General features: G+C 33.7%; 3 protein-coding genes and 1 long non-coding RNA gene across 6 annotated transcripts; 2 read left to right on the forward strand and 2 right to left on the reverse strand.

Moving 5' to 3' along the window:
* Positions 1 to 1959: 1959 nt before the first annotated feature.
* On the reverse strand, positions 1960 to 7754 carry LOC144544568 (putative disease resistance protein RGA3). Of its 2 annotated transcripts, none has more exons than XM_078293098.1 (4): positions 6570 to 7754; positions 3462 to 5610; positions 2802 to 2899; positions 1960 to 2652 (listed from the first exon to the last, which is right to left on the reverse strand). In XM_078293098.1, exons 1-2 carry the CDS (start codon positions 7620 to 7622, stop codon positions 3490 to 3492), a joined length of 3174 nt encoding a protein of 1057 aa, XP_078149224.1. In that variant the 5' UTR covers positions 7623 to 7754; the 3' UTR covers positions 1960 to 2652; positions 2802 to 2899; positions 3462 to 3489. The 2 variants fall into 2 exon arrangements, with proteins under 2 accessions (XP_078149224.1, XP_078149223.1); XM_078293097.1 differs by having other exon boundaries at positions 6549 to 7754.
* On the forward strand, positions 7233 to 23403 carry LOC144544570 (uncharacterized). The gene is made up of 2 exons (XR_013508261.1): positions 7233 to 7358; positions 22631 to 23403. It is a non-coding gene; the product is annotated as an uncharacterized LOC144544570 (long non-coding RNA).
* Positions 15975 to 23277, forward strand: LOC144544569 (uncharacterized). 2 transcript variants are annotated; one of them, XM_078293099.1, is made up of 4 exons: positions 15983 to 16072; positions 18544 to 18623; positions 20067 to 20162; positions 21383 to 23277. In XM_078293099.1, the coding sequence occupies exon 4, from the start codon at positions 21401 to 21403 to the stop codon at positions 22460 to 22462; it is 1062 nt and encodes a 353-aa protein (XP_078149225.1). In that variant the 5' UTR covers positions 15983 to 16072; positions 18544 to 18623; positions 20067 to 20162; positions 21383 to 21400; the 3' UTR covers positions 22463 to 23277. The 2 variants fall into 2 exon arrangements, with proteins under 2 accessions (XP_078149227.1, XP_078149225.1); XM_078293101.1 differs by lacking the exon at positions 20067 to 20162 and having other exon boundaries at positions 15975 to 16072.
* A 4409-nt stretch (positions 23404 to 27812) lies between the features above and the next one.
* Positions 27813 to 30879, reverse strand: MORF3 (plastid developmental protein DAG). The gene is made up of 4 exons (XM_078292625.1): positions 30472 to 30879; positions 29098 to 29195; positions 28935 to 29000; positions 27813 to 28415 (listed from the first exon to the last, which is right to left on the reverse strand). The coding sequence occupies exons 1-4, from the start codon at positions 30816 to 30818 to the stop codon at positions 28231 to 28233; spliced, it is 696 nt and encodes a 231-aa protein (XP_078148751.1). The 5' UTR covers positions 30819 to 30879; the 3' UTR covers positions 27813 to 28230.
* Between the last annotated feature and the right edge of the window lie 41210 nt (positions 30880 to 72089).

Raw genomic sequence — 72089 nt, forward strand, 5'->3', positions numbered from 1 at the left:
GTTTTTGATCTGAAAATATATTTAAAGAATAAATTAAAAAAAATTTGAACTTTTTTACTATTTTCTTTAGATAGGTAAAATAAATTAACTTGATCTAAAGATTATGAAACATTCAAAAGTAATAAACTATTTTACTTATCTAAAATAATAATAAAATTCTAAAAATAATAATTAAAATATAGTCTTCAAGTAAATTTTTTAACATGTTTAACAATTCATATTAAATATTTGAATTTAAAATAAAATATATATCAGTTCATAATACGGACCAATCTGATCAATATATATAGCACCACAGTCTCACTCGGAGTCCATATCGTATGAGGTAACAAAATATATCTATCATAATACAGATAATTAATCTGACCATAATTAAAATACAAAAACTCCTTTAATAAATAATTTGTCCATATCTAAAAAAATATATTATGTTATGTTAACATAGATGATACGAATTTGCCTCAGCCTAGGGCTTCTCATAAAAAAGAATTAAAAAAAAATAAAAATAATTGCCTCACTCACTCGTCGTCGAAAATTTAAAAGAGTCAAAGTCAAAGCTGGCGCATCAGACTTGATGCTTCATTGCCATTGGTCTACAAAGCCAATTTTTTTATTAGTCGAAAATAAAATACAAAAATATTGTTAATGGATATCGTTTCATTGAAAAGTTGAAATATAGAAAAAATGAGATTGATTATTCCATTCACCGACGGTACAAAATTTTCCGTCATTATTAATGGTTCGCTAATTCAAATTCTAAACCCTGCTAAGCGGAACAAAAATTCCTGGACAGGATATATATTCTATTTTTTTTTATTTTTATAGAGGGATAATCCAATTTCCTAACACTGTAACAATATATTTTTTGTTTTTTTAGAGGGTTTGTTTCTATATAAGAGAATGAAAAAAAAAATTACGACAGTGATGGCGGGACAGTATATCATGTTCAGTTTTAATTTTCTTTTTAAAGTTAGATAGCAAATTAGGATAAGATTAACGGGACGGAATAATTTATTCTGTTCTACTACAGTATCGGATGGGATAAATCATCCCACTTTTCATACATTTCAATTTCTCGGCGAAACAATTTTCTTGATATTTTTTTATTTTATTTTCAATTAATAAAAAAATCGGTCTACAAAGTGCCCACTTTTCATATATTTCAATTTCTCGGCAAAACGATTTCCTAGATTTTTTTTTATTTTCCTTTCAATTAATAAAAAATTCGGTCTACAAAGTGCAACACTCTGTGCTCTTCCTTCCTTTTCCAACAATGACAACTTTCTCTCTTTCCTAGAAAATATCTAAAGATAAACGGAAAGCAATGCCAGGTCTACTCCCTCTCCCTTTCACTATCCCTCTTCCTTCAATCCGAATTTCAGAAATGATCTACGTCTACTTGATCAGAGGTTGGGCTGCATCGCAATTCGTGATGCCGGTGTATTGTGTGGACCAGCGCTTGTTCTATACCACGCATTATTTCGGATTCACAAAAACTGGAGGTATCCTGTATTTACGGCTTATGGATTTAATTATGATAATTTAGTTGCTTTTAGTTGCTATAATATGAGGTCAAGGTAATGCTCATATTTGGGTAAAGATTTTAACAGACCAATTTTGGCTTCATGCAGCGTACACATTATAGAATCAAAACAGAGGTGCATATGGTTTGTGCGCTGCAGGAAGCAAAAAACTACTTTGTTAAAATAATTCAATTATGATAATGTAATTGAATTATTGAATACATTTTATGACATAAATATATACAATTAATTATGTTTCTATAATTTCTTTTATTATGAACGAGAAGAACTTGAGTATTTTCTTGTTTAATTATGTGTAAGTTTATAATAGAATAGTGTATGAAATTTACAATGTAGGCCCCACACAGTAGACACCTAATGAAAATTTTGCCGAAATTTTTATTCATACCACAGAAAAAAAAAATTGAAACCCGTCTTAAATTAATTTGCTCCAATTGCAAGAGATTGTAAAATTAGAAATATTGCAAGCATATAATAATCACACAGCACCTGTCAAGCAATTTTTCTCCATGAACTCTCCTCTAGCCTTAGTTTTTCCATTATTATCTGTGACCACATCAACATTATACAATATGACCATCATGCAAACATAGCACAAGAATACCAAAACGGGACCCACAATCTAGAACAAAAGAGGCATGGCAACAAAAAACAGTCTATTTCCTATAGTATTCAGCCCAAAAACTTTTCCCAAATGCCCACAAACATACTCGATCAACTGTCATGAGGTTATTATTGTCATTTCCTCGAGGAACATTGACGAGGAAACCAAACTGTCCAAAGAACCTTATGGAGAGTGAATAGCACAAGAAAGAAAAGAGAAAGATGGTGAGAATTGACGCGTATTTTATGGCCATCATGCTCGTCATGTGTTCTGTAAATTGTGGTGTTAAGAGCCTTCTTTATAGTGTATGTGCTACTGAGCAATGCGGATTTGGATTTGGCGAGCGAGTTTCTCTCTGTCGTATCACTGTGAGGATTGCCGACTCGCCGTTGAGTTCTCAGGTGAGAGTTGATACTGGAGGGAAAGACGAAGAGGAAAAAGTCCGATCTGAATTTTTTGGCGCAGAGACCATGATACCCTTTTCCACTAACATTAGTGCAGCATCTGTGAAACAGAGTGAAACGAAGAGTTAAATTAACTATTTAATCTATACAGTTCGAAAGATAAAATGAACGATTACGATTTAATTTAATTTTTCTGTACTATAGCAAAAATCAGTTTGTTGTACTATAGAGAGTCCCAAAAAATATTACCCTTCTATCGAATTTGCTTAATTTATGCTTCATGGTACCGCCACCACTTTTCTTGTGCAGTTCTCAAGCTTATGACTTCTTTCGGTAGGTTGCAAAATCTACAAAACACAAACAGAAGATTGTTCAGCATTTCAGTTCAGGAACTTTATATTTACACTACCTAGCTTTAGATAACCCAATTTCTCTCTTATAGCTTAAATTTATATGTTCAGCATCCAGTATCTGGCATGAATATACATCTACCAATCAAAGTCTAAATTGACTTGTTAGGGGTTTTGAAATTAGAAACTACTATCAATGGGGTTGACGTGTTATAGTAGGAAACATGTATATGTCACCTGAAATCTGTAAATTTGAGTTGTATATCTATGTAATAGAATTTGTGGTAATTGCTTTGTAATAATGGTACATACTAAGTAACAGACCAGACTAATTCAAATTGTTGAAACTATACTGTATTCATGGGGTCTCAAAAGATCTGTTTGGAATTACAAACCAATAAAGCACAAAATAAAAACAACAAAAGTAGTTCATATATGTGGCTGCTCATATACCATATAAGTAACATGAATGTTTAAGAATATGACAAATGAATCAGAAATCTCAATAGAATGCCTGATATGATTAAAGCTAGTTAGACCAAGCAGAGGAATAGCATACCTGAACGAAAAAAATAACTACACCAAGATCAAGCTTCTTCTAAACTTTGCATGACGTTTGTAGTGAAACTGAATGGTGTCTTCTGGTAGGTAGCATAGAGCGATTCATCCTCTGTGCCAATCTTCACCTGGGAAATGTGCTTGAATTTGTTCCATTCTGAACTACTTTCTACTTGGCTTACAATCTTCACCAGCAACTCCTCATGACACCAGATTATTAGTGTCTGTGGCATTGTGCTCATCAAGTAATCTGGTAGAAATGGTGTATTATAATCAACTAACACCATCCTCTGTAAAGCTTTAAGGTTCATTACAGCTTTTAGATTTGGGCAGTTGTCGATTACAATAAGCGAGATGCTAGGAAAATTTGAAATCCTCGTCAAGTTCGGATTGTTAGCAACCTGAATAGATTTGATTGATGGGATATTCTCTATGGTAATCAGCTTATCAGCACCTACAATTTCCAGGAACTCCAAAGAATTAGCATAGAGCAAAAGACCCTCGGGAATAGATCTCAACTGGGGACACGCTCTAATAAATAATTTATTCAACTTGGGCATGGCTGGCTGGCCCTTATTCCACTGCCACTCTTTCCAATTGGGCATCTCTTGAAAGGTTAGCCAATTCAGTTTGGGAAATGTCGGTCTACCAGAACCACTTATTGTATGAACTATTGGATCTCTGCTTTCGGTATCTCCCTGCATGAACTCTTCCCCCACCGTCTCGACTGAATATGCACCTTCTATTTGAAGTCGGTGCAAATTCGGGAGTTGGCCTAACATGGGAAGCACCTCAAAGCAAGCACAATCACAAATTAAAACATCTCGCAAGTTAGGAAGGGATGCTCCCAAATTCAACCAATCAGGAAGCAATCTACCAAAATAACCCTTAATTACAACTCTTTGTACACAAAGTGGAGGACAAAGCGCATTTAAAACATCCTCTGTTGATATCTTCTTCTCGTAAGTTTGGGAAAGTTGTTCTTCCGAGCTCAATGAGGTGTACCCAAACTCTAATCCTTTCAAGTGTTGCTTGCTCCTAAGGTTAGCTCTTTCTGCTATGTTCCTATCAGTTACTCTCTCCACGCTATTTAACATAAGACAAATGAGTTGTGGTAAAGATTCTAACTCATCTATGCTACTGAATTCTTTCAAACTATTATTAGTTGGTACGAAGCCCAATAGATGGCAAAGCTCATCTAGATTATGTAATGCCACTGGGATTGCCCCCACCTTTGTATGTCGAAAATCAAGAAACCTCAGTTTCCGTAGATTACCAACACTTGGGGGGAGATGTGACAACTCTTTGCAGTATGAACAACAAAAAAAAACTAAATTTCTTAAATTTCCTATGGAATTTGGAATATGTGCTAACTTTGAATTAGAGACATCTAGGTATCTCAGATGCACGAGGTCACACAAGGAATCAGGTAGGCTTGACAAATTGGATTTGGACCGACTGAGATTTATGGTGCGGAGGTTTGTAAAGGCTTTACACATATCATCGAGGGCAATTTCGGGTTCAAAATAAATCAATGTTCTCAGTCCTTTTTCCTTTTTGATTACGTCAATGTCTACATCATTTCCTTCTATTGATAGCCTTCGCACTTTCATTGAACCGTCAGACCTAAAGGCTTGTCCCCCCCGTAATCGATAGTTCCCGTCTTTTCCTAATTGATAGGCGAAAGACCACAAAAGGTTATTCATTTTGCATTGACCTCGATTATAGTATGCATTGGTATCTTGCAAAAGATTGCGCATCAATAATTCCTTATAGTACAAATCTCCTAGGTCCCAAAAATCTCCTCGGTCATGCAAAAATCCTTCTGTTAGCCAACCATAGATTAATTCATATTTTTCAAGCTGAAAATCTTTAGGATAGAGGGAGCAAAAGATGAAGCACTGCTTCAAAGGTGATGGAAGGTCCTCGTAGCTCAAATAGATTGCACGATGGATATCTCCTGATGGCTCGTCCATAGACCACGCGATTCTTCTAAGAATTGCTTGCCTATTTTCTCTCGAGTTACCCTTTGTGCTAAGTACACCGCCTATGCTTTTGATGGCGAAGGGCATACCATCACATTTTTCAACAATTTGCATCCCGATTTCCTTGAGATCTTGAATCTCACTCTCAATCCCATTTGGAAGGACCTATCATATAATTATATGAAGATGAAGTTAGTAACTTTGAATGTTTCTAAAACTGAAGTCCATGTGTATTAAAAATTTATAGCTATAAAGGTTAAAGAATTAAGTTCAAAATTAGGCCACTAGTAGTTGTGATACATTTGTAATGTAAAACAGCTCTAGTTTGAACCACACATAAAAACAATGGTTCCGAAAATAGGAACCGGAATCGATTAGTCGGCTGTATTACCCCTCATATCGTTGTCATATAATATAATTCGTTAATCAAATTGTGTTATGATTTTAGTTAAATATATTTCTTCAAAATAAATTGCATTAAATTGACCAAAATTATTATATTGATTATAAAAAAGTTTATTTTCGGTGAAGTACCGCCAACAAATATATTGATTAAAAAAAAAGTTTATTTACAACTTACAAGGTCCTAGATTACTAACTCAAAGAAAGAAACATACAAAACTTTAAATTGAAAATAATGCCACTATAAGAGCATTGAATCCCACATTACAGAAAGTTTATAGAATAAATGTAGTACTTACCCCCACGTTGCTTCTTCCTTCCCCAAATATTCAATTTAAAAATAGTTTAATTGCAATGATCGAATGTGTGTATTGGAAAATTTTAAAGAAAATTATATTTTACTCCATTTATTTTTCATTAAGTATATGCAAAACTATACTTTAAATAAGCTAGACGTGCATGGCTGCAGCTTCAAATTAATACCAACAAATCAACAAAAAAATATGAGCAAGTTGACACATCTAATATTAATTCAAATTAAGGAGATCTTATGCTACTATGTACTAATAAATATCTTTGAATTCGACAACAAAAAATAGAGAAAATCTTAGCTAAGTTAGCTCATCTAATATCTTTTTTTGATAAAAGTGGATAAAAGCCCATCTAATATCAATTTAAATTAGGAGAAAATTATAAAGTACCATCTTAGTTTTCAGAAATACCCTAATCAACAAGGACCAGCTATCTTTGTCAGATAACTTGTCCACTTTATGTAATTTTGTTGCCCGCATGGCATTTGCAACTCCTTCATCTCGAGTTGTAACAAGTAATCTACTCCCATGAGCTCCGCTACTCATGGGAGCGTGCAACAGGTCGTCCCAAACTGCTTGGCTCTCTACCCAAACATCATCAAGAATAAGAAAGAACTTTTTCCCCTTGACGAGTGTCTCAAATAAAGGCACCAGGACCGATCTTTCCTGGGAGGCACCGCATGCACCTCCTGCCTGCTGGATCACATATTTCAACAGTTCTACTCCTCGTACCTCCTTTGAGATGCATACCCAAATTTTTAACTGAAATTCATCCCCAATTCTCGGATCATTGAAAATCATTTTCGCTAGAGTGGTCTTCCCAATTCCTCCCATCCCTACAATAGCAACAACACCAACATTTTCTCTAACCCCCTTCTCTTCTTTGGTCAGCCACTTCACTAACATTTCAGTATCTTCTTCAATCTTTTCTCCAACAATATCAGCTAGCACAATCGAGGGATCAGTCTTGAGGTTGATGATTGAGTCCACTTGGCTAACTTGATCAGAAGGCATAGGAAAGATTTGTGATCCGGTCAATCCCAAATCAGCTCTTCTGTTGGCAATCTCCTCCAACCTCAAATTGATATCCTTGATTTTGGATCCAATCTCATCAGCAACTATCGGGTTGCGGAAGCAAGACAGCAAAGCCCAGACACAACAAGCATTTGAAGTGGAATACGAACTGGAGCCGGCAAGGGTGTCCTTTGCCTTGATCTGATAGAGGTCAATTACGTCATCGGCATCATACATGACATCCTTGAGCTGCATGAGCCAGCTCTCAATGGCACTGTCCGTGCTCTGCATCCTCTCTGCATCGGCAAGGACGCATTGAATGACACGAACGGTCTCTTCGAGCTTCTCAATCTGGCCAGGGATGCCCAGCAGCATGCCCACCTCTTCCATCACCATTTGCACGAGAAGCTCGCTAAACTTTGATAGGAAAGCATCGAGTATCATCACCATGTTTGTTGGAGTGGTTAGAGAATGGGAGATTGGAATTAATGGCGATAGTTGGAGAATGGGGTTTTGAAACTAAAGACTTGGTGGTGGAGATGAGCTGAGCAAGGAATATTAAAATTATTAATTGTACCATCCTTTGGCACATGTGAATTGGTCCTTTTTAAAGTGGGGCTTTGTTGTTCTGTGTACCACATGCGCGCGTCCATACATTGTACATACTTTTTATAAGGTTAATAATTCAATATGCTTTTATTTTTTATATTTCCATCGTGTTCACTATTTTCAAAATGTTAATAACTCATCACAAAGGTTAAAATAAAATTATTAAATGTAATCTATATTATTTTTTCTATGTGATTATAAAAAATTATCACATTCCAATTTTTTTATGTAAAACAACAAGTTTTAAAATTAACATATAGAAATTATCTACATTAATATATTTTTATAAGGGTTGATAACAACCAAACAAAGTTGAATATCATAAATTTTTATATGTGCATAGATAAAATGATATAGATTATATTTTATTTTTATTTTGACATTTAAGTTTTAAATATTGAGTTATTAAATTTTTTAAAAATAGAGGCATAATGGAGCTAGAAAAACTGAAGGCATTTAAATTCTTCTCATGTATAAATTAATGTAATTCTTTTCAGAGAGACGAAAAATAAAAGTAAAAAACCTAGTTCAATATTATTTGTTAATAAATAGCACAAACAGTATCAATAGTTGTGAATTTCATTTACTTTATTTTATTACTTTCAAATTGAAACAAAATGTAATTTTGGACATCAGTGGTTTGCGATTAATGGAACTAGAATTCTATTTTTTCTCTCAAAATAAATAAAAAGAAACAACAGCTTCCCATGGAAGATAAGCATGTCCTCTTTTTCAAAAAAAGTAAAAGGAGAATTTGCCTTTTTAAAGTTGGCTTTGTTCTTTCTCTGTTTAGATATGGAGTAGACACTAAAGTATTAAATGGCACATGGATCGACAATAATGAATGATTTTTATATTAACTCCATGACTGCTATTTTTGGATGTAAATGGAGCAGATTCTGAGCTCATAATGCCGATATCAAAACTATATTTATTTTTTAATGAATGAATACGAATACAGATACAAATAGTAAACAAATATTAAAATTTAAATCAAATTCATCTTAAATAGATACGGATAAAGAGCGAATAATCTATAAATACGGATTTAAATACAGATACGAAATAAATAATTGTCGGATAATTGAGTCATACGAATTTTAAGATAAAAATACCAGTTGTTAGATATGAGATGTGTAATTTGAAAGTAAAAATATCGGATATGTAATTTGATAGTTATATGAATTGAATCATATGAACTTTTTTAATTCTATATTATTTTGAATAAAATATAGACTGTGTAATTGGAAAAAAAAAAATTATGGGTATTTATAAAAGTTTCCTCTCTACTAGTACTGGTGCACGTGCAGGAATATTTTTTTTAGATAAAGTCCTTGAGCGACGTGCAGGAATAATTAAAGATGGATGGTGGGATTAGTCCCACAATACATGTTCGACAGTCTTTTTCAAAGCTCCTTTGCTCTTTAGTCTCTTTTAATTCTCCGAACAAACTTTTTTTAGTGAGATTAATTGATATCCTTAATTAAAGACTTCTTAGCAGCTTTAAGAAAAAGGAGGGTCATGCTAAACATGCCCACAAGTAACTCCTCAATCCGCTCTGTTCAGGTAATAATTTGGAAAATTTGGAATTGTTGTCCAATAGTTGCAAGCATTCGTACAATTAAATGGAATTGTCGAAAAGCAACAACAAAAAAGTAAAATTCAAATGAAAATGCAATAAAATGCGGCATTTTGCCAATTTTTTTATTAATATCGAACATTAAATAGAAAATTACACAAATGTCCAAACTGTTGAGAATTCTGATAGTCTGGGGAAATTTACATGATATTCTTATTTTATAAACCTTCAAATGGAACAAGTAATTCTGAGTGATGTAGGTAGTTGGAACTAGGGGTGAGTAATGAGCGAGCATGAGCGAGTTAGGGTATGCTCGTGCTCGCTCATTTAATAAATGAGCGAGTTGTTAAATGAGCGAGTTCAAGCGAGCGAATAAATGAGCGAGTTTTAAATGAGCGAGTTATGAGCGGCTCACGAGTTATGAGTACTAAAATTTAATAAATTGTCATAATTCAATTAAATAGAATAATAACAAAAAAATCAACGATATTACAAAAATAGAATAATAACAACATAAACTAACAATAGCATCAACAAACAACAATCAACAAAAACTAAAGCAGCACTAATAAAAATCCAACATAAATCCAAAAACATAAACTAACAACAGCACACTGTTTTGAGGCGTCTGTTTAAAAATAAAAATAAATGTATAAACTATGAATATTTGGGATTGAATGTGGCGGCGGGATTAGATGTGGCAAATTTTAAATGAGCGAGTTATGAGCGAGTTGGGGCATGCTCATGCTCGCTCATTTAATAAATGAGCGAGTTTAAGTGAGCGGTTAAATGAGCGAGTTCAAGTGAGCATTTAGTGAGCGAGTTATGAGCGGCTCACGAGTTATGAGCAATTTACTCACCCCTAGTTGGAACCTTTGCCTCATAAGAAGAGGTCCCTAGTTTGATCCCGGGTATAGGCAATCTTTTTTTTTTTTTTTTGGTTTTCAAATAAGTCTCTAATACAAATGTCCATAATTAATTATTTCTAAAAGTGTGACACGAATCCGGAAACTATGATTCTCAGCTTTACCAACTACCACTGCATTAGCTATCATTTTGCGTTAGAATATAAAACTATTTGTATAATACAAGTGTTGAATTAGATAAACTAAAATAACAACAACACGGTGATTACTCGAATTTTCAATCTTATGATTTGTTTCTAGTTAGATTAAAATTATTTACGTTATTAGTTTATTAACAACACGGAGATTTTGTATGAAACTTCATAGTCTTGTTCTATGAAGTCAAGAATGAATGTCAATAAATTTTCATGATTTTTGAAAGTGTTTTGATATGTTAACCAGAAGTACAAAGTTGGACTTAAAAAAAAAAAATTCGGACCGTAAATATTCTATACGGTCCGAAATTTTAAATAAAAAAAAAATTCGGGCCATAAATATTCTATAGGGTCCGGAATTTTAAATCCAGACCGTAAATATTCTGTACGGTTTGGGCATTTTTTAAAATTTGGCTAAACCGTGGTTATTTATAATAAAATATTTTTTTTTGGGTAAAAATAAAAATCTCGGAGAAAGATAATTTGATACTTCTTTCTAAATAGACATAGTGTATTGGTCCATTACGTATAAAAATAAAAATAATTATTGATTCACAGAGAACCAAAAACATCTAGAAATTATTTGAGCCTCAACATTTAATTTCAGAGTTTCAAACCATTGTACCTTGCTATTTGACGATTTTAACATACAGTGAATCCATTTATTTTTAAATTATCACAAAAATTATCTTAATCACAAACTATAGTAAAAAAAATAATTTTTAACTTGATTTTTTTTATCAAATTGTCTAGGAAAGAAATTCATTTTAAAGAAAGGATGCATTGACAATTTTAATTTTTTATTAAAAGAATAAACATAATAAGTATTTTTTAATAATTTATTTTTTGTCTACCCCTGGTAAAAATCATGGTTATCCATTGCTAACACTATACCAAGTTCCTCAAAAGAAAAGATACGCACTACCACTATCTAGAGGTTTGTTATCGGGTAGGGGCCGAGCGGGCCGGGCATATCCGGGCACGGGTAGGGATCGGGCAGGGATATCACGGGTAGACGGGTACCACGGGCCGGGCATCACGGGTTTTTTTTTCAAAAATCCGGCCCTGCCCGTCTTATACCCGTGCCCGTTGTACCCTTGAGGGGCAGGGCGGTCCGGGTAGGGGGGCCGGGTGATTCGGCCTGGTTTTTTTTTCTGTTTTTTTTTCTTACGGTGTTGTACGAATATTATTACGTGTTTATAATTCGACTTTTTAAATCTGAATAGTTCAATATCAATTAGTGTATATAAATAAATAAAAATTGTAACTTATATATAAAAATTATTCGTGCGAAAAATTTGTATATTTATTCGGCTAAGTACAAATCTATTTATTTATTTCTTTACACGTGTTTATAATTTATTTATATCTCGAAATTTTTAGGATAACATTTCTAACATACTCAAATAGTATTATTTTTAGAGAAATTTAGATATATGCCCATCAAAACTTCTTTAATTAGATATTTCCCCATCCAAACTTAAAAATTAGTTATTTACCCATCTAAACTCATTGATTTTATTAATATGCCCATTTCTGATTATTTTCTACTAAAAATTACATATCAATAATAATGAAAAGTTAAATGACTATTTTACCCCTTCTAAAATTTTATATTTGCCCTCTTCTCTCCGTTTCTCTTCGAGCGTGATGTCATCAGGTCTGCAATCTTTGACTGGGCCCGTCAGTGGGAGGATCAAAACAACAAACACCATCAATTATTGGCGTTTCTTTTTATTTCAAAGGGTATGCATTGCCAAAACGAACAAATTCCTCAAGAATTTGAATCTGTTACAATGCTCCTCATTTACTGGGAAGATCAACAAAGCTCATCAGCTAGAGATAAAGCACCATTTCACATTGTGCATAAAATGTTTTCATTAAAGCCTCGCAACAGTCTTCAGAAAAATTACATTTAACAAAAAAATTGAGATCCCAAGTATTTTTTTTTGTTCAGAAAACCTTACTGGTACTCCAATTCTCTGTGTTTTTGTTTGGCCGTTACACTACTGTTATAGTGCTGGTATCAGAACTGAGTAACTGACGGTTACAGAATTACAGTTATTTAAGAATTATTCTGGGGTTATTTTTTTTCTTGCAAGATACAAATAATTTTCAATGTATATATTTTTTGTACTTTTTTTAGGAGATGAATATTTTCCGGCCTCCCTGGCTCCAGTCATGAATATGTTCTGGCCTCATTGAGCCAATTAACAAAAGATAACAAAAAAATAACCCATCCTAAAAAGGTTGAAAATAAAGCAAATAATAATCACCAAATTAAGAAGACATTCATTCAACATACATATGAAGGATAATCAAGAAAATATCCAACACTCAATAATGACTAAACATACTTTGATTTACCAGAAAATGAAACATCCATATGAGAATGCACACAAAGCACTGGTACTAATCGGTACCAGTGGCTAGAAAAATTTGTTACTCAATTCCAATCTCTTAGCAAAACTCAATCCCTTGTCAGTGATTATTGACAAACCCTCAATCCAGAACACATTCAATCCAAACTCGAGCTATTATCAATTCTCTTACAAAAATCGTCATACTGAATATATTTCTATGGCAAATTTTTTATTTGCAGCTAAAAGGTCTTGGTCCATTAATTTTGGACAGAGAAGTTCAGATTACTATCATTTAGTTATGTTTGTGCAAAAGCCAAATCTTTAGAGGCAACACAGCCAATTATTGCCGAACCAAGGAAGCGTCTATTGCTATTTTTTCATCATTGAAACCAAAAAATGAAGAAAGACAATATAAAAATTGACCAATACAAGCATCTATTGCATTGGTCAGGAAACATTTGTCACTCCCATGTTTTTGAAGAAGATAACAAGATGGACTTGGATAACCCGATTAAGGATTTCTCTTCTATACTAAATGCTATAAAGAATATTCAGCAAGGCAAGGTTTGTTGCTTGCTTGTCATTAATTAGGAGAGGAGAGGAGAGGAGAGAAGAGAAACAGAGACGAGAGGACTTTTTTTTTAAGGGCAGGCGGAGGACTTGACAATACAAAATTTTAAAAGGGTAAAATCGTCAGTTTAACTTTTAATTATTATTAATCTGTAATTTAAGTACAAAAATTCAGAAATGGGCATACTAATAAATTCAATGGGTTTAGATGGGGAAATAACTAATTTTCAAGTTTAGATGGGGAAATATCTAATTTAAGAAGTTATGATGGTATATATCTAAATTTATCTTATTTTTATATGCAGCAAAAAGATTTACAGCATTATCCAAATATACGTATACGTATATGTATATATAATATAGAGGTTGGCTACTCTATTTACATAAGCATATGAGAGTATGTGGCTATATGCTTATAAGTCGATCTGAACCGTTAGATGTGATCTCTATATTGAAATGTGCTTGGAGACCAAATTTTATATTTTTCTGATTTTTTTTACTATTTATTAAGCCACTTTGAAAATATCGATCATTGTACGCCTACCGTCGTACGAAAACTTAAATTGCATTTTTTAGGCGCTAAACGATGTTTTTTTGAAATTTTGATGTTTCTGATGCGACGATGCTCGGTGTACCACCCGGGCAAAATCGGATCCATCTTGTTCTCCCCTTTCCGAAAATTCGAAGAACGCGCGAATCCGACACTCGTAGCCAAAGTTATGGATGTTTGAAGTTTTTTCTTACGGTAGAACTTTGAAAATTCATAACTAATTGTAGAAAAATCCAAATAAATTAAAATTTGTGTCAATTCTGTGTATTTTTTAATGTTATAATAAAAAGTGTTATGCAATCCTAGTGTATCACAATTGTGTCAATTAGTGATATTTGACAAATTATTGAGTTTTACTAAAACTAATATTTGAGTTTATTTTTGTTATCTTTTTTCTTCTACTCTTAAACTCAACATTTTCATTACTTAATTTGAAAATTGTCAAATATCACTTAATATTTAATCAAATAAATTTAAAACAAAATATAAGCAAAATAATTAATTTTCATCATTGAAGAGATCAAAGACAGAGATTCAGGCATAAAAGTGACTTTTTCATTTGAGAATTAGAATATTAAACTATTTTCAGATTAGGACAATTGATTTTGTCTAAAAGAACTATTTTATAGATCAAAAGTTGATCAATTTCTAATTTATTTTTTAATTTTAGGATATTTTTTTAGTTATTGATTTGAACTCATAAAAATAATTTTTTAAATCGAAACTTGATCCATTTATATATTTTTTATTTTTGGTTTAAAGATACTTTTTAGTTCTCATGTTATTGACACAATTTAAAATTTAAAGATACTTTTTATTGACATAATGAAAAGTTTACTTTTACGCCCGAGTCCCTCTCGTTGCTCTCTCTTATGATGAAATTGTTTTGCTTCTTGTTTGTTTTGAATTTATTCTATTGATAATTAAATGATATTTGACAAGTTTTGATATTAAAGAATTCAAAATGTTGAGCATAAAAGTAGAAGAAAAAATTGTAATGGAAAAAATAAAGTTTAATCAATATATTCTAAATATATTTTACATATTATGTTTATGTGTATAGTTCGGCTGTGGGTGAAATCAGGGAGGGGGAAAAAATTTGAAAATTTTGAAATTTAAGAAAAAAACGGGTACGGGTACGAGTACACGGGTATAGGGTACACGGGTATACGGGTGCGGGCACGGGCACAGGTACGGGCACGGGCACACGGGTTCACGGGCACGGGCACGGGGGTATACGGGTACGGGTAAACTGGTTCGGGTATGGTCGGGTTTTTTCCTGAAAAGCTGTGCCCTGCCCGTTTAATACCCGTACCCGCCATACCCATTTACCCGTCTATACCCGGGCACGGGATGGGTACCCCGGGCAGCGTGCACGGGCGGCCCGGGTCGGGTTTTAGCAAAACACTACCACTATCAAGTTTCTAAAATAAAAAAAGGAGAAAAGATGCAGACTGCCACTACTCAATTTCAAAAAAGAAAAATTAAAAAAAAGAAGAAGATACGAACTGCTAATGTCAAGTTTCTCAAATAAAAAAGAGAGATGCGGACTACCACTACAAAGTTCCTAAAAAAAGAAGATGCACCCAGTCTGCCACTACTAAGTTCCTCAAAAGAAAAAAAAAAAATACAGACTGCCACTATACCAAGTTGCTCTTAAAAACCAAAAAGAAAAGATACGACCACTGTTAAGTTCCTCCAAAAAGAAAGAAAAGATACAGACTACCAATGTTAAGTTTCTCCAAAAAAAAAAGGATGAAAGAGTAAGGAAAGGTTATATTCAAGCCAGCCTTTGCCTCTTGGTCCCTCTCTCTGGTCTCCAGTCTACCTGGCTTCATTGGATTTGCTTTTTTTTTTTTTTTTTTCTCTCTTTTTCAAACTTTGGCAGAGGCTGATTGCTTCTTCGTCGTTGTTGCTTTCCTCTCTTGAGTCTTGATCAAGGTCTCTCTCTGTCTCATTTTTTTCTTTTATTTTCTTTGAATTGGAGCAAGATCGATCACTTTCTCTCTCCCTCTTCTCACTCTCATTTCTTTTATTTTCCTTTTAATTTTTACCCTAATGAATTTCAGGATTACAGAATCAGAAAAACGAGAAGAATATTAAGAAATGCTTGAGGAGCAACTTGGAGATTCTTGAATATAAGAGGCGAACTGGCTAATCTTATGCAAGGTAAAGTTTTTTTTTTTTTTTCTAATCTTGAATATGTTTCATTGTAACATTCTCTATTCTGAATCGTATCATTGTATGATTACTTTGAGTACTGTTACAATAATTACTATCAATTTATAATTTTTCTTATACTAGTTAAATCAGTTTAATATTCAGGACAAATTTAGTGGTAATTTTATAGTTGGAGAGAGATGTACTTGGAAAATCGGCCGAGTCGGACCAATATCAGTTAGGTCTGAGCCAATATTTATCCGAATTTCCTGTCCAAGCATTTTTTTCCATCGAAAATCAGTTGAACCGGGCTGTCTCGGCTGGGTTAACTGATTTTTGGTTCGAGTTAGTCCGATTCGTAAGTTCTGACTTCTGAGCCGATTACTTCCGAGTTTTGGCCGATTTCGATTTTGGGTATTTTGCTTTTTTTCTAGATCTGCAACGATTCTATTTCCTAAATAGAACGAAGGAGAGGAGAAAAAAATGTCTAAAGATGGGACTGGTCATGACAATTCGAAAGAAATGAGCTGAACTTGTTTTGGGAATTTTCTTATTCAATACTTAATCTTGGTTACATATCTGTCTAATAGCTCTGACTTCAATTAAGAACTGTTCCACTCGGTGCTGTGACCAATATATTTTTAATTAGCTCAGAAAAAATATTTCAATGCTGTTTAGCTGTGGGTGAATGAAGTGGAAAATATTTCTATATAAGCTGTATTTTTCTTTCAAAAATAGACTAGTCTAGAACTGACAAAAATAATCAAAGCAAGTCATCTGTCATCCGCTACAATCAACTCGGACAGTAAGACCAATTAAACTGCAAGTTGAATAAGCTATGACCCTCTTGAGATTGTTATGTAAGATTCCAGTGGTGGGCTTATTCTTCAAAAAATTTCAATCGGTACATATTTATTTGGTTTGGTCCTCCATAAAAAGAAATGGATATTAAAAGACGAACGAGTTGCTTGCCTCGAGTCGGGGTGTGATAGCCCTGTTCATTTGTTCCCGACAGTTCGATCCTTAATTGGCACTAGGCCTCACTCCTTTCATAGAGAGGAGAGGGGTTCAGTTCGCTCAATCAGCGCACAAGAAGTCCCGCGATAACATTTATCAAGAGGGGGATTGTGCTGGTATTTTGAAACAAGTTCATAGGGTTCTATTTCTAGAAAGTTGGTTATATTTGTTTTCCTTTTAATTTTACCTCGGGTTGAAATGGTTTAATTGGTTTTGAGTCTTGGTCTGGCTTTTGCTTCGTAATTAGCAGGTTCAATAATTAAAACAAGTGCTGATAAACATAGAGTCAATAGAGAGAACCAGTCTTTGGTCTAGTGGCAAAGGCAATGCTGTCCGTGTGAGAGGTTGGAGGTTGGAAACCCGAAAGGGACAATCCTTTATATATATTAAATAGTTGGATGACTTGACTTTCAACCTTTACTTAAAAAAAAAAAACATAGACTCAATAGACACAGCTTTTATATCAAATGCAATGTATATATGCCCTTTGGTTTTTAAAAGAACCAGCATAGAACACCTCAGGAGAATGTTTAACGTACCTGGCCATCAGTGAGCCGGTGCACATCTTCGAATTCCACATTCATATTTTTTTTTTACAGATAAATGTTGCAAGATTTATTTATTTAAGAAGGTACTTGATACATAATAACCTTATGTTTTTGTAACATGAGTCCATGTACAGTTTAATTAAGCTTGTGCATTGTATAAAAACTAGGTTTTTTTTGGCTGGCTTTAGCCTTCTAATATTATGTGGAATTAGCTTTTATGGTAATTCTGTATGCAATTAAAGCTAATTTTGTTGGGTTGAAGCTTTGTACAACATTTGACTGTTAATTGAGAGCATTCACAACATGGTTTTCTTTGAAATCCTTTTGCTTTTTGCGACATTTGCATATATGCCCTTTGCTTTCTCAATTTCAAACTTATTTCTTCACCGACTTTAGTCAATAAAGTGATGTGTAGCCAAATTTCACACATTTCACAAATCAATACAGTTCTATCACCAGACCCTTGCAATTGCTTACTCAATTTCAACTTTCTTCCACAATCAAGTGCTATAGGTTGTGATATTAGCTTCACGCCTTTTACAAATCCAATTTCACATAGAATATACAATGTCTACTCACTTTCACCATGCTTCAATGTCCAAGATATAAGAAGTGCTAATAATTTTGATTGCACAGTTCTTTCACCAAACCCTTGCAATTGCTTTTTCAATTATAGATGAGCTAAGTTTATTACAATTCAGGGCTGTCGTAAAATACACCAAGTTTTCAGTTTTCTTTTCTTCTTTGATAATTGAAGACCAAAAAGCTTTAATTGATAAATAGCTGGAGTTACTACATTTTACCAAAGAATGTACAATTTCAACATAATTTTGTTTTATACTATTGTTGTGATTGTGAAATCTGGCTTTTGATTTCCTTATTTATTTGTTTTCATTTTCTTTTTCTAATTTGCAGCTGTAGTTGCTACACTGGATTTAGCTGTTTCTTTTTTGAATTACTCGTGCTATCCCTAGTTCATCTGAACACTATTTCAGGTTTGTGTGTTACACTTTTTTGTATACTTTACCTTACCAAGACTATTACTCAACAATAAGAAATGCTATGGATTAGAACATCAGTTTTAAGTTTTTAACAACCCATCAATAAGAAATGCCATTGATTAGAACATCGATGCATTTTATAGATTAGAACATCAATTTTGCGTCTTAGGATGACACCTTTTAGAAAGCATGTCAACAAGAAAATCCATCGAGTTCACAATATCACAATACTTGCACATAACATCTATAACAATGATGTAGGTCTTCACATTAGAGATGTTTTGATAATTTCATACTATTAGAGTCATTTTAAAGGCAAGAAACACATGCAATTGATTTTAATATAGAACTCCGCAGAAATATTACAATAAAATTGAAATATAAAATTTTAATTTTGTATATTAACTATAGACAAATGGTAAAAATGGGAAATTGGGAAGCAAATATACCTTCTTATTTGCACAATCAAGTTCTCCCTTCATTTCCCATGTAAGGCTGACAAGAGCCATCAACATGGTTCAGTAGTGATGATATATCCACCTAACAAAAATACAAGTGTATCTTTTTGTATACTCAAAACGCTAACTTTTTTTTTTTTTTTGAGAAAGATACTCAAAACACAACTTAATATTACAATTAGAAGATCAAGGCCAAACTGCCCATACCAGGGACGAATTTCACTTCCATTAGTTCTCAAAATGTTCCCTTACAATGCTAAGTTTGTATGAACTTGAAAGTTCTCAAAATGTTCTCTTACAATAGTAAATAACCATTTATTGTGAATATAAGAACTGGAAAGATATGCTGCTAGAATTTGCTTTATTGTACTTTTACTTGGTACAATTGAACTGGTAAAGCCTGGAAGCATCCATTCCAGATCTAAGACCTCTAAACAAGCTAAGTCGATGGGAAGAGAAGAAACGAGAAAGCAGTTCTATCCTGCACAGAGAGATGATTACTTCGTAAAATTACAAAAAAAATCAGAAAAGAAAAAGGGCACAAATGATGATGAAATAAAAACAATCTGTTATATTTATATGAATATGAGATAGCGTGGCACCCTGTATCTGTAGTATTCTTCTTTAATTTTAAGCCTCTCCTCTTTTCCTTGCGACATGTACATCTACTGCTGGTCCAGTAAACATCTTTAGAAACCGACATAATAATTAAAACAAGTTTCACATAATTATTTCGATAATCATTTAATCAACAACAAGAAGCTCTTTTCCCTTCAAACCCCCCATGTGTTCTCTCTGATTGAGCTCTATCTCACAGCTAGCAATTGAAATGCATGAGGTGCGTATGAGCGTACCTTCTACAATCTCACAGCTTAATTCTGAACAATATCCATACCACTTTTTATATTTATTTTACTTTATTACTATTTTGTTTTAATTCACTATCTAATCCACTTCTAAAACTAAACTGCTCTTGCAGTTCTGAATCACAGCCGAAACTTTCAGCGTCTTATGAGACAAAAGACGCAAGGAGATAGCTATTTGTAGAACAACCATAAAAAAAGTCACAAACAAAGTAATAAAAGTAATAAAGGAGACGCTTTGCATGGGTTTTTATGATGACTGCTTTACATGGGTTTTAAGATTCTGTTTAAGAACCCAACAAAACTGTTTAAGAGTTTTTACAAAAGTCATTTTAACAACCATTTACAATCATATCATGTACAAAACCCAACAACTCCTCAATTTCATCTTTCTTACACAGCTCACTAATTTCCAACACCTCCACCTCCACCTCATATTAATTGTTGTTCTATGCTCACCAAGAGGTCTTAGTGAGCATAACTTCAAAATATATCTGATTGGCTTCAAATGATGAATACAAACAGTTGAATCTGATGTACTTCATGAGTGTTGTTTGTAAATGCAAAATTTTCAAATTTTTGAATTCATTTAGTACAAAGTCAGGCGGTCAAAAAATGATGAAAAATGAATGTATTAAAATAACTCGTAAACCTTCATTGTTTTACCGCTTGACTTTGTACTAAATGAATTTCAAAATTTTGCATGTGCACACATCATTTGTGAAGTAGATCGGTTTTAACGGTTCAGATTCGTCGTTTGAAACCAATCCTGATAGTTTTCTAGCTTTACTCGTAAATCCTCCCTACGAATATATAACTGAAACAAAAAGGGTCATAAAGTCAATGGGAATCGTGTCTTATACACAAAATTAATTAATTTCCTACAGGAAGTTACAAATTGATAGTTAAAATTCCAGATTTTCATATGAAATTATTTTAAATCGAATGATCCAAATCAATTGTAAGTTCCCATTCAAGGAATTTTGTCAGACGATCTGAATATCAGAATCTCTTAATAGAAATACAGTCACCCAACTTATCAAACTAATTAGATATCAAAGCAGATTGATTTTATTTAGAAATTATGCATCACATTTTCTACTAATTTGAGATTCAAAATTCACGATACTTTAATTCTTAAAGTGTATTGTTTTATAAATAAATAAATAATTATCATTTTAATATTAAACAAAAAAAAATTAGCCAAATTGAGAAAAATGTTATTGACAGATGTTACATTAATTTATCTAAATTAATCCCATTATGTATACTATCTAAAATGTCATTCTTTAAAAGCATTACAACACAAATACTGACATATATACAAGTATAGATTTTGACAAAACATATTGATTTCAACAACTTGTTTATATGTATGTTATAATTTGTTCATCCTCTTTAACTCAATAGACATAATTGTTGCTTTTGGTAGGTCTGAAAAACAATTGCAATGAGCAACGATCAAAAGGAAGCCAAGTTAAAGGCCAGTGCCAAGTTAAAGGCCAGTACTACAGATTTTGTCGGGCCACTATTGAAACGCCTTGAACTAGCCAAGGAGCAAGTTCCTAATAACTCGGAGACAGAGAAAGTCATCAACCAAATTACCACAGCTATTGTAAATACAAAAGATATTATTGATGGTAGAGGAAAGTGGGACACAGAGCTAATTGGTTACTTTGGAGAGATAGAAAGACAAATTGATTACTGGGTTGATCATAATAAAATGACTGAATGGGATGAAACTGTAAGGGCCAATCTAATAAATATTCATGATCGGCTATCACGGAATATAATAGTGAATCCTCCGAAGGTTGGCACCAAACCTTGTGACAAGGCATCTGATTTGCCTCAGCAAGCCACAATAGCTGAAGTCGGGGAATTGTCAAATATAAGTTATGCAGAGCTTGAATTCTCCATGGATCAAAAATTCCCCATGACCACCAACGTGAGGAGTTTATTGGAAAGCCTTGTCATTTTTCCAGAAAACAGAAAGCTGAAGAAGAGATTCCTGATTTACTGGTGGACTGGTCTGAGGCTTTTACCTCCTGGTCAATATAAGGGGTATACAAGTATAGAACAGTATTGTGAAAATGTCTTTTCTGAGCTGGTGCATGAGGGCTTTCTCATACCAGAACATATCAGAGAGCATAATCAAGTAGTCGACTGCTACACCATCAAACCTGCAATTCATAAGCTGTTGATCTCTGACTGTGAGATGGATTGCAAGCTTCTCTCTCAAAAAAGGGAAGAAGGCACTTGGCACTTGTATGGAAGTCAACAGTTGAAAAGTGGACTACTAAATCTAGACCAAAGGTATCTCAATTCCAAGGACATAATGGATATTAGCAGCAAGAATCGCTTGTCGGTGGTTCAACTTGGTAGTTGGTGTTACACAAAAACAGATGTTCACAATGGGGTCATGGAAGAGCACATTGAGGTCGACGAAACGGATTTCTTAAAGAAGTTGGGAGAAACGGTGAACTGGATCGGAAGGCCCAGAAGAGATTGGTGATTCGATCAAACCCAAATCAGTCTTTCTCTTGGCAATCCCTTCTAGCCTCGAATTGATGTCCTTGATTTTGGAACCAATCTTATGGGCAAATATCGGGTTGCGGAAGCAAGAGAGCAAAGGGCAGCCACAACGAGCATTTGACGAGGAATGGGAACTGGAGCCAGCAAGGCACTCCTTTGCCTTGATCTGACAGAGATCGATGACGTCATCAGCCTCATACATGACATCCTTGAGCTGCATGAGCCACCGCTCGATGGCACTGCTCTTGCTTTGCTTCGTCTCAGCATCGGCAAGGACACATTGAATGTCACGTACGGTGTCGTCAAGCTTCTCGATCTGGCCAGGGATACCCAGCAGCTTGCCCACCTCATCCTGCACCATTTGCACAAGAAGTTCGCTGAACTTTGACAGGAAGGCATCGAGTATCATCACCATCTTTGTTTTGAATGAGAGCTGCAACACAATATGACAGGTAGTGCTCAGGAGGAAGAGAAATTGGAATGGGGGTAGTTGGAGAATGTTGTTCTAGAACACACAATTTATTTTCCTTATATTTTGCTAGGATCGAAGATTACTCATTATTCCATTCTTTCTGTTGTACCTTCTTTTTTATTTCCTTTTCTCTTTTGTAAATTTGAAGCTTGCTTAATTGGTCGTAACTGGTTGTGAGAAGTGGAGCATATTGGCAAGGCAAGGCTTGGGAGAAGTGCAGCATAATTGCATGCAATGCTTTTGCATTGTGCAATGTGGACACCCACATGTTTCATTCTTTATTTCCTTTTGGATGATATGAAAATTCATTGCTTGAGCGACTAGCCATTTGTCTACAAACATAGTTTTTTTGGCTAGGTTTTTTAATACAGTAATGTTGTGATAATATTTGATCATTAATTCCGTAAGATTCCCAGAGCCATTATTTTTATTATTATGAAATTATATATTAAAGTAGCTCAGGTTGATTTAATTTATACCAATAATTTATGTTTGTTAGTTTAAAGAGTATATTTTGCTAGGATCAAAGAGTAATTATTCCTTTCTTTCAGTTGTGCATAGGGATGGCAATGGGCCGAGCCCACAGGTATTTTACCAATCCCATACCCGGCCTGCCTGATAAAAATCTATACCTGACCTGCCTGGCCCATTATAATGGGCCTAGAAATTAATACCCAACCTGCCTGTGGGCATTTTCTTCAAACCTGCACCTGCCTGTGCCTGCCTGCCACAGCCCATGGGCTGCCTTACCCGGCCTGGCCCGACTATGCCTGGTCTCTGCCACAGCCCATGGGCTGCCTTACCCGACCATGCCTGGTCTCATTTAATATCCCCAAATATCCCCAACAATAATTTAACATTGAAATATTCACAACAGCAATTTAACAATCGATTATAACAGCCAATTCAGCAAATATATAGCAAATATAACACCCAATTCAACAAATATATAGCAAATATAACACCCAATTCAGCAAATATAACAAATATAGCAAATATAACAGCCAATAACAGCCAATTCAGCAAATATAACATTCAAATTACAAAATATAGCAAATATAACAAATATAGCAGCCAATATCACAGCCAATTCAGCAACTAATTCAGCAGCAAAAACAAATACCTTCACTTCGAGCTGATAGCCTCTAACTGCAATTGATCAATTGATCAATGGAGTATCCAAACCCTACATTATGAGATGCAAAAATTAACATAACTACTTTAATTAACGAGCAGGATCTAACAGTACATTAGTTACTTAGCATACAAGTAAGGTAAAATTCAGATCAGATCCTAAAATAAACTTATTGGAAATTGCTTCAGCTAAGCTGTTCATCCTTCAGTTTATCCACCTAACAAAAAGGAACCGAACCTAAAAACTTACAGGATCGAATCTGGTTGTCGGGTTGACAGTGAGGAGCGAGATCTCGTCGACCTTGGGGCGGAACACGGCGAGCTGAGCGGCTGAGTTGGATCCGAGCGGAAGGCAGCGATCGCACGGTGACAGCTGGGTTTTGTCAGAGTAGGAGTCGTGGCTGGAGAAGGCGAGGCCTAGGAGGAAGTCGTGGCTGGAGAGTGGAGAAGGCGACAGCCGTCACAGTTTGTGACTTGTGAGAGGAGCTCCTAAACCTAGGAAATGGTTTGCCCTTTCGGAAGTCACAGAAAGAAAGGAGATCAAATTAGGGGCCGGGGCTTGGATTAAAATTTTTTTCGGAACAGATGGCTTTGGGGCCGGGCTTGATAAAATTTTCGGAATGCACATCTTTAGGCCCGTCAGGTAACCTTTGGGCTTTAATAAAATCCTGTACCTGGCCTGGCCTGTTTCTAAGCCTGGCCTTACCTGGCCCATTACAGTACCGGGCCGATCAGGTAATGGGCAGGCCAGGCGGGTATGACCGGGCCGCCGGGCCGAACAGGCTTTTTTGCCATCCCTAGTTGTGCACTGCTTTGCTTTGTTCTATGTGGACACTCATACGTTTCATCTTTATTCGATCCACTGCATGCTTTTGCTTTTATGATACATGAAAATCCATTGCTTGAGCGATCAGCAATTTGTTACTTGTTAGTTGTTACAAAGATTTTTTGGCCGGGTCTTTTTGTACAACACCGTTATGGTATATTTTATCATTAATTCCCTCATATTTCGATATATATATTAATTTTATTATTATGAAATTATATATTATATGAGCTCAGGTAGATATAATTTAATAAATAATGTTCGTTAGTTCAAAGAGTATATTTTGCTAGGAAGAGAGTAATTATTCCTTTCGTTAATTATGTTATGCACATTTTATTTTTTATTTGCTCTCTTTTGTAAATTTGAAGGTTAATAATTCAAAAAGAGATGGGGATTGTATAACAATATGTGGTTTCTGAATTATCGAGATTTTAGTAGGTTTTACTGTAATAATCTAAGGTCATGTTTGATTTTGGAGTAAAGTTAATGAAAATTAAATTGCTTACTCCATCGTACTCTTCATATTTTATATCTCGTTTGATAGTTTATGTCACACCTGAAACCGAAAATACCGTATAATTAGGGCGTGATCGATCCGTGCCTCGTGTTAATTAACTCAATAACACACAAGGCTAATAAAATAAAATTAATAAACAAATGCAGAAGCATGAAATATCATAACAGAAGCACAAGTCATAATATTAGTAAATAAACATACACACATAATGTCCATACAACCCACATCATAATAAAGTAAAACATAATCTATGAAATGGGATACATGATCTAACGAGTCTGATATATATTTGCACATTTTTCTCAATCCAATTATACCGAACAAGTGCTTCTTAATTCCAATTAAATTTTAATCACTCATGTGATGCCGAACAATAGAACGGACACCACATCACGGTTAAATATACACAGAATAACATAAATTAATACGCTTGCCATGGAAGATAAATCTTAGTCACATAAACCATCTACAATTAAGGTAAATCTATGAATAAAAAAAAATGCGACCTGAGATGAACTTATATTTGTATTCACATTCATGTATCCATAAAGAGAAGAATACGGGCATCGGATGTTTCCGAATAATCTCAAGTTCTTTTTTTTTCTTTTTCTTTTTTTTTTTTTTTTCTTTTTTTTTTTTTTTTTTGGGGGGGGGGGGGGGGGGGGGGAATACTATCGTATTTTATTTACCTTATATTTTTAATAAATATCAAATATAAGCAAGTTTGTTACCAATAATGTTATCAACGCATAATTGAAATACTTATATTTTCTATTCAAAACAATTATACTATAATTTTGTTTATCTCCATCTTATTTTCATTTTAAAATAGTAATAATTATTATTATAAAAATGTGTGAAAATAAAAACATTGGATATGATCTATATTATTTCAATAAATTCACATAAAAAAAATATCACTTTTCATATTTTTTTTTTAAATGAATCAATTAGTGGAACAATCGACGTCAAAAATTATCAACTTCAGTGCATTTTTTTTTAATTTTGAAACCAATCAAAATAAAGTCAAAATATCGTACTATTTTACAAGTGTATGGAGAAAATGATATATATTATATCTAACTATTTTATTTTGACATTTTAATTTTAAATATTAAGTTATTAAATTTTATAAATGAAAGCATAATAAAAACATCCAAAATGAAAGCATTTGAACCGTCTTACTTACTATTTCATACTTGCATATTTATAGTATCTATCAATTATCTGTGTTGAATTTGGATGTGTATACAACAATTAGCATATCCGTATAAATTAGGTGCAATTTGATTTCTAAATTTTCACATCAATCTAATGCACATGTGTATTTATATTCACTGGGAAAATGTAGAATACTAATATTATTTTAGGAATGTCTGTTTCTGAATTTAATTTGTTCTGTTTACATCCATAATCAGAAGGTACATATTATAAGTTTACTATTTCAATTTTGTATATTTTAGAAGTCCTAATCTATATAAAGCATTTTTCTTTCTGAATTTAATTTGTTCTGTTTACATCCATAATCAGAAGGTACATATTATAAGTTTACTATTTCAATTTTGTATATTTTAGAAGTCCTAATCTATATAAAGCATTTTTCTTTCTGAATTTTAACTTCCTAAGCACAGTTTATAACATTTGATTATGATCGGACTTTGGTCAATTTGAAATGAAACAGATATGGGGCGAATTTGCAGTTATATTTAATATTATATGTAATCTCCAATTTTTATACTCCAAAACAACTCATTATTGTTTTTTTTTATCAATTATTTTAAAAATCTAAATAAGTGGGCATTGACGTAATAACCACGTGTGCATTGCTATGATACTCAATGTACATTTTAAAAGGTTAGGAGATCAAGTTTGAAAGCTCAAAACAACGGTTGATAATTCTCAAAATGCATTTTGACTTGATCAAAACTTTATGTGATACTGTAAACAATTATTTCTTAACTAAAATAACAAATGTACATCGACATTATAGGTCACTATGCATCCACACAATAAGTAGATATGCATGACACAATAGAATGGTGTACATTCTAAAGTACGTAAAAAAAAAATCATAAAAGATGCTTAAATGAATCCATAAAGAGGGGGTTACTAATCCTGTTCGCCTTGTGGTTCTAATTTTTTTTTTCTAGCAATTTGAGTGCATTATAATATCCTTTTTCATAAATCAACCACCCTATAAATTAATAGGCCTGTCATACTGAAATCTAGGCAGGTAGATGCAGGTAAATACAGTGCCGCTGTCATTATTGAGCATGTTCAGGAAATTTAAGGGATTATTAGCAAAAGATTTGATATCTAGCCCTAGAATCAGGCACTGATCCATATAGGAAAGAAACAAGTCACTTGACATGAGACAAATAGAGAGTGAAAACAATACCCAACCGCCTTCACGGCCTTCGGTAAGATGCGTATTAAGGCAACCACATTGCCTCAAAGAAATCATTAATCTCATGATCAGTCAAGATTATAAGACTTCTTATGTTAATTTCCATCTCAACATAAGCCGCACTTCTGGCAGAAACCTAAAGCTTGTTTAATCGTACATTAATTCCCTATTAATCTGAAAAACATAAAAAAATAAAAATAAACATATACCTATCATATAAATGCCGAAACTTCCCTGCTTCCTCGTGCATTTTTTGAGAGAAACCAAAACCTGACTGTTTTTTTGGGCATTATATATTCCAAGCAAAAGATTTGTAAACTCTGGTGATTTTTCTCTTGATCTAATAAAGACGGGCAGTTTGGTCAATTCATCCGATGCTGAAACCATATATATCATTGATTGTTGTTTTTTGGTGTAGCATTTTTGTTTTCTTGGTGCATTTGTTGAAGTGGCCTCCTATCAACCATGGTCTCATGCCGGGCATTGGGCCGAGGCCTCGATCTGGTTCTTGTTTGTTGCCTCTCAGTGAACCGAAATTGGGGCCTAGGAATCACCTTCCCATCAATGTACAAATCCCCTGTTTGTGGTAAAAAAAAAAGAACAAATTAAGACATGGGTTTCTAATTTATGCCATCTAGGAGTTCTACATTTGTAGCTAGACCTGAAACAACTTTGAGACTTAATAACTGGCAAATAAATCTGCTACGATCCTAAGGGATTGTAGGGTCCCTACAATTCCAAATCCAATCTTTCATTTGTTTTGAGCTTCGTGCATAAAAAACAACTTCTATAGAAATTTGTACAACTCAAAAAATGAAAGGTTGGATTTGGAATTGCAGGGACCCTACAATCCCTTAGGATCGTAGCAGATTTATTTCCTAATAACTGTCATCTAAAGCTTTCTATTTTTAAGTATGCCACATTAGTGTTTGATTTAATCCAGGAAAAATCAATCTCAGACCTTATACTATACCAGTGACTTGTTGTATCAGTATTTATTGCCACACTAGACAGACAGTTCTGATACCTATCAAACTTTTCTGTTGACATTTCAGTTTTCATGACAAAAATCAATACAGTCATTGAGTGCACATACCTCCATAGTCCTGATTTGGTACATCCAAGTAAGAATCAGGCAAAACCCAAAGAACGCCCGGCAAATCTGAGAATACAAGTTTATATCAATACATGTATTATTTTTCTCATTGAAAAAAGTTTAAAGAAGGCCAGGCAGACCAATGATGAAGAAAACTATCAACCTTTGACTTTGTATGAGAGCTCCTCTGAAATTAGGGCACCAAATCCAGTGTATGTTGTAGTGGAAACAGAGTATATTTTCTTTCTTGCCTCCTCTTCACTGTCATGTAAAACCAAAGGTAAATTAAATGTGTTTAGTCATATCAACTTTCTTCAAAATATTGAACTTTCATGTTTTATTCATCCCTCTTTCCTTTGGCATTCATTGTTTTAACATGAAATGTCAGGTTGATGAGGTCTAACTGTCAGAACACACATGGAGCAAACATTGCAAATATGCGAGCCTCGAAATAAAAGGCATGCCAATTAATTTACATGATGTCATAGGTGGCATCACAGGAGGAACAAGCAACATTTCCTGACAGTGGGACCTTGATTTCACTATAGAGTTAGACAAGGTAAACTGATGGCATTCCTTGGATGAGAGACACAATGTATGCGAATTCATAGGTGGTTTTCTAACAAACTGCCCGATTAGAAACCCAATGATAGGTGGTCAACTGTAAAGTTGATTACCCATCCTTAGTGGCAAGTAAATAGTGTTTAGAAGATATTGCTGTCAATAGTTTTTCCTGTGCAGCTTTGACAAGATAGTTATTGATTCAAGCCCAGAACTTTATTTTCCCTCAAGAAAATAATAATAAAAATCTGATTGTCATCTACAAATAAGAAACAGGTCATTTGGCTTAAGTTCTGTAATTTTCTATATTCGTAAAGTGCTGACAAAGCTTCTTGGTAATTCAAAGCAAATAATAATTGTTTCAAAACTAAAAACTACAATAATGATAGAAACTGTTTGAATCTACAACTTACCATACACTCCCCATAAAAAAAAAATTCAATTGAGATTTAGGATTTTTTGTGCCCAAAGACTAATTTCACAAAAAAAATCGGTTCTCAAAGTCTCCTCCACAAGTCCACATCATAGTCACAAGATTCACGAATTATTCGCAAATTAAACCCGAATAATTCATAGTTTTGGTGATGCCGAACCGAACGCCAAGTTTTTGACCGAATTAAACCCGAATAATTCGCGAATTTTACGAATTTTTCCCGAATTATACAAATTATTCACGAATTTTTCCCGATTTTTTTCCAGAAACTTTTTTTGGCTCTTTTGTAGGACTGAGATCTCTGTCCGGATAATTCCGAATCATTCCCGAATTATTTCCGAATCACAAATTTTTGACCTCACCGAACCAAACCCGAAGAATTCATTTGTCACTATGGTCCACATTCTACAAAAGACAAACATAAAACAATACATTCGCACCAATCATTTCCCCCTTCTACAATTTTGTTGTGGTATGGTTTTACAGGGAAAGGTCAGTCAGCTCACTTCACGAAAGAGGAAATCCCCTAATTGAATTTATTACCTTCCAACAACAGAAGCTAGGGTTTTGACGTAGGTGTTAATCATCTCCTCCTCAGAAGGCGCACGATCAGTGGGGAACTCCATGACAATAAGCCAATGCGCATAGTCGCAGCCGTCAAGTAAGAGTGTCTCCTTCGGCGCTCTGTTGCTCCTGTTCGGCGACGGGTTGTTCAAGGGAGAGTAATCCGATCCCGGCAAACTGGAAGTGGTCTTGGCACGCGACAAAATGGAGAACGGAAGGAGGTGGGTTAGAAGGCGTGGTGACAGAGGCGAGCGAGACGTCGAGAGCGCTAGAGAACAGGAGCGGGAGAGAAGGGTGGAGAGGCTCCTTCGAAGTGGCGCCGCCATAGAGGGGAGAGAGAGATCAGAGGCGTATGTCTCAGTGTGAGCGAATCCGCATCCCTGAGATGAGCTGATACGTGTAGAAGTCTGAACAGTTCAATACGAATCTTGAAGCAATCTATTTTGTATTGGTAGGCAGTGGGCTGCTAAGAATTCACATCCTCTCCAATACCTGATAAGGGAATCTTTTACAGTTACTAAATCTGGACCGTTCTTTTTAACTTGGGACAAATCTCAAAGCCCAATACTGCCCCTATGCTAGTCTGAATCTCAAATCTCAAACCAGTTGAGATTTAATCTCAAACCGTAAAGTGAGGATAATCCTCTGCAATACTTGAGATGATACGAATCTTGGCTGCTAATGAGTTGAGTCTAGGGGGTGCAAACGGATCAGATATTATCCGACAGTATCTGAATTCGTATTCGAAAATTTGATACGGATATCTGATATCTGAATATCCGTGCAGATACAGATACAGATATAGTTTTAAATTTCAATTATCCGTATCCGAATAGTAGATATATCCTATATAGTTTAATATATATTATGAAAAAAATTATGTTATTTACGATTATAAAATGCAGATATCCGTATCCGTATCCGGTTAATATCCGATCCATATCTGTATCCGTCTAATATCCGATTCGTATCCGTATCCGAAAAATAAAAACAGATACAAATATGGTTTTACCACTATTCGATCCGTTTGCATCTCTAGTTGAGTCTGAGTTGGAGGCAACCCGGATTCTAACTTATGAGTCAACTGAGTCGAGTTGACTCGAGTTGCTCATTGAGGACCGAGTTGAAAATCTAACTCGAAATCAACGAGTTACGACTCGTGACTCCTGAACCAATTCCCTTATTTGATAGTTCTATATATGAGTTACGTACTATTGAATTTTAGTTGCTTTATCTACTTTAATCTATCTAAACTATTCAATTTTATATATTTTTTTAACTTATTATTTTAACAGTCAGATTCAGTATCAATTAAATTGTGGTAGCTACTTTTTATTAAGTAGAGTTAGAGAAGTAGCGAAGGGAAGAGAATGGATAAAATGAAATTGTGCGGAAATTAAGTAAGATATTAGAGTCTAATCTGAAATAGTCAAGTGAGAATTAAGAAATTTAAAATTAGAGTCCGATCCGAGTTATGAGTTGAATTCGAATTTAGATCCAAACCGTCTGATCAGAAGAATCTGGATTATGAATTTTTATATTCATACATTTTTATATTCTAAGTACTAAATACTCATACCTTCAATTTTTAAATTATCAATTTCCTTTAAATCGAATTAAAGTTTTAGTATTTTTGTAAAATTCAAAGGAACATAACTTTAAATGTCAAATTTAAAACTCGAACAACTACAAGTATTTAGAATTTTGAGAAAGTTCAAATTTAAAGTTGTGTGCTTGATGCTTTTGAAGTCTCATCCATTTGGCATTTCAGTTTTTTTAATTATAATACTTTACTAGAAATATTCCAAAATATGAAGTTAAATTTTATAATTTATGTAGTGTTGAAGATTATGAATTTATTATAAATATTAAATTTGCACACAATATTAAATTTACACATCTCAAAATTCTAAATATTTGCTCGTCAAGATATGAATACTTATAAGTTAGCATATTAGTTATGTTTGAATTTTTCTTTATGCTCAAATAGATCTAAGGCCCAACTCCTTCCTTGCACCGCCTGTATATCTCTTGTGACCTAGGTTGATTAGTTTAGCGGTGACTGCTCCTTGTGCAGGACAAAGTGAGAAAGAGAGAACGAGAGAGAAAGTAATTGTTTGTGCTAAGAGCATTTTCAATTCAGCAATTAAAATTAATTGCTAAATAACAGTTAATTATAAAAATTTTAGAAATTAAACAATCTATCCCTACAATGGTACAATCAACCAAATACTTGAGAATTAAACTCTTGACCAATAAGAATTAAACATTTGGCCAAATTTCTTATTAAGCAATTCTTTCCAACAATTGCTAAATAAGTAATAGCCATACAACCTAGCAATTACAAAAACAATTGACATATCAGAATAAACAATTCAAAAACAATCCCCGTTGGAGATGCTCTAACAATTGTAACACACTTATATTCCTTGTAACATCTTGTTTAATAGTGAAGTTTGTTGGTCATGTGCTTTTCGGTAGAGTAGGCTTGATCGAACCATCTTATCTCTGTATTTACTTTCTCTTGTGTATTTGTTGAACTCGATCTATCCCACGATAACATTTTTCCTCTATTGTTGGTTATTTTGGTTGTATGCAAAGTTGTATTTGTCTCTAATTTCTCGGATATCCTTGATATATAGTTTATTGGGTCTATTGCGTGATTTTTGTAGTTGATACTAGTGTACTGGTATTCTGCATTTCTAGATATTACCAACAAGTTATTCATATAACAACTTATTATTTAACTAGCAACACAAATAAGTACAATTGAACATTTGATATTTTATTTCTTTTTTCTTGCACGTGTGCAAACCCACGGTGTTAGAATTAGCATAACTCTTGTATTATTGATACATTTTGAAAGGAAAATATTTCAGAAAATATCTCCAATAAAAATTATGTTAACGTGTTTAATATAGGATGTTAAGAACTTTGTTCCAAATAAGAAATTTGTTCCTAATTAATATGTATATAAAAGCTAAAATTGTATGTTAAGAACTACGCATATAGGATGCTTATTTCTTCAAGCGATCACCTAATCCTCATGACTACATACATTTTAGTTATTTAATGACCAAAATGAATGATTCGGAATGATCATTGCATGAGTGTGGCATTGGATGTAATTGAAAAAGAGTGTGATTCATTTATATACTATATATTGATTTGAAAACATTTTTTCTCAAAGTTAATTATGAACATATGTATCAAATTTACAAATTATGTGAGATATCGGAATTAACTAAACATCTCATTTCTAATAGGCCGCTGAAGAAAAAATTATACTAGTTGTACGTTACAAAGAAAATATTGTATATATGGTTAATATTTTTTGCCGGAATGCTTGAGGTTTTGAAAATCCATCTGAAATAAAAACATTCAAATCTTTTTTAGTTGATCAAAATATTGACAATAAAATTATATAAGAAAGAGAATATCAAATTGTTTTAAGAAAAGGAAACACTGAACCATCATATCAAAACGTAGCGCAATATCTACCGTGTTTACAGGTATGAAGCAACACCGATGGATCACGGTGGTTGACATCTTCACTAACCAGAGAGTCAATGAGGACCAAAACAGTGAAGCCGTCCTCAGAACCAAAGAAGAAAAAATGGTTGCCTGTAAAAGCACGTTTTGATAATAAAGTTTGCAAGGTTAACGCATTGAAGAAATGTTTGACTCATTGTTGGACTAAGATGTTATTGTGAAGGAGTCGCATCGTTTGCATAATTAATTCAAAAGAGCACCTTTTGAGTTAATAGATAAGAACCGTCCGATTGTAAGCGGAGTTCATCCGGGCCTCGACTAAAACATAGAGGTTCTTCAATATTAATGCGGATTTAATTTACACGAATTTTAAAGCTAATCGGACGGTCCATATATATTAACTCAAAAGATTCTTTTTTGAGTTAATGCAGAGGATACAAATTCATTGTGAAGACTATCTAGTTGATTGCGGTTTTTGTTTGTTTGTTTGTTAAATATTAAAGTTTGAAGATGCTTAATTCGCTGGATGTCTCAACTAGTATTTTGAAATGTTTGTGTTGAGTTTGAAAATATAACAAATCACCAACATGTTTTTATTATTATTTATTTTGTCCTTTTTTCGGTTCATATGAAACAATATCTGAGTCATTGTAAATAGTGGAAAAAATTCAGAAATAAAGAAGTACCACGTGGAACTGACAGATACAAGACTGGCGTGGCTTCTGAGATAGAATTTTGGATATGAACCTTTAATTATCTTATAAGAGTTATGCTTCATACTCTTTGGTTTGTATCTCTATGAATACTTTATATTGTTTCAATTTTCAATTTCTTTGTTTAATTTGTATATAACTTTTTTCTTAATAAATAAAAATGTCAGTTTCCACTGACTTTCAAAAAAAAAAAAAATCTTTGTTTGATTAATTGGAATGCCAATGAAACGAGTTATTCGTTTTTTTAATTTTTTTTCTTTATCTTTCATATTAGTATATTACAAAAAATGGGTTTTCTTGGACTTTCGTTTATAAGTAACTACATGCATGTACCTTTTTTTTTTCAAAACTTTTAATTTTAAAATTAATAAGGGATCAACTAACTATCCTCCACTTCATTTCCTCTATTTATCCTCCCGTCAATAACTGTCTTTGTTGACCACTAATTAAAAGGGGGACCACAACTTCCAACACTAAAATACAAAATAAAATACGTCATTATCGATTATTAAGTTGAGGGGTCACTTATTTACTGGGTGGACCACTAACTACTTCAGAGACCGCTTAATATTTGATAGATTTTACAACTGGCGTGCACAAATATGGATACATATGCACGCAAGTGTTAATATATAATAAATTAAGTATTCATACCTAAGATATCAAGTATTTAAAAAAAATAGACACATCACACCCATCTTTTACACGTTTTTAGAGGTGGATTTTTTTTCCTCGTTTTATCTCGTCAATATTTTTGATGATTTGTGAGGAAATTTGTAAATCTAATATCACGAACATCTTTTATGTAATTGTCTCTTTCAAATAAGATCCATGATCGATGACATACTTTCGAGTTGTCCGTCACGTAAGTATTCATATCTCGTCATGTAGTTTCATATCTCGTCGGGCAAGTATTCTACCACGTCGAGCAAGTATTCATACATCATTGTGCAAGTATTGATACTTTGTCGAGCAAGTATTTATACCTCGTCATGCAAGTATTCATAACTCATTGGGAAAATATTCATAAATCACCTGTGACAACGGGTATCACGAGTAGAGATCGGACACGGGTATCACGGGTAGATGGGTACCTCGGGCCGGGCATCACGAATTTTTTTTTTCAAAAACCGTGCCTTGCTCGTCCTATACCCGTGCCCGTTGTACCCTTGAGGGGCAGGGCGGTCCGGGTAGGGGGGCGGTCATGTCCGGTTTTTTTTTCTGTTTTTTTTTTCTATTTTTTTAAACAGTGTCGTATAAATATTATTACGTGTTTATAATTCGACTTTTAAAATCCGAATAGTTCAATATCAAATAATGTATATATATATACAAAAAATTATCAAGTCACATCTTTATAATTCCTAAATAAATAAAATTTGTAACTTATATATAAAAATTATTCTTGCGAAAATTTGTATGTTTATTTGGCTAAGTACAAATGTATTTATTTATTTCTTTACACGAGTCATTTTATTTTATTTTCAAATTCTCATTCTAATTATATAGTTTCATAATTTATTTATATCTCGAAATTTTTAGTTTACATTTTAAATTGATAATATATTATCTAAACGTTCATTTTAAATTGATAATATATTTTGTAAACATTCATTTATTTTCAATAAGTTAAATAAAATATAAATAAAAAATATCTTAAATCAATTACTTTAAAACAATAAAATATAAATAAAAAATATCTTAAATCAATTACTTTAAAACAATAAAATATAAATAAAAAATTTCTTAAATCAATTACTTTAAAAAACAGAATTTAAAAAACAGAAATAAAAATAGAATTAAAAAAACAGAAATTAAAAAACAGAAATTAAAAAACAGAATTTAAAGAACATAAATTAAAAAACAGAAATTAAAAAACAGAAATTAAAAAACATAATTTATAAGACATAATTTAAAAAACAGAAATTTAAAAAAAGAATTTAAAAAACAGAAATTAAATCTAATTTATTCAAAAATAAATCTAACATTTTCAAAGATAAATCTAACATATTTAAAAATAAATTTAACATTTACAAAAATAAATCTAACCTATTTAAAAATAAATCTAACATTTACAAAAATAAATCTAATTCGGTCGGTCCGGCCGGTCGGGTTCGATTTGACCGGTCTGGATGTGACTTGAACCGGGAGGGAAATTTGAAAAATTTTGAAATTCAAATTTTAAACGGGTATACAGGTAGGGTACACGGGTATACGGGCACAGGCATGAAGGGCACGGGTATGGTCAGGTACGGGTACAATTTGGTCCGGATATGGTCGGATTTTTGCCACAAAAATTGTGACCGGCCTGTTTTTTGTCCTTACCCGTGTACCCGTTTACCCAACTTATACCTGAGCTTCGACACGGATACCCCAGACATAGGACATGGGCGGATCGGGCACGGGCTGCCCTAGCCGGATTTTGTCAATACACTACCTGAGGTGATACAGATTCCTTTCCCCTTTCCTCGCATATGAATATATTGAATTGTGAAATCAACATTTTTTTTTTTACTAAAAATGAAAAACTGGAAATTATTATTTTCATAATTCGGCTAATATGTAATATTTAGAAAATGTATAGTTCTTAATATTCGTACATTTTAAATTTCTGATTTCTAAATATTCATACTCTAAAGTTCTTAATTATCAATTTCCATAAAGTTGAATTGAAACTTTAATAGTTTTGTAAAATTGGAAGAAACATAATTTCAAATCTCAAATTAAAAACTCGAAGGATTTACCAAATATTATGAATTTTGAGACGTTCAAATTTAATGTTGGGTGTTTAAAAGTGTAATCCATTTGACATTATTGTATTTTATTTAAATATAATACTTTGTACATAACATTCTAAAAGTGTAATCCATTCATCGGTGGGCTAGATTCTGAATTGAGGAAAGTATTTTTTTACCTATAAAATTGGGGGAAGAAAAGATTAGACATTGGGCCCAGATTTGGGCCATCAATGGGCTCGCTCTAGAAAGTAGAAAGTATTGGGAAATAAAAGAAGATCCATTTTGTATTTACCGGGAATCACAAGGGAGAGAAGATCCATAACCGCCTTGGGTCCCAGCAGCAGCGAAAATAGAGCTAGCCTAACTGCAGGTCGGACTGGAGAGGGGTTCTCTATACTACCATCTTTTATCTGTTGGTACTACTAAAAAAAAGTCAATCATATACGGCACATTGTATACGGATCTGAATCTTTTCTATAAAATTCGTATGTAAAGTACAAAAACACGGATTGAAAACAATTATATACGGTTGGAAACAATTATACACGGTTGTGGTTAACAGTATATATATGTTGTACACATTATTACATGGTTAATTTACTTTCTACCAGCGATGCACGAATGTTTCGTAGAATTTTGTAGATTCAAAGGTGTTGAAGTTACAAGCTAATACGTACAACAAAGTTCACATCCAATCCAGAAGAAAATGAAGAAAGGAATCAACATATATTCTTGGTGTATTCGGCTAGATTAGAATCTGATATGTTTCCTTTATTTGTCAAAATTGATTTGTGTGTAATTTACTTCCAAATTTATATTAAATGAAGATTTATTTCTAAGATAGTAGAGGTGAGCTGTGAGCTCTAGGATAGATATAAAATCCTCTCTATACATAAGAAAAAGTATGTAAGAAAAAGATAATTTTGAGTGAAATAAAATATGGGAGGGAAGGGAGCTTCTTGGGAATGCTGTGTTCATATTTTCTAATAATTTGACATGGTATCAAAGCAGTGATCGATCCGAAAACCTCAACATTCCAAAACCTCACCAATAATCTCTCCCTTTTTATCATGAGTGAACCTGAACCTAGTTCTTACTCCTCACGAGATGAGAACACAGCAGCATTGTTGAAAAAATTAACCCAACTTGTTGCACTACAACAAACCCAAATTATGGTCATTCAACTCGCTGGTGTGAATTCGGCTCAACCAGAAACGGGTTTTCAGCAAGGGATTCATGGTGCAGTTCAGGCCAAAACTAGCTATGGGTCTGGATCTATTGCCCTTCGTGCTGCAGGTAGTTCCAGCAACTCGGGTAACAAAGAATGGGTCATTGACTCAGGAGCTTCCGACCACATGACATATTCTGAAAAATATTTTATGGTGAGAAAGAAAACCAAAAAGGATGGTATTTTTAATGCGAATGGAATCGCATATCCGGTAAACGGGGCAGGAGATGTACAGATTTCTAAAACTCTTACTCTTAAAAACACCTTGCTAGTGCCATCTTTATCTACAAAATTGATTTCTATTGGACAGTTAACAGAAGAACAAAATTGTGTAGCTCTCATGTTTCCCAATCATTGTATTTTTCAGGATATCCTCACCAAGGAGATCATTGGCCGTGGTACTAAGCGAGATGGATTGTATTACTTGGAGGAGATGAAGACTGGAAACTCATTTATGTCAAAAACCGATTCAAAACAACTGAGAGAGCAAGTTTTGTTATGGCATAGGAGATTAGGGCATCCCTCGTTTGGGTACATGAGAAAACTCTCACCTCATTTATTTTCTGGTTTAAATGAACAATTGGTTTGTGAAACGTGTATTAAGGCTAAAAGTCATCGTACAACTTATCTTGATAGTTATCATAAAAACCTTCTTCCTTTTGATTTAGTTCATACTGATGTTTGGGGACCATCCCCGGTTGTCTCAAAGTCTGGTTGTCGATGGTTTATTTTTTTTACCGATGACTGTACACGGATGACATGGCTTTATTTACTCAAAACTAAGGATGAAGTAATGAAAGTATTTCAAGATTTTTTTAACATGTTAAAAACTCAGTTTGAAAAAGAGATAAAAGTTGTCAGAAGTGATAATGGGACATAATATGTAAATAAAAATTTGGATAATTTCTTTAAAGATAAAGGGATTATACATGAGACCTCGTGTGTGGAAACCCCTCAACAAAATGGAATAGCAGAGAGGAAAAATAGGCATATTCTTGAAACCGCTCGGTCAATATTGTTTGAGAGTAATATGCCCCCGAATTTTTGGGATAATGCTGCGTCTTTTGCAATTTACGTAATTAATCGTAGACCAACCCGAGTACATGATTACAAAACTCCTCTTCAAATGTTATCCTCTCATATCAGAATTCCGTATGTTTTAAATTTACCTCCTAAAATTTTCGGATGCATTGCATATGTGCATGTTCAAAAGAATTTTCGGTCCAAATTAGAACCTTGTGCACAAAAATGTATTTTTTTGGGATTCGGTACACATCAAAAAGGATATAAATGTTATAATCCAAACACGAGAAAATTATTTACAACTATGGATGTCACATTTTTAGAAGGTGAATATTTTTTTAAACAAACCGAAAGTCCAATTCAGGAGGAGAATCAGGTAGAATTGGATTTCTCTGATTTACATTTCTTAAGCTCTCATGCTGAAACCGAAAATTCAAATTCACCTACTGCCGAGAATCAACCCACAAAAAAAAATCCACCTATTGCCGAAAATTCACCTGTTGCCGAAAATCAATACCTTGCCAAAATCAATAGCTTGCCTAATACACAAATTGCCAAAAATCCTCATGTTGCCGAAAATAGAAATCAAGAAGGTGCCGAATTTGAAAATATTGTTTACCAATCAAATAATGCCGAAACCTTGCTTAATTCACAAATTGCCAAAAATCCACATGTTGCCAAAAATAAAAATCAAGCAACAGGTGCCGAATTTGGAAATATTGGAAACCAATCAAATAATACCGAAACCAGTCAAATATTTCGAAATATTGAAAACCAGTCAAATCTTGCAGAATTTGATCAAAATCCTGCCGAACATTTTTAACCCTACTGAATTTGGAAACCAGTCAAATCAGAGTCATGACCCAACTCGGGTCATCCAAACAGATCCAATTCGGGTCATCCAATCTGAACCGAATTTCTGGATAGAGCTAAATGATGCAGTAATACAATCCGATCAAGTATCACATGGGCCAAGATCTCCTGAGGATATTCCCGAGGTAAGTGCTCCTAACACTCTCTATAAATTACCACCTAGAAATAACCGAGGAAAACCACCAAAACAGTACATTCCGGAGAATGGAACAAGTGTAGAAGTAAGATATCCTATTGCTAATTATACAACCACTGAAAAATTGTCAGAACCCTTGAAAGCCTTTGTGAACCAAATATCTTCAGTAAATGTACCAGATAAAATAGAAGAAGCCTTGAAAGACCATAATTGGATAAAAGCAATGAAAGAAGAAATGGATGCATTAGAGAAGAATGGTACTTGGAAATTAGTAACATTACCAGAAGGGAAGAAAACAGTCGGGTGCAAATGGGTATATACTATAAAATACAATGCAGAGGGAAAAATTGACAGATACAAAGCAAGATTAGTTGCAAAAGGATATACACAAACGTATGGTGTTGATTTTCTGAAAACATTCTCACCTGTTGCAAAATTAAATTCTGTTCGAGTTCTCTTATCTCTTGCAGCAAACCTAGACTGGCCACTACATCAATTTGATGTTAAAAATGCATTTTTACATCAATCTGAAGGAGGAGATTTACATGGATATCCCACCTGGATATTGGTACCCTGAAACAACTATGAAAGTATGTAAGCTGGAGAGAGCAATCTATGGGTTAAAACAATCACCAAGAGCATGGTTCGGTCGATTTTGTCAGGCAATGAAAGGTTATGGGTACACCCAAAGTGAATCTGACCACACGATGTTCTTTAAGAAATGTCGAGGTAAGATATATGTGTTAATAATTTATGTTGATGATATGATTATTACAGGAGATGATCATATGGAGATAAAAGAATTAGAAGCTAGATTGTCAAAAGAATTTGAAATGAAAAATTTGGGTGGGTTGAAATATTTTCTTGGAATAGAAGTATCACGCAACAAAGAGGGTATCTTTCTCTCTCAAAGAAAATACATACTTGATCTTCTAACTGAAGTTGGAATGATAGATTGCAAGCCAGCAGATACACCCATGGTTCAAAATTTGAAACTGGACATAGACCCAGATGGAAAATCCGAAAATAAGGAAAGGTATCAGAAATTGGTTGGAAAATTAATTTATTTATCTCATACTAGACCTGACATAGCTTATGCAGTGAGTGTTGTTAGTAGATTTATGCATTCTCCAAGCAGAGAGCTGATAGGCCTAAATTATATACATATTTGATCTGATTTTTATCATGAAATAATACTAAATATCTTGTATTTTGAATATAAAGTGAATAGAATACACCTAGGATCAAGTTACTGCGTTTGCTTTGTTTTAACTTGCAGGAAATGAAGAAAAATGAAGAAAACCGAAGAAAAATGCCCACTGCGGACACACGGTTTGTGATATGGCCAAAATAAGTACATAGATGGATTTCTGGACGCGCGCCAATTTTAAAAAGATATAATAAGCTATACATCAAAATCCGTGCGGATGCACGGATATCGATGCGGACGCACGGATCGCGATGCAGCCGCACTCTGGTCGCACAGGAAAAGTCCGAGCCTAGTGCGGATCTCGATGCAACCGCAGTGCGGGTGGTTCAGACGCAGTGCGGATCCTAGTGCGGATGATACTGTAGCAGTGCGGACGCACTGTAGCAGATGGTGAAGACGCCGTGCGGATCCTAATGCGGATGGTACTGTAGCAGTGCGGACGCACTGTAGCAGTCAGCATAACGGGAGCCTGATCTTAAAATAGCCATAACTTTTGACTCGTAACTCCGATTAAGGCTTGCGACCACTTTTTGGAAAGCTAGGAAGAAGATCTACAACATGAGAAACTAAAAAAAGAAATTTGGAGTCGGTCGGATGCATTAAACTCGCAGACAGCCAGAAATATACGTTTTTGGACAGCGTTTCTATTTTTGGCGCATGATGGACACGTTTTTACAGCAAAACATGGACAAGGCATCCTGAGAAACAATCCAAATATAGCACCCACTAACTCCACTTCCTAGCCTCTTAATTGGGCATGATCATTGGCTATAAAAGAAGGCATCTCATCTCATCCCAGGCGGCATCTCTTCCCATCCATCAACACACACAACATCTCACACATCATCCCTTCCTCTTTCATTCTCTCTCTATACACAATACTTAGCGATAAATTCTGGAGAAAAGGAAAGCTTTCAAGCAAGGAGAAGAAGGGTTTCCTGAGCAAGAAATCGGCAAGATAGAGGTTTTAGATTTGTCAAAGGGTGTATTTACTTCCTTTATTTCATTTCTTCTTACTTTGCCAATTTTTGTAATGGATCTCTCCATGAGGGAGTAGATCTCTCTCTAGGGGTTTAGGTCAATGCATGAACTTGTTTAATTCTATTTTATTCGGTTATTTGTTTTTATTATGATTGTTTTATGGGATTTGATTGTTATTTTCTGTGATTTATCATTTGTGTTGATTACATAGTTTAGTACTTGAAATCGTTGTAGTCCCGCTTTGGAATCGGTTTGTTAGGCAAAAGATCCAAAGAAGTTAGGATGAGAGGAGAGTACCAAATTATGAACACAAATATCTTAGGTTTTAGGTTAGAAGCGACCGTACTTTGATACCTATAACCGGAACTATAGAAATTAAGGGTTAGGGTTTGGTGAAGAACGACCGTGAAGTCAAACCCCTACTTAGGACACCTATATTGATTAAGTAATTAGTCAATATAGGCTAACAAGAGCTTAATGGGTCTAGATAATTAGGGTGAAGAACGACCGTGAAGTCCGAAGTTATCTAGGCACGTTATTAATTCACGACCGTGACCCTTTTTAACATTTTAGGTTAGAAACCTCATCAAATCATACATGAATTCAAACAAATACCGAATAGATAGAATAAGCAAGGGATTGTAGACCAAAGACCCCTAGATCTCTAAATCTTGAAAACAAATCAATTCTTTTTCATTCATTTACTTTTATTGTTTTAAACTCTCTATTCGGGTATTGAACCCAAATCTAGGAATTGTTAGAACAAACCCCCCCTCATTAACTTTTATTGCACTTACTTTATTTTATTTTCTGAAATTTACTACTAAGGTTTAAGCATAGTAATTAAACATTCTCCCTGCGGATCGACACCTCAAATACTACTTTGATATAATTGTGCACTTGCAATTTAACTCAAACGTGTGTTGAAGGTTTAAACATAGATCCCACCATGACGAACAATCTCACCATGGGAACAACAACCACAACAACAACGGAAATGGCCGTAACCGTCAACAAGGCCCCCGTTTCGGTTTCATTCCTCATGGCCAAGATCCACGCGACATCAAGCCCTCTCTCATCCACCTTCTTGGCCAAAGTCAGTTTGGGGGAGCCCAAAACGAAGACCCGTATGCCCATTTGGCGGTTTTCGAAGAGCATTGTGGCACTTTCGCTCGAGAAGGAGATGATCTAGACAACCTAAAACTCAAATGCTTCCACTTGTCCCTCCGAGACAATGCGAGAACATGGCTAAGGACTGTCAACCGAGACTACATAGAGACATGGGATGACATGGAGACGTTATTCTTAGGAAAATACTTCCCTCCATCCAAAACCCAACATTTCCGGACGAAGATCACGACGTTCAAGCAAGCCGAGGGGGAGTCTCTAACTGAGGCATGGGACCGATGGGCGGAGCTCCAACGCTTGTGCCCTAACCATGGCCTTGACATGTGGTTGTTCTTTCAATTTTTTTATGGGGGTTGCACAATAGCTACTAAAACTCATTTAAATTCAGCTGCAGGGGGTAACATGTCACGAATGGATCCGGCACAAGCCATGGCAATGATTGAAGATATGGCAATCAACCAACGGGAGTGGACGGCCGAGCGAGGGGCACGAACCCAAACCACACCGGGCATGATGAAGGTCGACGAGGTTACCGCCTTGAGAGCGCAGATGGAAGCCTTGCAACACCAAGTGGCACAAATTCACAGCTCCAAATCTATGACAAAGAAGGCTCCATGCGGCATATGTGGAGAGGTGACTCATATCACCGCCGAGTGTCACGTCCTTATTGAAGGCGACGAAATAGAACAAGCGAACGCTATGTTCTATAATCAGGGAGATAAGAGGAACGACCCAATCTATAACAAGGTTAGGCAAAATGATAATTTCAATTCAAATTCTTATAACCCTAACAACAGGTGGAACCATCCGAACTTCAAGTGGAAGACCGAGAACAACAATTCCAACCAATATCAAAGCCGGCCCAACCAAAACTCGTATCAAGGAACCTCCCAAAATAGCAACATAGAAAAGATGATCCAAGACTTGATGACCCAAGTAAGCGACTTTACAGCATATCAAAGGAACACCAACACGGATGTTTCGGATTCCTTGAGGGACTTGAAGAGGAAGTTTGAGTTGTTAGACACCAAGACCTCAATGCTAGAAACACAAATAGCACAACAAGCATCTTTAACCTCTCGCCAACAAGGCACACTTCCGGGCAAGCCCGACATAAACTCAAGGGAGTACGCGAATGCCATAACCTTGAGGAGTGACACGAAAAACGAAAGACCAAAGATGATGAGCATAGAAGAGCAACAACAACTACCAAAGGAGACACAACCGCCTCCGGCTCCTCTCAATGCAAACACACCGGCATCAAATCAATCTCAAGAATCGGGTAATTCCAACCCGACCAAGGTAAAACCTATTGAAACTCCTAAGTATATTCCTCCACTCAGGTTTGTACCATTTCCTCAAAGGTTAGTGAAGAATAAACTTGACCAACAGTTTACCGAATTCGTAGATCAGAAAAAGTGCACAATAGAGAAAAGCGAACATGTGATATTAGATGAAAAATGTAGCGCAATTTTTTCTACCGATTTACCCCCCAAAATGAAAGATCCAGGTAGTTTTTCGATACCTTGCTCTATAAACACAACTAGAATTGAAAATGCAATGTGTGATTTAGGAGCAAGTGTCAGTCTCATGCCTAAATCGGTTTATGACAAACTTGAGTCCAGTAATTTAGAACCAACCAATATGACACTAACTCTTGCTGATGGGACGACACGATCTCCACTTGGTATTTTGAAAAATGTGGTTGTCAAAATTGGTAAGATTAAAATTCCTGACGATTTTGTTGTCATTGAAACGGATGATCATTCGACCGTTCTCTTAGGTCGAGCTTTCTTAGCAACTGCAGGTGCAAACATCAAAGTCAAAGAGGGGGAGCTTTCTTTCTCCGTTGGGAAAAAGAAAGAAAATTTTTATTTTCATAAGCCATTAATACCTTCTATTAAAAATTCAGTTTGCATGATAGAAATTTCACAGGTTAATAGAGAATTTGTGCAAAAGAAGTCGGTGGCAACATCTGAAACCGACAAACCTCGAGAAGTTATAAAGACAAAACAAGCTTGGCTCCCAAAAGCAAAATGCATAAAATTGATGGAAATATTCAAAAACAGGAGCAAGAAGAAGAAGTTGAACAAAACGGAGCAATGGGGAGGCCGCCCTCCCGATCCTCCACCCAATCATTGAGGCGCACCACCACCACCTTCCGCCAATAGAATAATCCATGTTTCTTCCTATTTACTTTTGTTTATTTTTACGCATTGGGGACAATGCTTAATTTAAGCTTGGGGGATGGGAAGAAATTGTATCTTTGCATGCATGTTTATTTTTTTCCAGTTTTTTCAAAAATTTTAGGATTTATAACCTTGTTTTTACTTGACCATGAATAGGATTTGTGATTTTGAACTTAAATGATTGAAATTACGAATTTGTCAAGATGTTTTATGAGGTTATAAAAAATAGAGTCTTGCATAATTGGACTTAATTGTTTGAAAATGCATAAAGTATAAAATCATGTTTAAATTTTGTGTTAAAAGTTGGCAAAAATAAAACTTTTGATAAATTTGAGTGATTGATGGAAATTAGAGATTTTGATGCGAATTTTAATGAGTTTTTAGGAATACCCTTGGAATAATTTGAAATAACCACATAATTTGGCGAAAAACTTTGTGGAAATAAAGGTTTATGAAAATGAAAACTTTGGATTTAAATTTATTTTTTTTGAAAATGCAACTTGTTTGTGAAAAATGAATTTAGAAAGATCGGGATATCCATAGGTATGAGTTAATGCCTAAGGATATGTGTATTCATGATATTTTGCAAAAATGTTGAAAATTGGAAATTTTTAGAAAAGGTATTCACTTGCTTATGTTACGGCGACATGACGTACTTGTAGCAATGAATCATTGACACTTTGCTCCGCTAGTTTGCCCGATAAAGTGACCGGGTTTGCACTAAACATGTGAGTTCGTGTCATGGAAGGGTTGAACCAAGAGCATGCAAATGCACTTTTGAATTAAAACGGTTGGGTATGGATTAGCTACCTATAACTAACCGGTTTTGTTCTAAGGATAAAGAATTATAGTGTCATAAAAAAAAATGAAATTTTGCAAACATCAACACACGAAGTCCGTGACTTTCTAACCTAAGTTGGATTCAAGCTTGGGGAATTTTAAAAAAAGAATTTTCGCAAATAAGAGTGCATTTTTTGTATTAAATTTAGATACCCGAAGTTTACAAATTCTAAATCTTTAAGGAAATGAAAGTTAGAGTAATCAAATTGTGGGGTGAAGCATAATTAGATAAGGGTTGAACTTTAGATTTGTAGGAATTTACATTGAGATTTTTAAATTTTGTCAAGGTCATACAAATTTTTCAATTGAAGAAATATACTTGATATGGTGTTAAATTAGAGATTGAATTGTAGTCCAAGTCTAGATGTTGCTTGGGGACAAGCAATGTTCAAGCTTGGGGGAAGAGCACATGGAGGCAGTAGTAAGAATCCTTAGGTATCTGAAGGGTGCACCTGGAAGAGGAATCTCTTTTCGAAAAAACCAACACATGAATATAACCGGTTACTGTGACGCTGACTGGGCTGGATGTGTGGTTGATAGGAGATCTACCGCGGGATATTTTACCTTTGTAGGTGGAAACTTGGTAACCTGGAAGAGTAAAAAACAAAATGTAGTGACACTCTCCAGTGCTGAGGCTGAATTTCGAGGAATGGTAAAAGGTATTTGTGAACTGTTGTGGTTGAGAAAACTACTAACAGAATTAGGCTTTGAACCCTGTACTGAAATGAAACTTTTTTGTGATAATAAAGCTGCTATAGATATATCTCATAATCTAGTGCAGCATGACAGAACAAAGCATATTGAAGTGGATAGGCATTTCATCAAAGAGAAATTGGACTCTAAGATTATTTCAATGCCATTCGTGAGATCACACGAACAGTTGGCAGATATGCTCACAAAGGCGATATCAAGCAAGGCATTGGAGGAATCTCTTTCTAAACTCAGTATGACAGATATTTATGTATGAGCTTGAAGGAGGGTGTTGAAGTTACAAGCTAATACGTACAACAAAGTTCACATCCAATCCAGAAGAAAATGAAGAAAGGAATCAACATATATTCTTGGTGTATTCGGCTAGATTAGAATCTGATATGTTTCCTTTATTTGTCAAAATTGATTTGTGTGTAATTTACTTCCAAATTTATATTAAATGAAGATTTATTTCTAAGATAGTAGAGGTGAGCTGTGAGCTCTAGGATAGATATAAAATCCTCTCTATACGCAAGAAAAAGTATGTAAGAAAAAGATAATTTTGAGTGAAATAAAATATGGGAGAGAAGGGAGCTTCTTGGGAATGCTGTGTTCATATTTTCTAATAATTTGACAAAAGGTCAATTTTAATCATACATGATTTAATTTCTACCGCGTGTGAATGTTCTATAGGATTTTGCAAAAAAAAAAAAAAAAAAAAATCGCTTGTAATCATACACGACCTTATTTTATGATCTGTGAGTGATGAAAGAAACATAATTTTTTCTATATTATTAGTACGCGTATCTATGTTATAAAGCATCTCGATCTATCCATCTTTTGTAAGGCATCTTCATCATTTTTAAAGCACATCTTCCATGTATTTCTCAAACAAGTCTCTTCTAAACGGGCGATACTAGGGCCCGAGGTAACGCAAGGGAGGTGATATGCCGATATTTTCACTGAGAAGGTAATCGGAGACAAAAGAAACTTCAAGTGGGTGTAACTTTCTGCCTGAGTGTCAATTTCAGCGTATGACCTAAAATTTAGAAAGCTCGCAAGGATATCTACAGGAGTTCCTCAGAATATGGATATTGCAATTTTGAGAGTAAAAACCGAAGGAAAGCTAGGGTCACAAAACTTGAATTGAAATTTCAGATTATTTTTTTCTATCTAGTTTTTGGTTTTATATTCATTTACCATATTTTTCTTAGGCATTGCTCATGTAAAGTTAGATTTATAATTTTTTGTTGTATTTTCATTTTTTTTTCTATTTAGAATGGTTGTAATGAATGAATTCATACTTAATTTGTGTAATGAAATTGCAAATGTTGTTTATAACTTTATATTGATAAATGTAGTGTTTTTGGTATGAATTCAGATCTAGGATAATCGTATATTTAAAAAAATAAATAAGAATCATACATAGTTTTTATTTAAAAATTTGCGCATGAAGTTTGCAAAAAGAAAAAAAAAATAGGTATTTGGTTTTCACAAACGCACACCGCATCCGTGTACAATTTATTGAAACTTTCATACAGTATACGGGTTGTACGTACATGGTTACAGAACGGTGTACAATTAGCATTTCTAACTGTGTATAATCGCCTAGATCTGTGTTGGTGTGGAATACAATCTGAAGCACATATTGATTCTTTATATATCCAGCAATTAATACTAAAATGAACTTAAAGTATCCCTTTTTCGTCTGTCAGTTCCATATCACGAGACATTAATCAATCAAATAAATCTGAACTCATTTTATTTGATTCTCTCTCTGCGAACAATTAAAGCACACAAAAAAAAAAAACTAAAAATAACAAAAACATGTCAAAAATCATGATTATGTGATTGTTCTCTATCTGTGTGGTGGGACCGCTCATAGTCTCCTGATGACAGCTTAATTATTTCTATGATTGGATTGGATGTTGTTCTGGTTTTGTTTGTCTTTTGAAACTGGAGAACCCTTGCAGTCTTGCACCTCACCAGTAGAACCAGTATCAGGGTTCGACTTCATAGATGACATGGTAGTGCACTGGCTTGTCTCTGAGATCACTACAGCAGATTGATGTTTCTGCGACCGGTATCAGCGACCGGTGAAAACGCCGGTCGCAGATAATCCTTTTTCCCAAAAAAAAAAAAAATCCAAAAACCAGATGCGACGACTCACTATCAGCGACAGTATCTGCGACCGGCGCCCTCACCAGTCGCAGAAAGTATTGGGAAAATAAAAAAACGCGGCAGCTTCTCCCTCGCGCAAACCCTAGCTTTTCCCTCTGCCTTTCTTCTCCCCACACGGGCAATACGAATTTCTGCGGCCGGTGAACCCTAGCTTCGATTTTCTGCGATTTGGTGCGATTTTCTCGCTGTTCAGGTTAGAAGAAAGGATCTCTAACTCAAATATCTGCTCAAATCTCTTCTCTCTTCGATTTCTATTCAATTTGTGTTTCTTCCAATTCGTGGTTACAAGGATCAGCAGAGGCAGCTGGTCGGATCGAAGGCTCGATTCTCTTGATACGGGTATAATTATTTTTTTCCTCTTTCAATTAGTTTAGTTTGATTCTTATCTAATTTGTTAGTTTAGTTTGATTTTTTATTCGATTCAAAAAATTGCTGGTTTGAGGTTCAATTTGTTAGTGTAGAAGGGCATCTGCACGATCTATTACAGCTGTCTTTCTCTATTTTGGGTATGCTAGAGCAGACAAAAAGGTATGTATGTTACTTGCTACAATTTTTTTTTATGCAACTTTTTGGATGAAGAATGATATTAAAATCAGCAATGGCCTGCTATTTTAATTTCTTTTAAGAGTGAGGCTATGGTACTATGTTGTAAAATGGCTGCATTGGTGCATTGGCTGCATTGGTGCAAATAGAACTTCTTTTAATTAGGTCTCATTGGTGCATTGGCTGCTTGAATGGACACTAACTTCTGCCAAGAGGCATCATGTTTGTTTAAAATACAAACCCTAAAAACAGAAAATTCATAAAAGATACATAAAAGACTCTAAAAACGCTAAAATTATAAAGAAAGGTCCAAAATCCCATGAAGGAAGATTTGGATCGCGAATCTGAGCCCGGAAATGGCGAAACGAATCATAGATTTGTTTTGCATCCGATTTTGTGCTGTGGAGTTCCTGTCAAAATTTCAGCCCGATCCGACGGACGGATCAAAAGTTACACCCCTTTTTGTGTAAATATGGTTTCATTTTTCAAACATTACTTGATGTACATATTGGTTGTATCATGTTTATATGTGTATGAAATTAGCTCATGTAATTAGTATTGTGAAAATATGATATTTAAATAATGTGTATTATTATTGTGTTATTTGGTAAAATTTGAATTATGTAAATGTGATATGAATTAATGTGGAATTAATATGTATTATTTCTATTACCTAAATGTGATATTTGAATTAGTGATGCACTCTGTAATGTATTTATAGTTAATACCTACATTTTGCAAAAAAAAAAATAATAAAAAAACAACAGCGACCGGATTTTGAGTATCAGTGACCGTTTTTTTAGTCGCAGATATCCTTTCATGACGTCAGAAAAAAAACAACAGCGACAAAAACAATTTGGTCGCAGATAAAATATCAGCGACCGGATGACGTCATTCAGCGACCGGTGACGTCATCGTGAGAGCATCAGCGACAATGCCTTCAGCGACCGGGGTATCAGCGACCGGTTTTTACCATCAGCGACCGGATTTGACATCAGCGACCGGCGCCGTAACTATCAGCGACCGGTTTTCCGGTCGCTGATAGTGTAATCTGCTGTAGTGGATGCTGTCACAGGTGACTGGCACGGAGGTCACGGCCCCAGCCGGATTTGATTTTGGGTTAGAGTACCCAAATTTGAGTTCATTTATAGAAATAAAGGAAATTTGTGAAGCATCTAGCCTTTTATAAACCGTCTTAGAGAAACGGGTGCGTCTCATCCAAGAGTTCGGGTCGTCTTTGTATAAGTCCTCCATTAGTTCTCTATATATGACAGGTTCTGAAAATGCATTATAATGGAAAAAAAGTGTTTAAGAGAAGATTGAAACCAAATGGGCCATTCTTTTTTCAGGGAATTTCCAGATGCAAAACTTGCATAAGAAAAAAAAAATGATTGAAATCAGACTAGTAATTTCTTTTCTTTTTCTGTCGTAGTGAAATTATTATTAAGATATCCATGCAGTTTTTTCATACACGCCTCCAATTAATAATTTAATAAAACAAATATTTTCTAGGTTATATAGATAGAATTATTCTATTTCACGCAATATCAAACACGAATCATTTACACCACATAGAAAACAGAAATGATAATCTATCATATTTCAGATTATTTTATTTCTAAAAAAATAAAAATAAAAAGTTACTAAAAGAAGGAGATGGAAGCATATATATACCTCAACTTCAAAGAGAACAAAGCTCTGCTAGTGCCGTGAAAGAGAGAAGAGGAAGAAAACCTAGCTAGTTCTCTCTTCTTAATTTCTAGATAGACTGACTATAAATTGATATCTAACCCTTATTTAATTATTTATAGATCACTTCGCTTTAAGCAATACGATAAATAAAGAAAGATGATTAAACAATACGATCAATCATCTTTCTTTATTTATCGTATTGTTTAATTAATCTCCTCTTAATTAAACAAGTATCTTTGTATTTCCATTTACTTTCCTTATTTATAACCTTCAAAAATAATTTTACATTTTTACATATCCTTTTATTAGAAATTGAATTATTTTCTGTGGTTATGAATTAATTTATTTATTTAACATTCTTTTACATGTTAAAGTTGGGTTAGTATGTATGGGACTCTAGTTTTGTTTTGCGGTTTTTTTTTTATTAACTGTTTATATTGATGGAAGTTTAATTTATTTTTCAAAATTTTAACCTTCAAGAAAAGTTTACTTCTACTCTCATTTTATTAAGAACTTAATTAATATCATCTTGTGTTATCCTCCTTATACATGCAGAGCAGTACAGGGAAAATAAAATTATTAGTGCTGCGAGTATAAAAATTAAAGTTAATTCCAAAACTCATAATTAATATATCATGTCTAGAAAAATTAGAAAAAAAAAATACAGAGATTAATTAGGTGGTGACATATTTCGGTCATGAATAATTCAGCAAAATAATTCATTTTAGTTTTTCCTCTCTTAGAATTAATTAGCGAAAGGTTTTGAGTAAAGAAAGAGAGAACATGATGACAAGGACTAATTATACGCACGTCGTGATGCGTTGGAGCCTGTAGACTTGTATGATCTGATTGTTGTTTGGTATAGTTTTTTCATTATTTCAAATTAATTAAATTATTTCAAGTCGTTTTCCTTTATTGTGGATACACGTACATATACAAAGTTTACATATTCAACGTATTAATTAATATTGAAGCTAGCACCAATTGATCCGTCCAGTTTTTTAGAATTTTTGCTCATTCTATAGTAATATTTTTCTATGCTAGAAGACTTAACAATTTAGAAATGAAAGATTATATGTCCTGGAATGCATGCATGAAAAACAAATTTTAATTTCAAACAAAAGTTTTGGAAATAAAATAATATGATAAATATGTAGTTTCTTATAAACACGAGTACAAGAAAAATCATATGTAGCGGCATAGCAGGGAGACAAAAAAAAGCTTTAGCGAATAGTGTAGTTATAGTGAAAGCTATCATACATAGCGTTTTTTTTTCTTTTCAAAAATTATATTTTATATTTCTACTAATAATATAAACATTGAGTAGAACTAGGGTGCTCTTAAGCTCACCAAAGTTTTGGTGAGCTTAACTCTAAAACTCATCAAATCAATTTTAAATGACGAATCCGAACCGTTGAAACCCGCCTACCTTACGTATGATGCATCTACATGTGAAATTTTTAAACATTCGAATTAATTTAGTATAAAGTCAAGCGGTCAAAATTAGAAGGTTAATAAATTAATTTTAGTGCATTCATTTTTTGAACGTTTTTGACCGCTTGACTTTATACTAAATTAATTCGAATGTTTAAAAATTTCACATGTAGATGCATCACACGTAAGGTAGACGGGTTTCAACGGTTCAGATTCGTTATTTAAAATTGATTTGATGAGTTTTAAAGTTAAGCTCACCAAAGTTTTGGTGAGCTTAAGAGCACCCTAGTTCTACTCATAAACATTATCTAAAGTCCCATAGAAAAAAAAATATCAAATTGATTAAGAAGTTATAATATTGGATACCTATAATGTCGGCACCATCATCGATGCCTCAATAACAACCGGTACGTATAGGGGGTTTTTATCAGTCAATAAAGAGGTTTTTTGTACTAGTGTAATTAGATGGTGACATATTTTGGTCATAAATAATTCAGCAAAATAATGTATTTTAGTAATTTTTCCTCTCTTACTAGAGAAAATTAAAGAAGCAGGGCTATATTTAAAATTAGCGAAAGGTTTTGAGTAAAGAAAGAGAGAACATGATGACAAAGACTAATTACGCACGTCGTCATGCGTTGGAGCCTGTAGACTTGTATGATCTGTTTGTTGTTTGGTGTATTTTTTCATCATTTCAAATTAAATTATTTCAAGTCGTTTTCCTTTATTGTGGATACGTACGTACATATTCAACTATACAAAGTTTACATATTCAACCTATAAATATTAAAGTATTGCACCAATTCCGTCCAGTTTTTATTAATTTTATTTTACTCATTCTATAGTAATATTTTTCAATGCTAGAAGATTTAATTAACAATTAAGAAATGAAAGATTATATGTCCTGGAATGCATTCATGAAAAACAAACTTTAATTTCAAAAACAAAAGTTTTGGAAAAAAAAATGATAAATATGTAGTTTCTTATAAACACGAGTACAAGAAAAATCATATATAGCGGCATAGCGGGGAGACAAAAAAAAAGTTTTAGAAACTTTAATTTCAAAAACAAAAGTTTTGGAAAAAAAATGATAAATATGTAGTTTCTTATAAACACGAGTACAAGAAAAATCATATATAGTGGCATAGCGGGGAGACAAAAAAAAAGTTTTAGCGAATAACGTAGCTATAGTGAAAGCTATCATATGTACATATCATTTTTTTCTTTTCAAAAATTATATTTTATATTTCTCCTAATAATAAACATTATCTAAAATCTCATAGAAAAAAAAAACACCAAATTGATTAAGAAGTTCTAATATTATTTGAGGGACTAGATTTTGTTTTATATTTTGGAGAGCCCAACGCACGATGCATGATACAAATAATTTAATTGATATAGCCCAACGCACAATGTTCAAATTTATTGATATAGTTTCTTAAATTAAAAAAAAAGCCCATGAAATTTAATTTCGGTTTGGACTTTAAAGCCCATATTAGACATTGTTCATGTAATTGTATGTAAATTAAGTCAGATCTAGGGTTTTAGGTTGTATTTTCTTTTTGTATATATATATATATATAATAGTTGTTCAAAATTTTGGTTCCCATCCTAGATAAACAGATTATAATCGAGTTTAATTGGCAGTTTGCATTATCTGAATGAATTCATACTTAATTTGTGTAATGAAATTGTAATTGTTATTTCTATTGGTAAATGTAGTGTTTTTGGTATGAATTCAGATCTAAATTAATTATATTATTTTACAACAAAAACAAGAACCATACCAGGTTTCTTTAAATTAAACCCGTGTTTAAAAGGTATTACCAGACATGATTTTTATTTAATAATCTGTGCATGAATTTTGCAAAAAGAATTCGTATTTTTTTTAGAAACGGACACAGTTGTACATATCCGTGTACAATTTATCGAAACTTTCATACAGTATGCAGGTTGTACGTACATATATGGTTGAAGAACCGTGTACATTTAGCATTTTTAACCATGTATAATCGCCTATTATTCTCTATTAGTTTAGAATACAATCTGAAGCACATATTCTTTATTTATCCAGCAATTAATAGTAAAACTTAAAGCCTATACTGAGCTATCTTCAAAAGTATCCTTTTTTTTGTCTGTCAATTCCATATCACGGGACATTAATCAAATAAATTTGAACTCATTTTTTGTGTCTCTCTCTGCATGCGAACAATTAAAGCACAAAGGAAAATACTAAAAATAACAAAAACATGTCAAAAATCATGATTATGTGATTGGTCTGATCTATCCGTGAGGTGGGACCGCTCATAGCCTTCTGATGACTGCTTAATTATCGCTATAATTGGATGCTGTTCCGATTTTGTATGTCTTTTGGAATTAGAGAACCCTTGCACCTCACCAGTAGAACCATTATCAGGGTTCGACTTCATAGATGACATGGTAGTGCACTGGCTTGTCTCTGAGGTGCTGTCGCAGGTGACTGGCACAGAGGTCACGGCCCCACCCCGATTTGATTTTGGGTTAGAGTACCCAAATTTGAGTTCATTTATAGAAATAAAGGGAATTTGTGAAGTCTCTAGCCTTTTATGAACCGTCTTAGAGAAACGGGTGCGTCTTATCCAAGAGTTCGGTTCGTCTTTGTATATGTCCTCCATTAAGTTCTCTATGACAGGTTTCTGAAAATGCATTATAATGGAAACAATGAGTTTAAGAGAAGATTGAAACCTAAAAGGATCCCAACTTGAAGCTAGTACATAAATTGTCAAAACGAGAATTAACAATCCAGATATATATAGTAAGTCTTTATTCCTTTATAGCGAAATAAGATTGGTGGTCTTATTAGATTATCTTGTGCAAAATTTTGCCAATTTTGATAAGAAAATAAAATTTGATTTCATAAGAAAAGAAAAGAAAAGAAAAGAAAATTTGATTCGGCAAAATAGAACTATTCTAGCTCAAACAATAGCAATAGACAACTCTTTTGCAGCATAGAATCAACAGAAAAATAAATTTATCCCATTTTTTATGAGGGAATTTCCAGATGCAAACTTGTATAAAAACAAATAACAAAAAGATTGAAATCAGGCTAGTAATTTTTTTTTTCTGCCGTAGTGAAATTATTAATATGATCCATGTAGGTTTGTCATACATGCACACTTCCAATTAATTTAATAAAACAAATATTTTATAGGTTAGATAGAAATATTCTATTTTTTTTTTCACGCAATGTCTAACACGATCAATCAATATATCATTTCCACCACATAGACAACAAAAATGATAATCTATCACATTTCAGATAAGTTGATTTCTGAAATCTTTAAAACAAAAATAGCAAAAAGAAAGATGGAAGCAAACCTCCACTACTTCAAAGAGAACGAAGCTTTGCTAGCTAGTACCGTGAAAGAGAGAAGAGGAAGAAGCGCTCCTTTCTTTAGAGAAAGCAAACCCTAGTTTTCTCTTCTTAATATTTAGACTGACTGTTGATATCTAACTTCTAGTTATATATATATATAGGTCCGCTCTTAGCAATGGGCTGATTCCTTTTTTAACGTTCCTATTTATAGGGAATATTCTTTATATAGTTCAATCATATTTCCTTATTTATCGTATTGTTTGATTAATCTCCTCTGAATAAATATCTTGGTAGTTCCATTTACTTTCATTATTTATAACCTTTCAAAATTATAACCTTCAAGAAAATTTTACGTCTGCTCACATTTTATTAGGAACTCAATTAATATCTTGACTGTATTAATCAAACAATACGATACAACTATTCCCTATAAATAAGGAAATATGATTGAACTATATAAAGAATAATCAACTAAGATATTTATTCAGAGGAGATTAATTAAACAATACGATAAATAAGGAAATATGATTGAACTATATAAAGAATTTTCCCTATAAATAGGAACGTTAAAAAAGGAATCAGCCCATTGCTAAGAGCGGACCTATAAATAGCTACAAGTTAGATATCAACAGCCAGTCTAAAAATTAAGAAGAGAAAACTAGGGTTTGCTTTCTCTAAAGAAAGGAGCGCTTCTTCCTCTTCTCTCTTTCACGGCACTAGCAAAGCTTCGTTCTCTTTGAAGTGGAGGTTTGCTTCCATCTATCTTTTTGCAAATTTTTTTAAAAGATTTCAGAAATCAACTTATCTGAAATGTGCATGATAGATGATCATTTCTGTTGTCTATGTGGTGGAAATGATATATTGATCGATTGTGTTTGACATTGCGTAAAATATAATATTTCTATCTAACCTAAAAAATATTTTTTTATAAAATTAATTAGAGGCGTGTATGACAAATCTGCATGGATCATATTAATAATTTCACTACGACAGAAAAATAAAAAGAAATTACCAGCTTGATTTCAATCTTTTTGTTATTTGTTTTTTATGCAAGTTTGCATCTGGAAATTTCCTGACAAAAGAATGGGATAAATTTATTTTTTTCTGTTGATTCTATGGTGCAAAAGAGTTGTCTATTTCTATTGTTTGAGCTAATCAAATTTTCTTTTCTTTTCTTTTCTTTTCTTATCAAAATTGGCGAAATTATGCACAAGATAATCTAAGACCACCAATCTTACAATATATATCTGGATTGTTAATTCTGGTTTTGACATTTTATGGACTAGCTTCAAGTTGGGAGCCTTTTTGGTTTCAATCTTCTCTTAAACTCATTGTTTCCATTATAATGCATTTTCAGAAACCTGTCATAGAGAACTTAATGGAGGACATATACAAAGACGACGCGAACTCTTGGATAAGACGCACCCGTTTCTCTAAGACGGCTTATAAATGGCCAGACGCTTCGCAAATTCCCTTCATTTCTATAAATGAACTCAAATTTGGGTACTATAGCCGAAAATCAAGTCGGGCTGGGGACGTTACCTCCGTGCCAGTCACCTGCGACAGCACCTCAGAGACAAGCCAGTACACTACCATGTCATCTATGAACTCGAACCCTGATAATGGTTCTACTGGTGAGGTGCAAGGGTTCTCTAGTTCCAAAAGACAAACAAAATCGGAACAGCATCCAATTATAGGGATAATTAAGCAGTCATCAGAAGGCTATGAGCGGTCCCACCACACAGATAGATCAGACCAATCACATAATCATTATTTTTGACATGTTTTTGTTATTTTTAGTATTTTCCTTTGTGCTTTAATTTAATTGTTCGCATGCAGAGAGAGACACAAAAAATGAGTTCAAATTTACTTGATTAATGTCCCGTGATATGGAATTGACAGACAAAAAAAAGGATACTTTTGAAGATAGCTCAGTATAGGCTTTAAGTTTTACTATTAATTGCTGGATAAATAAAGAATCAATATGTGCTTGAGATTGTATTCCACACTAATAGAGAATAATAGGCGATTATACAAGGTTAAAAATTAAAAAATGTACACGGTTCTTCAACCATGTACATACAACCCGCATACGGTATGAAAGTTTCGATAAATTGTACACAGATGTACAACCGTGTACGTTTCTAAAAAAATACGGATTCTTTTTGCAAAATTCATGCACATATTATTAAATAAAAATCATGTATGATAATACCTTTCAAACACGGTTTTAATTTAAAAAACCTTGTATGGTTCTTGTTTTTGTTTAAAAAAAATATATGATTAATCTAGATCTGAATTCATACCAAAAAGCAAAAACACTACATTTACCAATATAAATAACAATTACAATTTCATTACACAAATTAAGTATGAATTCATTCAACAACCATTCTATATATATATATAAAGAAAACACAACCTAAAATCCTAGATCTGACTTAATTTACATACAATTACATGAACAATGCCTAAGAAAAATATGGTAAATGAATACAAAATCGAAAACTAGAAAGAAAAAAAAAATAATTACAAAACTTTAGCTTAAGTTTTGAGGCCATTCCCTTCATTTTTGACTCTCAAAATTGCAATATTGATATGCTCAGGAAGTCCTGTAGATATACTTGCGAGCTTTCTGAATTTGGGGTCATACGCTCAAATCGGACACTCAAGTAAAAAGTTACACCCGCTTGAAGTTTCTTTTGTCTTTGATCACCTTTTCGGTGAAGATATCGCCTCCCTTGTCTTACCTCGGGCCCTAGCCTCGCCCGTTTAGAAGAGGCTTGTTAGAGAAATTACATGTACGTACATAGAAGAGATGCTTTAAAAACAATAGAGATGACAAAGAAAATATATATAGATGCTTTATAACATAGAGACGTGTACAAATAATGTGGAAAAATTTGTGTTTCTTAATTTCATTACACACGGAAAATGAAAACAAAACTTTGTATGATTACAAGTGATCTTTTTTAATGCAAAATCCTACAAAAAATTCATACAAGGTTAGTAGACATAAAACCGTGTATGATTACAAGTGGCCTTTGTTTCTACAAAATTCTACGAAACATTCATGCATAATTGGTACAAAGAAAATCGTGTAAGAATATACACGCGCGGTTAAGTTATACACAATCGTGTACAATTATTTCCAATCACACACAATTGTTAATTAAGCAAGAGTTTATAAATATTGGAACTCGTTTATACATATATAGTTCTATTTTTATTGACCGTGTATATATGTTGGAGTTCATTTTTACATGCATACTTTTTTACTCTACACACAAAATTTATGAAACTTTTTCTGATCCGTATATAGATGATCGATATGCCATATATGATTGACTTTTTTGTGATAGTGCCTAGTAAAGAGAACTCTTCTCCAGTCCGACGTCTATTTTCGCTGCTGCTGGGACCAAGGCGGTTATGGATCTTCTCTCGATATATATATGATTCCCGGTTAAGACTAATGGAACTTGGTTCCCATGAGTTAGAGATTCTTTTATTTCCCAATACTTCTAATCTTCTCTTCCCCCAATAATTTTAAAATACTCTCCTCAAGATTCGTGATATTTATTAAGTTTATTGTCGACTGTACGATTTGTCCGGTGAACACGTCGGTTCATTGATTGGACTTGTCAAAGCTGTTACTGTGAAGAATGGTCAAGAGTTCAAGACTATCTAGATGCATGTGTGTGTGTGTTTTTGTTAAAAATTGATATTAAAGATGCTTTAATTTGCTGAACATGCCTCAAAACTAATTATTTTTTAAATGCTTGCCATGAGTTTGAATAATAATCTCCAAAATATTAATTCTTAATTACTTATTTATTTTTGTGTTTTGTTTGGTTCATATGAAGAAATTAATATCTGAGACATTATAGATAGTGAAAACAATTGAATCTAGCCATAACAATAATAGATATCAAATTTTTTTTTTTTTTTTTTTTTTGTTAATGTCCCATGCATTATGGACAGCGGGGAACTGATAGATATATATATATATATATATATATATACAAGATTGGCATGGACTCTTGAGATATAATTCTTGTATCTGGATATGAATTTGTCATTATCTTACCAGATTTTTGCTTCATACTATATATGTTGATCAAAAATTTGAAATGTCTTTTTATAAGAACTGAGAGGCCATTTTGGTCTCCTTTTATTTATTTTTGAGACTGATATGGCAATTCGGTCCCAGCCGTTTTCACATATTTCGACGGAACAATATGTTGAAAAATTGTAAAAATACCTGCAACCGAATTGTCATTTCTGTCCAAAAAAAAAAAATTATTTTTCGGGACCGAAATGGCATTTCTGTTCTTATGATTTTTGTAAAAAAAAAATAATAATAATCATGTTGGTTTCATAAAAATATGTTTTCTAATTATGGTTTATAAAAAAAATTCTATTACAAGTCGGTGAGTTTTTGGAAGTTATGTTTGATAGGAATAATTAAAGAATAAGACTAGAACACTTTTATATTATTTCAGAATGATAATAATTAATAAAGAATAATAGTTTTTGGACCATGTCTTGTCCGATGGGCAGATCCATCGTTCCATGCTGCGTTGAGATTTGTGCCAAGAAGCGCCCAATTTCGCAGCAATAGCCAAAAAAAAAAAAAAAATCAATTGGAGACACCCAATGATCCTTTTTTTCCGAATGAATGTACAAGCATCTATTTTTAAAGGCGAGAATAAAAGAATAATTATTGCCGAGGGTAGCCACATATTGCTTTCATTCGATTAATTTGATAGTCTACTTTAGTATTACTTTTTTGGGTCATTCTTCATCTAAAATATAATTAATTTGATGATATAGAACTATAAAGAAACTAAACATCACAATCTTTCAATTTTTGTTCTCATTTGGACATTTATAGAAATTTATAGAAACTTTTATAATTCCTTAAAGAATTGATTGATTGATTGTTTTTCAGTCCTGATCATAAAATAGGATTCAAACGAAAAGTTATATATTATTATGAGAAAAGGTAACGTTCCCCGGGCTACAGTCTCCCGAAAATCTCCGCATATAAAAGTATTTTCTTTTTAGCTTAGTTCCGACGCGCTTTCAACTGCCATAATTTCAAGTACAATATGTATGTTAACAGGATAATATGTGTATGTTTACAGGATAATATGTGTATGTTTACAAGATAATATGTGTATGTTCACAGGATACTATGTGTATGTTCACAGAAGGTGGTCTCCAACAGCTGTCACGCGTTTTCAACAGCTGTCATGCGTTTTTAACAGTTTTCACGCGTTTTCATCTGGGACCACGCAGTTTCATCTGCAGAACATCCATTGAATTTGTTTATAGAATTGTTTTCATAGTATTACAGAATCTAATGAACATATTTATAGAATTAGTGTAAAAAGTCCGGAGATTTTCGGAGACTGTTAGCTGCTTCCATTATTATTTCTTGTTCACCGATACGAGAGAAAAATGATTAATTAATCATTTGCACGACCGTTCGCGAAACGCATACTATTTTCCTACAACATTATCTACTACACAAAATTTAATCCATTTATTTGCGGGCCTTCTTGAACTTATATTGAAGTGGAATCTAATAATTATCCAAATCAACATCAATATATGAATAAATATACATATCCATTCAAAAAGAATAATAATTGTACAAAATCATTGGACATATGAATAATTAGTTCATTTAGTCAATTAATTATGTGTGAAAGTTCATGCCGTATAAACATTCTAATAGTTCAAGAATAAAAAATGCCATCTAAATTTGATATCCGTCCGACGGTCGAATAGTAGTGTTATATATATATATATATATATATATATATATAGGATTTGGCTAATATGCTATGGGTAGCTAAGAGGCCTTCCGTACTACGGCTCAATATTCGATTTTTCAAAATCCTAACGGTCGATCCGAACCGTTCATCTTGTTCTCCGTATTAATAATTAGTTCATTTAGTCAATTAATTAAAGTTACATGAGAATGCTTTGATGATTTCTTTCATGAATTCCCGATTTAATTAATTAATAAGTCATAATAATGAACAAAAAGATGATAAAAGTGCAGTTAACACATTAGATTATTTTTTTTATGAAAAAAGTTTCTTTATCACAAAAATCAAATTAACTTAACAATGAAATATGAATAGTACATGATCAAACTTAAAAAAGAATGACACCAACTACACCCACAATTAATTATCATAACGGAATACAAACACTCAGTGAATAAACACAAGACATGCATATTTGCTAATAATATTGTTCATCAGGGTTAAGTCTTCAATTAATTCGACTCCAGATGCACTGATCACCTTGAAAAGCAATCCTTAGTCTAAGTTGTACCGGATCTCCAAGCTCATCAGTATCAGTTTGAACTCGAAGATCAACATCAATATCAATACCGGTGTTGCATGTTATTGTCGCCAGCAAGTATCCGTCTTCCTCCGACACCTCTTTCAACACTAAGTTCTTGTCCATCTCCGGCCGCCACCGCCTTCAACACCTTGAGCACTAATTAAGCAGAATTAATGTCCGACAATGATAAACAAGACAAAGAATGACATCTTACATGAAGCCATTTTTTTTGCTTAATTTCCAACTTGGTTTGTCAAAATGTGCATCAATCTCTTCTTTTAGTTATAGACAAATTAAGTCGAGGAGGGTTAAAATGCACTCTCCCTTTTGTGCTCCTAACGTGCACTCTCCCCTCATATATTCATTTTCAAAGTTCAAATAGTCGATTCGAACCTTCCAACGTGTTCTTCATATTAAAATGTGCTTGGAGACCAAATTTTACATTTTTTGAAATTTTTTTACTATTTTTTCAGAATTTTTGAAAATCATCACTTTGCTGAATTTTTTATTATTGTTTAGTTTAATCAAAAATTCTGAAAAAATAGTAAAAATTTTCCAAAAAATGTAAAATTTGGTCTCCAAGCACATTTTAATATGAAGAACACGTTAGAAGGTTCGAATCGACTATTTAAACTTTGAAAATAAAGATATAAAGAAAGAATGCACGTTAGAAACACAAAAAGGAATGGTGCATTTTAATCCTCCTCAATTAAGTCAGCACTTTTACAAATTGACGTGCTTCCAACATTTTCTGAACTTGTGTTCTTTAATTATTGTATGAGTCACATGATATATATTATATTTGCAAGTTGTTGATTCGGAGGTAATTTAAGTTAATCATGCAACCACTTAATTATAAAATATAGTAAATTTTAAAACGAGAACCTCGGTCCCTTTTGCAGCAATAACCAAAAAAAAAAAAAAATCAATCAGAGACACCCAATGATCCTTTTTTTTATCCGAAGGCAGGCCCTTGCCATCATGCTATTGCTCATAGTGACAAATGAATTATTCGGGTTCGGTTCGGCGAGATCAAAAATTCGTGATTCGGGTATAATTCGGGTATAATTTGGGAATGATTCGGAATTATCCGGATCAGAAATCTCAGTCCTACAAGGGAGCAAAAAAATAATTGTTCTTGAAAAAATTCAGGAAAAATTCGTGAATAATTCGTAAAATTCGGGAATTATTCGGGTTGAATTCGGTCAAAGTTCGGTCAACCGAATAATTCGGCGTTCGGTTCGGCATCACCCCAAAAAAGAATTAAACGGGTATAATTCGGGTATCTTGTCACTATGCTATTGCTTGGTATTAATCAGTCCAGCTTTTTTTATTGATCTTTGGTCCTTCTATTACTTTATAATCATGATTTGCGTCGTGTACTGTATTCCATCATGTTTAATAAGAATGTTTGCTCTAGGTGCTTTCTTTCAATTAGGAAAATAATGAAATGGTTTCTTTGCAAATCTGTTAAAACATTAAAAAAAAAAAAAAATCTGAATTAAAAACCAAAAAGGGTCCAGAGTACAACAGACAATCCCTGTGCACACTAACATCTCAAAACCACAGACAACCCGAATTCGTATCCTCTGAGATATCTCAAACTTTGCGTGACTTTATGGAAAATCCTAACCGTTTAAATATGTTATGCACGAATCTCAAAGCACACATAATACTGACTCCCTACATCACCCCCGAATAGGCACCGGACACGTCGGTCATGCAAAAGTTGAGATATATCATAGGATAGGCACTCAGACACGTCGGTCATGCAAAAGCCTGACTCCCTATATTATAATGCCGTACAACATCGTTTTTGCTTTTATTTGTGTTGGTGTTGTTATCTTAGGTTTGCATCTGTTTTTAATTTGAACCGTTGGTGATTTATATATATATATATATATAGAGAGAGAGAGTAAGGCTTGGGTGCTATGGATAGCATAGAGGCCTCTATGCTATGGCTCAATATTCGAGTTTTCAAAATCCAAACGGTCGATCCGAACCGTTCATCTTATTCTCCATATTAATATCTGCTTGGAGACCAAATTTTATAATTTTCTGAATTTTTTTACTATTTATTAAGCCACTTTGAAAATCGCTAATCCAACGGTTTTACTGTTTTGTGCAGCCACCGTTGGATCAACAATTTTGTAAAATACTTAATAAATAGTAAAAAAATTCAGAAAAATGTAAAATTTGGTCTCCAAGCAGATATTAATATGGAGAATAAGATAAACGGTTCGGATCGATCGTTTGGATTTTGAAAACTCAAATATTGAGCCGTAGCATAGAGGCCTCTATGCTATCCATAGCACCCAAGCCTTACTCATAGATCTCTCTCTATATATATATATATATTTCAATTACGCCTCAATTAGGAGCTAGCTAGCTAGCCTTTTTTCAAACCAATCATTTCAACTAACAATTTTAAACATGCATTCAACCAAATATATAAATAGACAACATGCATAATGCATATTGTACCCAACAACAACATTATATATTACCAACAAGTCATATATATAATTAACTATATATCATTAATTGTACCAGTAGAAATGTATATATCCTCTCACAACAAGTCATAATAATTATCATCATCAAAGCTTTCACGCAATTGTATCCATTGAACGACAAAAATGTACATCATATATGTGTACTAAAATTGAATTCATATTCAGTTAGATACCTGATCTGGTTGAATGGGATCATAATCGTTTATACATAGACAGGGCCAAATTAAAATCGCTCGTGCTGGTATATATATATATATATATATATATAGGTTGTGGCTAATTTGCTGCCGGCAGCATTTCTGCCGGCGGTGCTGCCGCCCATTTTTCTATTTTTTGATGTCCAAACAACAAATCCAAACCGTTAGATGTTTAATCTATATTATAATCTACTTGGAGACCAAATTTTACATTTTTTGGAATTTTCTTACTATATATTAAGCTGGTTTGAAAACCGCTGATTTCAATGCTGCAGAAATTTACTGAAATCAGCGGTTTTCAAACCAGCTTAATATATAGTAAAAAAATTTCAAAAAATGTAAAATTTGGTCTCCAGGTAGATTATAATATAGATTAAACATCTAACGATTTGGATTTGTTGTTTGGACATCACACGGCTAAATATAGCCCCGGCAGCACCTCTGCTGAAATGCTGCCAGCAGCAATTTAGACAGACCCTATATATATATATTAAGTTGGCGTACGTAGATGAGCTACTTGAGGGATACTGATTCCTCTGTAGTTTGTATCTCTATGAATATAATCTTCTCTAATATTGTTCCAATTTTCGATTTCTTTGATTGATTGGAAATGCCAATGAAACAATTTTTTTTTCCGTTATAGCTTTCATATTATAATATATGATTTTTCTTGTACTCGTGTTTATATATAAGAAACTACATTTTATCATATTTTTCTTTTTCCAAAACTTTTAATTTTGAAATTAAAGTTTGTTTTTCATGAATGCATTCCCAGGACATATATATAATCTTTCATTTTCTTAATTGTTAAGTCTTCTAGCATAGGAAAATATTACTATAGAATGAATAAAACTTCATAAAAACTGGACGGAATTGGTGCGAGACTTAATATTAATAATTAAGTTGAATATGTATCCACAATAGATGAAAACGACTTGAAATATATAATTTAATTTGAAATGATGAAATTAAAAACTACACCAAACAACAAACAGAGATGATACAAGTCTACAGGCTCCAACGCATGACGACGTTCTAAGAGAGGAAAAATTAAAATGAATTATTTTGCTGAATTATTTATGACCGAAATATGTCACCTAATTAATCTCTGTATTTTTTTTTTCTAAATTTTGTATACATGATATATTAATTATGAGGTTTGGAATTAACTTTAACTTTTATACGCGCAGCCCTAATAATTTTATTTTCCCTGTACTACTGCGCTCTGCATGTATAATTAAGGAGGATAACCACAATATGACATTAATTAAATTCTTAATAAAATGTGAGTAGACGTAAAATTTTGTTGAAGGTTATAATTTTGAAAAATAAATTAAACTTCCATCAATATAAACAGTTAATAAGAAAACAACCGCATAACAAAACTAGAGCTATCATAACCCAACTTTAACATGTAAAAGAAGAACAATGTTAAATAAAGAAATTAATTCATAACCACAGAAAAAAAAATTCAATTTCTAATAAAAGGATAGGTAAAAATGTAAAATTATTTTTGAAGGTTATAAATAAGAAAAGTAAATGGAACTACAAACAAAACTAAATACAAAGATATATTTGTTCAGAGGAGATTAATTAAACAATACGATAAAAAAGGAAAGATGATTGAACTATATAATAATATAAAGTATATTCCCTATAAATAGGAACGTTAATTAAAAAAAGAATCAGCCCGTTCCGTTGCTTAATTTCTCTAAAGAAAGGAGCGCTTCTTCCTCTTCTCTCTTGCACGGCACTAGCAGAGCTTCGTTCTCTTTGAAGTTGAGGTTTGCTTCCATCTCCTTCTTAATTTTTGCGATTTTATTTTTAGTTTTTTAGAAATCAAATAATCTGAAGTGTGATAGATTATCATTTCTGTTTTCTATGTGGTGGAAATGATTCGTGTTTGATATTGATTTCAATCTAACCTAGAAAATATTTGTTTTATTAAATTAATTGGAGGCGTGTATGACAAACCTGCATGGATATGTTAATAATAATTTTACTACGACAGAAAAAGAAATTACTAGCCTGATTTCAATCTTTTCTTTTTATGCAAGTTTTGCATCTGGAAATTCCCTGAAAAGAGAATGGCCTATTTGGTTTCAATCTTCTCTTAAACACTTTTTTTTTCCATTATAATGCATTTTCAGAATCTGTCATATATAGAGAACTAATGGAGGACTTATACAAAGACGACCCGAACTCTTGGATGAGACGCACCCGTTTCTCTAAGACGGTTTATAAAAGGCTAGACGCTTCGCAAATTCCCTTTATTTCTATAAATGAACTCAAATTTGGGTACTCTAACCCAAAATCAAATCAGGCTGGGGCCGTGACCTCCGTGCCAGTCACCTGATAACGGTTCTACTGGTGAGGTGCAAGGTTTCTCTAGTTCCAAAAGACAAACAAAACCGGAACAGCATCCAGTTATAGGGATAATTAAGCTGTCATCAGAAGGCTATGAGCGGTCCCACCACACAGATAGAGAACAATCACATAATCATGATTTTTGACATGTTTTTGTTATTTTCAGTTTTTTTTTTCCTTTGTGCTTTAATTGTTTGGAGAGAGAGAAACAATAAAATGAGTTCAGATTTATTTGATTAATTAATGTCCCGTGATATGGAATTGACAGACGAAAAAAAAATACTTTTGAAGATAGCACATTATAGACTTTAAGTTTTACAATTAATTGCTGGATAAATAAAGAATCAATGTGTGCTTCAGATTGTATTAATTCCACACTAATATATAGAGAATAGGCGATTATACATGGTTAAAAATGCTAACTGTGTACTGTACGTACAACCCGCATACAGTATGAAAGTTTCGATAAATTGTGCACGAATGTAGAACCGTGTACATTTTAAAAAAATACCACTACTAGAATAATCGTTTTTTGCATGCCCATCACCGTTTTTTTGCATGATTGAGAAGGCCCATGCAAAAGAAATGGCGTTTGTTGACTTTTAAAACTTCTTGCATGCGAATTCCCATGTAACAGATATCGCATGCAATTGTACGAAGTGCAACCATGCAACTGTGTGATGTTCAGTCATGCAAATAATTTTTGAAGGTCAGATATTGTAATTAATTCAAGGTCCATGCAACAACTCAACTCCATGGCCATGCAACTACTTAAAAACTTAGTAGATATTATATTTAATTAAAGCTCCATGCAATAACTCAACTCCCTTGTCATGCAACTACTTAACCACTTAGTGGATATTATATTTTATTAAAGGTCCATGCAACTACTTAATCCCATGGCCATGCAACTGCTTAATCCCATATTTATATTATATTTTATTGAAGGTCCATGTAAATAGTCATCTATCATTCGCATATAAAAAGTCTGGACTGAAGTTCTAAACATTTGCATGGGACTAGACATGCAATAGTTTATTTACTGTACACAGATTCATTTCTATTTATTTGATATTTCCTTTTCAATGAAGCTTGAAATCAAAATTCACAGCAGCATGAATAATAGCAGTATATAAGAATTCAATACTTTGCTAACTTAATTAAATTCTTGCATTTAGAACAAACCTTCCAAAATAATGGAGGAACAAAAACAATTGTACAAAAGATGTATCAACACACATACAACTTTTGATTAACCAATATTAAAACTCTTGAATGGAAGCATCGAGGGCCTAGAAACCAAATTCATCCTCATCTTGGTCCATGTCCAACTCTTCGTCACTTGAAAGTTCAATTTGGTTGACCTCTTCCTCATCCTCATCCTCATCTTGCGAAATTGCATCGTCTACTAGCTCGAACTCGCCTTCATGAGGGGCCAAACCATCCCAATCAAATTCTTCACCATTTGAAACCTCGATTGCATGATCCGGCATTTCATCTTGGAAAAATTCTAGGTTGGCATCGACTTCGTCATCGGCACGAAACCTCCCCTTCGCGCTAGTTTTTATTGCCACCCACCATTGTTGTCTTTCAACTTTATCCGATGAGTAAGGAAGGTAGAAAACTTGGATTGCTTGAGGTGCCAATATAAATGGTTCATAATTTTTAAGACGAGAAGCATGTTTAACCTCCACAATTCCATGTTGGTTGTCCACCCTTACACCATTTGTTATGTCAAACCAATTGCACTTAAAAAGAACGACCTTGTTGAATCCATCATAATCTAGCTCAATTACCTCTTGGAGAAGTCCATAGTAGTCTTGTGGTGTGTCATTTCCATCCCACTCCCCTTTAATGCAAACACCACTACTATTTGTTGACTTGTTTCGCCCATATGCTTCCGTGTGAAATCGAAAGCCATTAACTTCGTACCCACCGTAGCATTTCACTTGTTTTTGTGGCATGAGTGAAGCCTTTCGAATGTAGGGGTCGCAATCATGATCAGATAGAACCTTCTTCCGTAGCCAATCTGCGAACCTATCTTCACGAACTTTGTCCAATTGTTGTGCGGATCTGGCTTGTCCAGAGTTTAGCATGCATGCATCAAACTCTCTACACATTCAAACATGTCAAAATATAAGAGATTAAGGTTGTGCTTGAATAGGTACTTTTGAAATCATCAAAATAAACATATCATAAGATTGTACCCTAGAAATTTATTTTTTATCTCTGGACAATTGAGGATGACATATGTGTGCGCAGCTTTAAATTCCTTCTCATCGAGAGTCCTTCGGTCCGACCGCGTCCAAAAACGTCCTGCGGTATCAAATATCGAGAGGCGTCTCCGCGGAGGGTTACTCGTTCCAACCCCTTGTTGCTTAGTTTTAGAATTCTCCGTAAAATAACGAGTGCAAAATGAACCAATTTCTTTAACAATTGTTGCCTCAACGATTGAACCCTCAACACGCGCCTTGTTCGTGACTTTCTTTCTCTGTTCTTTGTTTTGTCTGTAACAATTACAAGTGTTTAGATATGGAAGCAATAAGTGAATCACAAAGAAAGAGACTAAGAAAACACACACCTTTCACATGCATACATCCATCGAGCCCCTACCGGTCCACCCAATCTAGCCTCTTCACAGACATGGACCACAAGATGCTCCATAGAATCGAAAAATGCTGGAGGGAATATCTTTTCCATTTTGCATATTGTGACCGCAATATCCTTTTCTAATTGGTCGATACGGGATGGATCAAGCTCCTTGGCACAAATCTCTCTAAAGAAGCTTGAAATCTCACACAAAACATCCCATACGTAATCAGGAACGAAGTCTCGAAATGCAACCGGAAGAAGTCGCTCCATGAAGACATGCAAATCATGGCTTTTTAGCCCAGTTAATGTGTTTGTTTTGAGGTTTACACACCTTGACCAACTCGATGCATATCCATCGGGGAACTTGACATTATTCTTGAGCCATATTAAAACCTTCCTCTTATTTTGTGGAGAGAGTGTGAATGGAGACTTTGGTTTTTGCATCTTTCCGGGATGATCCGGGTCCGGTATTAGGTTCTGAATGGAACGATTGCAAAGAAGAGCCAAATCTTTCCGTGCCTTTTCATTATCCTTGTTCTTGGCCCCCATGCCTAGAATTGTGTAAATCAAATTTTCTGCGAAATTCTTTTCCATTTGCTTGGGTTGGGAATCCTCTGACGGTGGAGGTGGTGGCACATTTGCTTGGGTTTTGTCGGATTTATTGAGCCTTGAACTTTTTCGGCGAAAAACGACCTCAAAATTATTGTCAGCCATCTATTCTGTGATTATGAGAATGCATTTAGTTAGTTTCCTAAATTACTTGTTCCTGAATTTATTTGATTTCTGTTAACAACCAAACTAACAATAACATCCTTCAGAAAAATAAGAATTACTTGTTCCAGTTTTTTTAATTTAACATAAATAGCATTGATAAATATTAAATGCCTAGACATTTCAATAGAGTACATATATTCCAGCAAACCCAACGACCCTAAAATTCAGTAAATTCAGGAAATTCAGGAAATTCAGGAATTCATTTATTATCAAACCCCTAAACCCTAAAATTCAGCAAATCCCTAAACCCCTAAACTTGGCCGGGCTCTTGAACTAATTTAACCAACCCCTAAACTCAAAAATTCAAAAAAATCAGGAACTTTAGGAAGGGCCTAAACCCTA

Source organism: Carex rostrata, chromosome 26 (assembly GCF_964058835.1).
Source record: "Carex rostrata chromosome 26, lpCarRost1.2, whole genome shotgun sequence".
NCBI classification, from domain to species: domain Eukaryota; kingdom Viridiplantae; phylum Streptophyta; class Magnoliopsida; order Poales; family Cyperaceae; genus Carex; species Carex rostrata.

Excerpts from the sequence above, each read along its gene's own strand:
- MORF3 (XM_078292625.1), bottom strand. The coding sequence starts at position 30,818 with ATGGCGGCGCCACTTCGAAGGAGCCTCTCCACCCTTCTCTCCCGCTCC. Across the intron at positions 29,196-30,471 it reads CTAGCTTCTGTTGTTGGAAG|TGAAGAGGAGGCAAGAAAGA; the intron begins GTAATAAATTCA and ends TTTACATGACAG. Across the intron at positions 29,001-29,097 it reads GCTCTCATACAAAGTCAAAG|ATTTGCCGGGCGTTCTTTGG; the intron begins GTTGATAGTTTT and ends TTGTATTCTCAG.
- LOC144544569 (XM_078293101.1), top strand. The coding sequence starts at position 21,401 with ATGAGCAACGATCAAAAGGAAGCCAAGTTAAAGGCCAGTGCCAAGTTA.
- LOC144544568 (XM_078293097.1), bottom strand. The coding sequence starts at position 7,622 with ATGGTGATGATACTCGATGCTTTCCTATCAAAGTTTAGCGAGCTTCTC. Across the intron at positions 5,611-6,548 it reads TATTTCTGAAAACTAAGATG|GTCCTTCCAAATGGGATTGA; the intron begins GTACTTTATAAT and ends ATTATATGATAG.